The sequence below is a fragment of the Pezoporus occidentalis genome, unplaced genomic scaffold, assembly GCF_034315485.1.
Source record: "Pezoporus occidentalis ecotype Australia unplaced genomic scaffold, CSIRO_AGI_Poc_V1 ctg32, whole genome shotgun sequence".
Lineage (NCBI taxonomy): Eukaryota > Metazoa > Chordata > Aves > Psittaciformes > Psittacidae > Pezoporus > Pezoporus occidentalis.
The window spans coordinates 3,662,537-3,734,625 of record NW_026915158.1 but is presented as its reverse complement, the minus strand read 5'-3'; the positions used below and the strand labels follow the sequence as shown (position 1 = coordinate 3,734,625).

The following is a 72,089-nucleotide window of genomic DNA, read 5'->3' as shown; positions in this document are numbered from 1 at the left end:
TGTGTATGGATGACAATCCACACACTCACTGAGGGCATAGGCATACCTTTAAATCATGAACCTGGGGTGGCAGCACAGCTATCTAGGCATGACGGCACAGAATTCAAAGCTGGGTAGCACCCAAAGTATATACCACATTACTTGTTGCAATTGTCATTACAGCCAGCTCTAAGTTACCTTTTGCTCTGGCTCTGCAGTTATTGGTGCATAAGCCAAGTATGTAAAAGCTGATGCGTATCTTTCTCTAAGGGCTGTAGTCATCTCTCCGGACTGAAGTGCATCAGTACTGGCAGAGGTGGGTTTTTACACTATTGAGGCAAGATCCAAGCCGCGAACTCCTCAGACCTCAACAGAACTTGGGCATGAGTCAGAGATTTGTATCTGATCCTGTTTCAAGTAAACAGCCATCTCACCATTTCCTGCATCAAAAATACTCTTCCTGTGCCCACAGCTGACCACCTCAGCTCTACCACACTTTGGGTCTCAGACTAAGTAAAAAGACGAAAATACCTTTCTTGTCACTGACTTGGGAAATTACCATTTCTTCATTTTTCTGTGGTTGTTTGTACACCTGCACAGACGATCAAACACTTCAGCCATATTGAAAACACCAGAAGTTGAAACACATGTACTGTGGCAAAGCAGATGGGTACTGTTATTAACCAACTCTGGTGCCTGGAAGAAGCTAGTTAGCACCTCTCCTTATGAAAACAGAAATTAAAATGGTTTTCTTTTTATGGAGAGTCCAGATTTACACAGAATTAACTGAAAGACACTTAATAGAGCAAAAGCAGCAACCACTGGCATGAACAGCTGGATCCTATTCTCGATGAAAGTCCCAGCATCAAAAGTACCTATTTGTTTGCCAAGTCACTTTTGGACAGCTCAGGGGCAGATAAGGACTGGTTTACTTACAATGGGATTTCCTAATCACAGTTTCCTCCAGTTTCTGAAATTGGCAGTTTTCTTCTGCAGCTGACATACAGTATTGTTTGGTCACCTGTCCATGGTCACTACATCTTCATTGTGTAATTATTTGGGGGCATATCTTGCATATTGCACCTTAAGTTGCATATTGTACCTTAAATCACATATTGCACCTTAAATCATCATTTTTCTAACTTGTTTGCTGAACAGCTCTCCAGTAGGTGTCTGGGGGAGGTTTTAGAGCACTTTGAATTGCAGTAGTATACATAGGGTGTTATTAAGCACTATTCAAACATGGAGAAAAAAAAAAGTCACATCTCTTACATTTTACATGCAAGATGGTTAGAAAAGCACTGCATTGGAGACTAGACAATAGGAGAGGAAAGGAAAAGCCCAAAGGCTCATGATAGCTACTCAGCATCCTCACTCCTGAAGATCATCCATGCCACTGAATCTCCCTCTCGCTGGAATGTCTTGTCATGCTGTGGTTAGCATAGTGCCTAGAAAAGCTTCCAGTGGGACGTGAATAGAAATTTTTGACAAACAGAAACTCCTTTTATCTGCAGGTGTTCAAACGCTTGCAGCAACACAGTCACCTGAATTGCCTTCGCCAACACCTTGCCTGGCTCCAACCCCAATGGAGCTGTGGCCATAAACAGCAAAAACAACACTGTGTATTCCTCCAGCTTACAACCTCCACTCACAAATGCAGCACATGAGCAATCACTCTGTCTCCCCTTGACTGAATGGCACTTTGTGCTGATCACCTCATTGGAGGCAGTTGTGTTCAACTTCAGGTGGGTTTTGAAGAGATGGGGCTCAGCCATTCCTTTGCACTTTTCTCAAGCTAAACCAAACTTTGGAAATCCACTGGTGAGAGGTCCTGTGAGATGTTTCATACCTGAGCATTAAAAGTGTTGACCTATCTAGTTTTTGTAGTCACCTGCAGTTAAATGCAGGTGGCTGCCATCAAGATGAGTCATGACAATTTTGGTGTCAGCATGAACACTTGAGGTGGTGAGCACATACTTGCTTTATTAGGAAGCAAGAAACATCACTGGAAACAATAACATGCCTGTTAGTTGGCAATTGGCAAGTTAGAAAACTGCAGCAAAATACTTTCCTCTCTAATTCAAACTGACAGTTGTGTATTTTTTTCCTTCCATTGTCTTTTACTTCATCTGTCACACAGGTGGCGTGACAACTGTTTGAAGTAGCTGAATGGTGGGTTTATCGCATCTGACTGCTGACTCTTTAGTGAATATGGCTGGTGTGTAGTTTAAAACAGTAGACATAAGTTAATCCACCTAACTGCTCACCCCTAGGGATGAGTGTTGACAGTTTCCTCATATTTCATGAGAAAAAGGGGGGTCTCCTTGTAGCGGATGCTTGCCAATATACCCAAACACACGCCTACGTAGTTATCCTGCTTTAAGGAAGAGAGGGAGGAATGAAAAAAGCAAATGTATAGCAGGTTAAGGCTGAAGTATGAAGAGGGATCTAACATTTCACCTGACTGAAGACTTCCTGCTACCAAAGACTGTCCTAGCAGCAACTAATTTTCTGGAGCCCTGAGCCAAGAGCTCAAATTAGTTCAGTATGTCCTGCCGCAGACAGGTTTCCCAGGTGGTTCTAGCCCTAGATAGGTAGAAACAGGCCAGATTTTCAAAGGGCTTATCATGCTGCATATCAAAATCTTTGGATGAGCTTGGCCTCACTTAGTCTGAAATACTGTAGCACCCTTATGTGCAGGTAGGATTTCCTCATGTATAGCCATGACCAGGACAGAGCTTCCCAGAAGCTAATGCTGAAAGCAAATTAATAATTTAGGAATTTAAAACCATCTTCTTCCTCAGTGTGGGACAGGGGAAAGCTATTTGGTTTAATCTCTTTTCAAGTAATAAATATATATTGCACTTGCTCAAGTTTAGCTCATGGCAATAGTACTATACCAGATATTCTGCTTAGCTGTGCTCACACAGAGTTAAGGAAGTTGCAGAGTGTTTGCCAAAACATTATGGAAAATAGATACATCATGATAGAGTGAAATGTGCATGGATCAGCTAAGCTACTCTAGTGCACTCAGCTAGAAACTGGCAGATAGTTTAAGTTAGGAGTGCATTAGTAATATTATCAGAATTATCAGAATTATCAGCTTTGAATTAAGAAAGGGAAAAAATATCACACTGTTCTGACAGAAACAAGTAACATAGTGGGCTGTATATAAAAAGAAACGCTGCTCACAAGATACCCTTCATATCAGTAAACAAGCCACCATGGGAGTCTTGTGTTCAGGTCAGTCACTGCAAGAAGGTATCATTTAGAGAACAAAGATGAGTATCTAGAGGACATAACCTGAAATTATGGAAAGACTGAAGAAACTGGAAGAATTTAAGAAATAGATATGAGACAAAACTCAGTAATAGTCTTCAAGTGTGTAAAAGTTGTCCTGCAAAAAGAGGATAATCTCTTTCTCACACTTGTGTTTGATAACTTCTGAATTTTTTGGCTAAAATAATAGACGGAATGATTCAAATAATATCTAGGTGAATCTTTCTAACAGTACGAACCATAGAGCACCAATACAGACTGCTTGGCAAGGCCATGGTGCTACCATCAGTGTGGTTTAGGCAAACATCTGCCAGAATGAGACAGATACCACGGACCCACCCTGGGGTAGAAGGCTGGATCAGACAGCTTCTCAAGATCCCTTCCAGCTCTATGATCTCCTGGCATCCCAAATCAGGTAATGTATGCCCCCAGTATTACTCACCTAATTCAGCAAACCTGTGGGTTGGTGTATGCCAAGCCACTGCCCAAATACACTTCTGGAATGGCACTGCTGTAACCTCCTGCTTCTGCCTGTGCTGGTCAGCGAGCCGTCTGCTGGGGGTCTGTGAGTGTGAAGACAACTCAAATTCACACCCCAAAGTCTCCCTGTAGTACTGCAATATTGCATTTAGGAAAAATATATCCTCCAAAGGACACAGTCTGGGTGGACAGTGAGCACAGAACTGTTATATCCATGGTACACAGTGGAAACAGTCTTATTAGTATAGTGTAGATTTCAAAATGCTTGAAAGATAGGCATTGAACCTGTAAGACCTACCTTCTTTTAAGACAGAAACAAGATTCTGAATTGGTTAATTAAACAGTGATTAATAAAATTAGACCTCATTTATGAGATCTAAATGGATTGAGGTGTAAATTACATTGGATTGTTTATTGCTTGTCACTAGAAAGTAAGCATTTGGGGGAGGGGGTGGATGGGCTGGGCTGGAATAAAAATCTTTCCATCTCATGCTTGTATTCAGTAGCATTACTGTTTGCTCTGCTCACTGTTACTACTCCAGCTATTTATGGCTGACACTGAGAAGATAATTTAACAACACGGTATCTCAAGAACTAATTCCCTATTTTCCCTGTGTCTGCTTTTACACTTCAGGATGCTCATAAAAAACAGAAGTTCTTCAGTACAAATAAAGAGAATATGCCGCAGAGCATGATAGTGCTGTTATGAAAAAAAATCACTGAAGTATTAAAATGGACTTTTATACATGGTCTCATTTCTGGACAAGAAGCAGACAGCCAATATGAATGTTTACAGTTTACTCACAAACTCAGTAGGAAGTTCCTTGAGGTACTCCTGCAGAGAAGTGACTAACAGGCATAACAGGGCCTCCTGAGATAAAAAGAAACCAACCCAAACTTTCATATGCAAAACTAATCCAAAATAAACTGTTCTCTAAGGCTTATAAATATTTAACTTTTCCTCTTTAAAATAGTGCCTAGCCTTGGTGATGGCAGGGACCCGAGATTTCTTCCAGTCTTACATCTTACCTTTCTGATATTCTGTATTTCTCTTTCTTTCTTGGTTTTCTACACACAACATCAACCAAATGTAAGAGAAATAAAACATCCACAAGAAAGTGGTTAATGATCTCAGGACTTGCAACTTGATCAAAAGCATAAGGAAAATTACTCCCCAGCTAATTTAGATGCTAAAAATCTGTAAGTATTTGAATCCATACTCAAATGTTTGAATTACTCTGCTATTACTTGAGATTTCAGGGGACTGGTCTAGGTGAATTGGTGAGCTTGTTTAATACTGTGGTTGTTTCTATGAATGATAGTTCAAACAAACCACATAGAACCTACAAACAGATGAGATTTGCTCATCAGGAGCCCAAATGTATTTCTTCATATGACAATACATGCTATTTTTCAACAGTCAGTTCCATGAAAAGAAATACATTTTATGATCTATGAGACCAATAAAAACTAACTCAGCTTGAAAGATGAATTTCAGTTTTCAAATAATCCCAGTGAAATGAGTGTGAAAGACCTACAGATCAAGAATTATTCATAGAAATTATTCAGACAATAGTTTCAAATAACCAACAAATGTGAGAAAACTGCAAGCTATTAACACACAATTCACACTCCAGAAGAGAAGCAGTGTACAAAATAAATCATTCAAGACAGAGTTTTAGTGCTGTTTTTCTCCAAAGCATGTTTTACCAGCAGCACCTTTTCCACAGAGCAGGTCACTGATGTGATGGTTTTGGTAGCACAGTACAAACAGAGGACATTTCCTCATACTGGCCTGCAAACATGAGGCACCAAAATTCAGCACATAAGTTAAGGTGTGACTTTTCTTTGTAAACAACAGAGAGGGCAAGTGACACTGCTCCAGAGGACCATTCACATCTAGTTTGAGCTCATATTCTGTTTTGCCATCTGGAGGAGGCTACATGAGGAAACATGTGCCTAAGCTACTGATTTAGACACATTAAGGGCATAGAGTGAGATGTTGTGAATATTCATTAGTGTCATGCAGCAAACACTGAATAGCAACCATTGAGAGACAACTCCCATATCTCTTGTATACATGTGAGAGCAGTGAGAACCAGTATACAAGGACCAGCAACATGTCACCTTGCTTTCAGGCAAGCATTTTCAACGAAAGCCTCTTAGCCCTTCTCTGGAAAGTACCATTTTCCAGAGCCAGTGTTTGTGGAAAAGTACTGTCAAGGTTTAGCCAAGCAGCAGGGCACAGAGCTACACAAAAACAGCAGCAAAATCCTTCATCTACTCATTGGTAGTTGTTGGCAAAATTAATTTTTGCCTTTGACAGCTGATGGTCAATTAAAGATCAGGTTGTTCTTCACTCAAGAAAAGCTGTACTAGTGACAGCATCTTGGTCAAATTTCACAAAGCACTCCCTGCGGAATCACCTAAAGATGGTCTTTCTCACTTCATGCCTTAAAATGGCACTAGAAGTTGTTCTGATCTGCTAAATAAATCCCTGCATCCACACATTCACTGTTGAGCAGTAAGATACTTCCCCTTCTGTTTCAGTGTTAGGACAAATACAGCATGACAAGGCTCCAAGAACTCCAGCTCTCTTTCCTGCACAACCCAAGATGGTAGAAATCCCTTAAGGCTAGCTGGCTTCTTGTATTTATGTCTGCTAGCGAAGAAATCTCCAGGAACAGATTGCCGTTTCAGTGCTACCAAACTTTGATTCTGCACCTCAGCTTCAAACCTTAACTTTAAAACAGACCTTAAACCTGACATGGAAATTGATTCCAATTCCTCCTTCATGCGCAGGCTGGTTTTTATTTTCCCCAAACCAGTTTCCTCTTCTTTGCTAGTGGGATCTGCAAACACTTAAAGAGGCACCTAAAATTTGCTCACCAGGCTCAGCTTGGCTAGAAACAGATTAGGCATGAGGAAAAAAATCAACCCTTTATCTTCCAGGAATATTTTCTCCCTGAATCTGTCCAGGGAAAGTGGGACACCAGTGCTCACCCCTGTCACACGCAGATGGGATTATGGCATAGGAGACGTTCACGACATTCACAGTCTCCAGCAGAGAAACACTTTAAGGCATTTTAAGAAGCCCTGTGAGCACCAGCTGGAGTTTACAGCAGAGTCAGCTGTTCCAGTATGTGGGAAAGGGGATTGCAGATTAAAACAGACAGGACAGCTTAAGGGAGCATTTGGAGTGAGTTCCCAGTGTAGACACCCCTTCTTCACTGACAGCTGCACTTAGGGAAGGAGAGCAGAGCATGCAGTTGCTCCAAAGCCCAGGACGCACAAAAGGAAAGCAGAACAGTGTCTCAGAATTGCCAGCAAGTGCTGCTGCTGTCTTCAGACCCTCACCAGACCGTCATTAGGGAGAGCCACATGTGTGTGGCAGACATCACACCAAACACAGCTGTTGGCAGCTCCTTGCAAGTGGAAGGCCAGTGTTGCTCCTCCAGTGCTTAGCTGAGAAGGGATGAAAAAGGAGGAAATTCAATTTAAATGCCAAATACACACGCACACATCTTTCAGAGGCCAGGAATGGCAGAAGCTTACAAGAAGCCTCGTGTCTCCTTTCCCTCTGTTCCCTGGAGTAATATGCTGCTGCTGTGGGTTTATATGCTTCTTAAAGGCCAGAGGATGAACGCAGCTTGGAAACTATGCACAATTGCCCTTCATATATGTAGGAATGAACTCTTGCTGACACTGGTTTGTGCTCCCACACCTTGCTTTTGCACCAATATAGAGGCAAAGTCTGGGACTAAGAATGGTGGATTCCCAGAAAGATGGACAGCTGAGCTGGGGAGCACAAAAAAAGCTAAGCATAGGCTAAAGTTCCAGGCCCCAAAGGGCTTTTCCATCCATCATCTGCATCAGATCCTGGCTATAGTTCAGATTCAAACTCATATCCTGACCTCAGGGGGAGAGGTGAGCTCAGCCTGGACATGAGCGTGTTTGGCACAATCCTGCCCATCCTCCCAGTGCTTTCAGCAAAAAACATAGGCTACTTGGAGTGTCAACCACAAAGTAGATTTCCTTCTCAGCATGCCCTGGGCTGGCACTAGGATACTTTTCTGCACACTCTCAAGGGTTTAAAGAAAAACTCTGCTCATGGTCGAGCTCAGATGTGCAGATATACACAGCACATCTATCACCACATGGACATCCTTCACCTCTGAGAAATTCTGAAGGACCAGAGAAAGAAACTTGCCCCCTGTGCATCTTTTTACCTGGTGGGAACACCTCAGATCCACAGAGCCTTTTACTTACCTTCTCCCTGCTGCCGTTTTCTGTCACAGGAAAGCGGGACATAGCCCTGCTTTGTGAGAACTCATTTGCAAGTGCACAATGCCAAGATCAGCACTGTGCTCCTCTCACAGAGGCGGAGACTGTCATGTTTGCTGCAATGTATGAGACACAGCTTCCCACAGTTAAAACAATTTGGCAGAACTTGGTCTAGTAACACTGTCATCAACACAAAGAAATCTGTTTGATTTGATACCAAACTTTTCATCTACCATATTAACATCACTTTTATGCTCCTCTGTCTTATAATTTGGCACACCAGTAGCACTGAGAAGCCATGAAGTTCCTGTTGTGCTAGATGCTATGCAAACACATGGTAAATGTGCACTGCCTGCCTTCAGGCCTGAAGTCAGCATTAACTTCTCAGTACAAAATTCTTAACAAAATACTGCAGTGGGTTACTGCACAGTCCAAAACCACCCCAAAATCATGTAAGAAATTGCTATGTATCATCGTTCCCCATCTTTCCCGTAAAAACCCAGTGGTTATTTATGGGGAGGAAATCATATTTGGACATATTGCACAGCAACAGTGCTCAGTCTCCCTGCTCCAAAGGCAACCAGTGCTGGTGATGGTATTCTCTCCATCTCTGGGTGAGTTATTGCTCCATTACCAAGCTGAACTTGGAACTCCTCTCAGACTGCAGCAATAAGAAGACAGATAGGTCTTTATGAAATCTATACTATTAACACTATTTGTTTTGCCTTGAGTTGACAACTTTAGTAAATTGCTCATAATTGGCTATCAAGGAAAAAATACAGCTCTGTTCACTGTTATTATGGTATTGATTTTCAATAATTGCTTTTTGGGGGGTGGGGGGAGTGCATGAGTCGCTTTTGTGTTGTAAGAGAGCATAGAAAGAAACTGCCTGTGTGGGTCTGCTCTGCATCTGAAACTTCAGTGTGGCAAAATAACACATAAAATGTACACCAGAAGTAGATGAAACAAAGATTTTTTTTTCCTTTGACATTATATTTTAGCATTAAAAGAAAAGAATGGAATTAACCATGTAGCTAAACACGATGGTAGCCCTGTAGGATATTCGTGTTAGTCGAAGGATGAAATACATTAACATTAAAAAACTCCATAGGGTTATTTTAAATATTCATTAGGAAATTTACAAGCTTTGGTGTAACGGCTGAGGACTCCAGTGTTTTTATAATTGGAAGCCGAACCAGTGGAAACTTTCTCAGCCATGGGAAAACAATGTGGCCCAGTTTCTGTTCCTATGCTGGAGATTCTTGATTATGCTTTCTAAATATTAATCCCCTGAACACATCCACACACATACCTGATATTACAGTATTGTTATGTGGCATCATTCATTATCAGCTCTTCTGCTTGGTGTTCCTTTTTTTCCTCCATTTTTTTATATGCAATCATGCCCATGGCCCAAAATACAGCGCTCATTCTCCTCTTCTTGTTTCGGATGAAAAAGACAATGTTGCTGGAAAGAATGTAAAGAGTGTCTAGTGTATCTCAACAGGTAAATGATTCAGAAAATCTGCTGACAAGCCCTAGAACTTAACAGAAACCCAGGGAAGCTGTCAGCAATCTTATTTAGAGATGACTCACTCAAACTCCAATTAGCACAAGATTGCAAACTGATCCAGGAGAAGAAAGGGTATTCTTTTATTATCTTTTTTTATCTTGGTTTTTTTAATTTATGATTTTTTAGATATAAGCTAGCGAGAAAGTCAGCATTCTGTCATTTTTCTGGCCTCCCGTTTCCCTGGGCACAGGAGAACTGCATGAATTCTCACTTCCCCACTTTCTTGTTCCATAGATGTCAAACGATCACCATGAAAGACTGGGAAAGGAGAGTTCTGAAGATTTACCCCTCCCAGGAGATCTATGCCCAGATTTGCTATAAAACTCAGTGTAATCTTTGATCTTCCAGTGACTTGTACTCTTCTCTGTTACTTGAAACCCAGCATTATTATTAAGCTTAAGTAGATTTCTTTAAACTTCTAAAATATTTACTCTCCTGCCTCCCAATGGGATGTTAACAATAAAAAATAGCGAGGGCTTCTACATTTGTTTTTACTTTACATAAACGAATTAAGCAGTCTCTACTAGACTCGTTTAGACCCACAATAATGTAAACTGAAGCAACACAAAAGAGACCCCATATCCATGTTTGCAGAGTTGAAATCCTACAGTTTTTGAAGGGAGAAGTTTAGAGAAGGTGCCTAGCTCATCTTTACTCTTGACTGTAAGCAAACCTGGATAGGCCTCTCTGTTCATAAGGGAAACGTGTGACACTAACAGCTTGGTTGTTTGCTTTTGTATTTTTTTCAAGTGAGTTCAAAGGGACTCACTTGATTGTATCCCTTCCCCCTCCCCCACCCTTCATCTTTCATAACCATTGTTTAATGAATTTTTATTAGAAAAGTATGGCTGCACTTATGAAAAAAGAAAATCTGTCTTTGAAACCAGGAGGAGAGTGTGTTTTCCCTGGCATTAGCCTGTTAGTTTTTAATATCAGGTTTGCACTGGAGTTGACTCCTGGTGCATTTTGGAACCATAAGCCAACAAAGTGAAGCTAATGGGAAAGGAAATAATACAGGAGAAGAGAGCCCCTTTTGAAGTGTGGGCAGGAAATCTGCACAACTCCCTCTCCTCCTCCTCCTTCTCCCTCTTTCTTCCCCTTCCCCCCATGCCATACAGTGTCCCCCTCTCCTCATAAAGAGTGACTTTTGCTCATTTCTTTGTTTAGAGCATGGGATCAAGGGAAAACACCAGTTTAATTTCAGCTTCTCAATTAGCAATTCTGGGAAAACCATTCCCTTTTTAAAAAAAGACAAACAAATCAGTAAACATAAGGAATTAATAAACTGAGGATTCAACTCTGTAGTTTTGGACAAGGTAAAAGATGCTGCCTTCCACCAAGCTTTCCACTGCAATATGCCTCCCATAAAGCTTTTGAGAACCAGCAGCATGCACAGTACTTCTCAGTTCAGTGAAGATACTGGAGCATGTCATAGTATGTCTTAGAGACCTACTTGCACCCCATCGTGTCAAAATCATGTCTGTGATGAAAAGCACTGCCAGATTACAGTCATAGGTTTGCTCCCAGGTGTTTACTGTAGCTCATTCTCTGCTGGCACTCCTCATGAAGCTCAGTTTGAAGTCTGGAGTAATGCTGGTTGTCCCTTCTTTTCTCTTAGCTATAGCTTCAGTGTTCCCTGGAGAAACAAATGGTCAGTAGAAAGGCCTCTAATTGAGGATTTGGAGGTTTGCCTACTTTGCCTGCTCAGTTGCCTGATTTGTGACACTTGGGTAATCTATCTCATATTCTCAACTGTTCAATAGAAATTGGGCTTTAAAATACCTTTGTGATTTTGTTTGTAACACTGCATTAGAAAGCCATAATCACACTTTCCTATCATACAGTAGTAAGTAGGGGTAAAACATGGTAGAAAAATGCAGATACTGCAGCACTGGGAATTATCAAAGTATCAAGAGACTTTAAAAAGAGATGTAAAAGAAAGTGGAACAGATTGCATATTTAAAAAGTAGAATACAAGAATTACTGAATTTCTTGAGTCCAATATCCTTCAGCTCAAAGGTTATTACAGTGTAAAATGATATCACAAGAACCCGGAAATGGCTAAGAAGGGAACAGAAAATGCTAGAAATACAACATATGTCAATAATCAGAATTAATATTCTGCCACAGTGTTACAAAATAGCATACTAGAACCTGTTTTCATCATACTAGGACCTTTTTTCATGAATCAATAAATCATCAGTCCATCACCTTGTTCTAACACAAACCAGTATGTCTTTGAGAATATTATCTAGGACTGAGTCACTTGTAAGTTTTCTTGGATGTCACAGCAAAAGCATGGTTGAGACACCACACAGTCAGTTATTCCATTTGAGATGATTATATGCAGGAAATACACTATAAACACAATGTATTTGTGTGTCACAGTATGCTTGAAGCAACTCTCCTGCAATTCCCAGAGGTATCTGGACTTCTAGCTGTTATAAGCACAGAAGAAACTAATGTGATCAGAAAACAGAGGGTAACTTCATCCAAATTGTAAATGTCTTTCTCAAAACCAGTTCTTTCATAGCACTAACATTATGGACTTGTTTATTAAGCTAGGTAAATACCTTTCTTTCCAGGACGAGAGTGAGCATGAGGAGATAGATAACCCCCTGCTATTTCTTATTTGCTGGTTTAGCTCATGACAAGGGAAGGTCAATAGAACAGTGCATGGCAGACTTGCTGAAACATTCCTCTATCCCTTGTGAGAAGCTTGGCAAATTATTAATACCGTGATCTAGTTGTGCACTTCTCACCAATGACTGCACATGCCTACACTCTACAGCAATAACAGAAAAGTAAGTAACAGCCCATCCAGAAAGTGGGCTGGATATACAAAATGCCACACACTTCAACTTGCCATGTGCTTTTACAATCCTTCACAGAAAATGTTGGAGGCAGGTCTGTGTAGACACTGAGTGCTACCACAGGAGATGGAGACCTTTGGCAGGGAGGACGTTCAGTCCCAGGCACAGGAAGGGAGCTGTCCCTGCTTTTCTTGACCACATTTATGAAGGTAAGCTGTGCTTTCACACCTTCTGTAGGAGCTTGCGTGAATAGTGCAGTTATTGCTGGGTCCAAGGCTGCAACAGCATTATGTTCTTGTTAAGATTCATATCATAACCCTACAGAATATAAAGCCTGTCTGAATATGTTACGAAACATTAAAGACCATGTGCCACCATTCAAGGAAGCACAGGGGCTTGGTTCTGAAGGGCCTGCTAGGAAGGAAATGGGAATGTGTACCCATGAGGACAGAGGAACAGTGCTCAGTGGCAGGAGGCATTTACCCTCATGAAGGGTGTTGAGAGGACAATTGCACTCACTACATAGATATGGCTCTCACAGGCTCAGGGAAACAAGCTGGATCAGCTTTATTTCCTGGCCATGTCACAGCCTCCCTGTGTTACAGAGCAACCTGAATTTAGCTTATATGATTTTTCTCTGTTTACTTTCTCTTTAGTAGAAAGGAAGTAATAATTCTTCCACCTCCTGATGCACAGTCACTCATGATTCTGGGGCAGGTGGAGACCTGAAAGTTCCTCAGCTAATGCTCTTCAAGTGGTTGATGTAAAGTTAAATATAGGACCAAGATGGGGTCAACCTGCCTCAGAAGGCTGCTTCTCCACCTTTCAAAGAAGGCTGATGAAAGAAATGGATCAAGAAAATTATATCAAATCAGAGTGGGCCTGACAGTTACCTCAGTTGAAACAAGGCCAATCTCTCAGAATAACAGTCCAAAAAACAGTTTATTAAAAAGCAGTGAGATAAACCCCACTTGCAGGAGCAAGGGGAATTGTTCCACATTTTTGGCTCCAGGAGGCTGGAGGAACCCTCACCTGATGTCATTTTAAAGTGCTCTGCAAATATACTAAATAAGAAAGGGGTTTCTGCACAAAATGAAAACTTATACAATCCCTTAAAAAAGCCAAACCTTAAACATGTGAAAGTTTATGAAAAATTAGATGATGTGAAAAGCACTTTAAATCAAAGCAGCAGGTAAAGCTGGAAATAAAGTTATCTTCAGTTAAAATCTGTATGTACCATATTGACGGTAATGCTTCATTTCCTGTAGACTGTAAGTAAATCAAAGCCTACTTTGGGTTTCCATATCTATCTAAGATCTCTTCTCCAAGAATGTATTATTTTGGCATTTCCCACATTGGAATTACCTCTGGTCCAAATTTGGGTAATAGAGTATGATAACATATTAACAAGTAATAAGCATGAAATTTTTATCCATTTTAAAAAGTATTAGTGAGAAAGAAAACAAACACATAAAAAAGCCAGCATTTCAAAAGTAATCAGCAATAGAACAGAGAAAACAAAATACTTAGGTCACAAGAGAAGACTGAAAGGAAAGGAAAGTACAGCTAATTGGTGGCACTTTTGCAGAGAAAGAATGTAAGAAAAACTGCACACCTATACAGGAAAAGTAAAACAGATGTGTGAAGTGTCTGACTGAGCTATTGTTTTAATTTTGTAATCTAAAATAGCTGACTTGATTTCATTTTAACAAGGGATTAGTTTAGCAGGCAGTTTGGATTAGCAGCAACATATATAAATAAACATGCTACTCTTAAATACTTGGCTTACAAGATGCAAGACAACAAGAATCAGGAAAATGCTAGTCTTGAACAAACTATCTTGATTATAGAGCCAAAACACATGCCTGTTGCACAGAGATGCAGAATTAGCAAGAGCCCTCACACTGAATAATGTAATACAAGAAATATTTGTGATTATGATTTCACTGAGAAGCAACTCAAGCCCTGCTCTATGCCCTAATTGCAGAGGATTTAAAAGTATTTTACACCTATGCTATGTTAAGAAAAAGAAGGGTAAGTTCATACTCATTCATGTGAGAAGGGACTTGACACAAGTTAGAAATCATGGGTCTTGTATTTTGTAAAAAATAAGATGCATGTTGCTTTGGCCGTACAATGAAAAAAACCTCTGTCTAACTGAAGAAAGCTCTTTTCTAACACGCTTTTCACACAACAGCAGAGATCAGGGTCAACAGATCTGGTGGAGGTGTCTGGGCTGGTAACCAGAAAGAGGATGAGACTGGGAGAGAACCAGTCTTCCTCCCCTGTAGGCAGACAGTTCTCTTTCAGTAAGCAGTCTCAGAGCCTGCACTAACTTTTAAATCATAAACATTCACAGACATTTGGGGTTTTATATAGGATCTTGTATAGTCCCTTCCAGCACCGCCAAGCCAGATGTGATTCTAATGCCATGGTGTTTTCTGTAGCAGTTATTTTGCTACCATCTGTTAGAGGTCAATACTAATAAAAGTCCTATATTTTTTAGTCCCCTTGAGTCAATAAAGGTTTAAGCCTGCTACTGATTTCAGTGCACTTTGTCTTGTCATCAGGGTGAAGACCTGAGCTTGAATATACAGAATCACAGAGACCATTCACCTACAGGAGATGGGCAGGTTGCTCCCATGAGTAGCAACTACTTCAACTGTTACAGGATTGTTCAGTTCAGTCCTAAATTCCTGCATCTATAAGGATGACAACAGTCTTCCTTGGAAAAGAGTATAGCAAGGAGGAAAGGGACATGCTGTTCTCCACATACGTAATGAAGAGGCTGAACCCAGCAAGCTCTAATTACAGCCGTAGAAGTTTAAGCTAGATGTTGAAATCTGTTCTAATCCCAAAGATGCAGAAATGTTGTGAAGACTTCATAAGTGGAGGTCTGTAAAATGAGTTAGACATACATCTGTAGGCAATGGCTTAGGAAGGCAGAGCCTGGGCTATATCTGAGGTTCCTTTTGGTTTTCATGGAGTAACAGTCATCTAATCAAGTACTGACAAAGACATTGGCTACTCACCTTCAGCTGTATGTCAGGCAGAGCCTAATGTGCATTAAATCCAGAGTTTACAAGAGCTCCAGTTCAAACCGAGAATCCTTAGCAAGGAGTTACTTCTGTCTGGAAACATGGCTACAAAGGAGAATTTCTGAAAGAAGTATCTTGCAGGTGCAGGAAAGCAGACTACTGAAGAAGCCAGAGAATGACAGACGAGGGATGTGTATCTTCTAGTGAGATAACTTGCAGGTAAATATACAAGGTAGCAAAGAAGAAAACAAACATAATGATAAAACAGGAGCAACACTTTGGGTGTGCATCTCTGGTGAAGAAGATAAAAAACAGTGACACCAAAAAGACAGTAAAAAAACATAGAAAGACAGACTAGTGGTAGGTAGGAACATACAAAGGTCATTTTTGAAAAGTCAGCTGGGAGTAATGCCTCTGACACACTTTTTCATCTGCATCCATCACCAGTCATGAGAGCTGTGTCCTTCGCCAGCACAGAGCACTGGTGCATGGAGCCCCATAATATTCTCATGGGGCTGGTGCAGAGAGAATATAAAGCAGGGCAACAAGGTCTGGACTCAGAAGTTTGGAAGAAGAAGAAAGTTATCTCTACATCAGCCAAAACCAGAGCACCATCTCATTTTATGCTGAATAAAAGGCAGCATTTGAATCCTCTTGCCTCAAGGAGAACTGACTTAGTGGAGAGAACAAAGTACAGAGAAATGTGTTAAGAGCAGAGTTATTTCATGGCAAACATAAGCTCAGGCAATGGTTGAGCCTTCCAGATACTCACAGGAGGTTGAGATGTTAATTAATTTGGGAGCATCCTGCTCAGTACAGGAACTGATAAAAAAAGCAGCGCTCCGTAAGAGGATGGTGTATGTCCCAGAAGAGGGGAGACCAGCTGGTGCTGCACCGTATAGAAGACCCTCTCTCCTCTTTTGGGAATGAGAGTGCAGAAAGGTTCACCAGAGAAGCACCTGCTTCTGACAAGAGAGATCATTGTCCACACACCAGTTCAGCCTCCAAAGGAAAGAGCCTACAGAGTGATTACAAGGAAGAGCTGAAAGTGGATTGAGTTTTGAAGCCAGGATGCAGCCCATGGGAAGGACTTATGCTGGAGAAGTTCATGGATGATTGACTCTGTGGGAAGGACCCCATGTTGGAGCAGGGAGAGAGTCTTCCCCTGAGGAGGAAGGAGCAGCAGAGACAATGTGTGATGAACACACCACAACCCCCATTCCCTGTCCCTCTGTGTCTCTTACGGGGAGGGGAAGGGGGAGATGTTTTAAGATTTGGTTTTATTTCTCATTACACAACTCTGATTTGACTGGCAATAAATTAAATTAATTTCCCCAAGTCAGGTCTGGTTTGCCCATGATGATGGCTGCTGAGTGATCCCTTCCTGTCCTTATCTCAACCTACAAGTCTTTCATTATATTTTCTCTCCCTGTGCAACTGAGGAGGACAATGATAGAGTGACTTTGGTGGGCATCTGGTGGCCAGCCAGGGTCAGTCCACCACAGACAACCATATTTTGTTATTTGGATAAAATAACAGGAAGTTACTCTTTGTAGAATGAAATATCTATGAACCTAGGATAATAATGCAATGCAGAAAAATGTGGGCATGAGATGCTAATGAGACATGAGATGATACTGGAAACTGTTGAACTGCTAATGTATTAGTGGTCAATTACTAATGATTAACCACAGTCCTTAAACAGTCCCAGCCTTGGCAATTACATGACAAAGACCCTTCTTTCCTCAGAGCTATGATGGGGAGGTGCTGGTCAGGTCAACTGGCTCTCCTTGCAGCTACTTAGCTCTCCCTCCGCAATCACCACCAAAGTGAGAAAAACCCATCTGTGACATTGCATTCACTCAAACTCAGGTATCTCAACGGAATGCCTTGAGTCCATGTGGGTTGAAAGTGTCATAAGAACATTTTTTCAGAGCTCTCAGGTTACCCATTTGTCATGTGTAAGGCTATTCTTGGACAAAGACAGTGTTTTGGTCCCAGTGTTTTCCAAAATCACTGTTTCATTAGAAACATGGGGAAGAACATTAGTTCATGGAAGGTTGCGCTTTTGAATCTTTTTTTGCTGTAGTGACAAACCAGTTTTCACCCCCAAGAAGGGGGCAAGGTCTGCCTGTTTGTTAGAGCAAGGAGGAGCAGAAGACCTGCCTGTGTGGTTCTTTGAGATATGTAGTTTACCCAGCCCAAGAGGACAAAGGAGGAGCACACAGGCTGGAGAAGGTGAGGGATCAAAGTGAGAACCCGGCAAATGAACACTTTGGGAATCAAAACCTGAAGCAGATCCTGCGTGATTAAGACCTTTGCTTCCGTAAGAGGACTTTGTGAGCACATCCAGAACAAGCTTCATTCGAATCCTTGGTCCACCCCAAAATCTCACCAACTAGGCACTTATGCAAGCATGGCTGCCCTTCCACTCACATACCATGTGTGTTGGAAGGGCATCCTTCAGGGGATAGGAAGATAGGCCTTTTCACAGTCTGGGAACCTTCACAATCACATTCACATGTATTTCCCAGTGTGATAAGAGTGGTGCTGAGGGTATGGCCTGTGACTCATTCCTGACCTTTTTTTCTGTGGCACAGCCTTAAGTGGTGCAATGTAAAAGTGTCAAATAAAAGAACAGAGCAGGGAGTGAGGCAATATTTGCATGTTCTGCCTGTCCATCTCCAGCCTTGCCAGCACCTGCATAGCAGAGGAAAAGCAAGTTTTGACTACTCCAGTACATTTTGCCTGACTAAAGACTGAGAGATATGTCCTAACACTTAATTAAAATGCAATATCAATTTGATTTGAACCACCACGTTTGATACCAAACTCAGCAACTTTATGTTGTAAACTTGAGTGGAGATAAAAAATTAATGTGTTAAATAATTTAGGCATCAGAGTCTCATGACCATAATACAAACATATTGATGTTGGCAAGAAAACATTTATTATTAATTTTACATAAGAGTTACAAAGTTCCAGGTGCATTTCCTAATTCATGCCAAACTTCGTAGATGTTCATGGTAATTAGAATTTATTTATGTGCATCAATTTACATTTATGCTGAGAAAAACAATAATTATACAGAAGAAGGAGGATTTTTCTAAGTTTTATATATACATTTGACTTTAACACGCACTCCTGATAGAGTTTTCTGTGCTGCTGCAGTAAATGAGTAGGCGTTTGCAAGAATTTAAAAGGTATTAACTAACGATTTTTGGAATTGTCATAGCAATGCCCCAGATTTCCTATAAAATCCTGAATGGATACTGACTAAAATGTTATTTTCTTCTGTGTTTGTCTTTCTTACCTAGAATGATGACCCCCATCTGCAGAATATATATAAGTGTGTATAGATATATATACTTACTGTAAGTACTCATTCACGTGTGTGATGTAGATATACATACATTCAAGAGGTTATATATGCATGTAGGATGAACAGAAATGTGTCAAACATCAAATCTGCAAGAAAGAATTTGCATATTTTTGTTGCTATTAATAATCACTTGGCGAAGGGTTGTTCTTGCGGTTTCTTCACAGTACGCAACTTTGAGCTGACTCTCATTTTCTGAATACTGCATCTTTAAGTGAAGAAATCCTTTTGCCTACTCTCATTTAAATTCAAATACAGATATTACAGTAAGTCACTGTGTTTGCTCTCTTCATGACCTGGGCCCAAATTTCCAAACAAAGATTTTTGTGCCAAAATTTTAGACCCCTAAATTTGGAGAGAAAAACATCATCATTATATTTGTTTTTCCTATTCAGCATTTTCCTGTTCTGAAATAACAGCCATGGAGGCAGAACAGACTGGCCAGTGCTGAGCTCTAGCTCTGGCAGCTGCACAGCACTGAGCAAAAGGGCTCAGAGAAGAGAGTAAGGCAGTTCTTAGGTGGCATCAAGCTGCTGGGACTGGCTCCAGCAACAGGAGCAGGCTGAGACTGCAAGGAGCCACAGCTGGACCTCCTTGAGCTTGGGTACTGCCTGAATAGTGCTGCCTTGCCACCATCACTGAGGCTGCTGTAAACTCCAGTGGAAACCTCGGATGGAAGGGGTGGAAGAGAGAGAGGTTTAACTGGAGCTGATCTCCTCAGCCCTGACCACAGCACAGCTCAGACAGCCCAGGAGAGCCGTCTATCCATATAATGCAGCTTGCGTATAATAAAACATAACTCACACATTTTTAGATTATTAGCTGCAGTATTAAAACAGGCACCTTGCTAAGAAAATAAATACAAAAAAACATAACTAGAGAGAGGAGATGGCACAATCATAGATCAACTGAAAGCAAAATCAGAACTATTCCTTTTCTTCTTCTTTTTTTTTTAATTAATGTAATTAAAGACTTCCTCAGCATGGACACAAATGGAGTTTTTAATGTGAACTTAAAAAAAAAAAAAATGGAAAGATTTAATATACCTCCAAAAAAGAAAAAGAAAAAAAGTCAGTTAAAAGATTTCCTGGGAAAAAAAAAAAAAAGATCCACAAATGGCTGGTGAAACTCCATAAAGCAGCTGGAACTTGTTAATAGTCACACTCTCTTGTGACCTGAGATGTAGGAGCCTAACCATGATTTTTTTACAGATATCCTTTAAAACCAGTGCTGGCTGATATCAGGGTGGCCTGCTGGACAAAAACTTTCTGAAGACGCAGTGGCACCTCAAGGATATCTACTCTCCTGACATTTAGGCTTCAGGAAAAAAAACCCTTTTTCTTAAAGAGAAAAGAAAAAAAAGAAACACTTAATCAGTAGCAGCAACTCAGGATTAAAAACCAACAGCACTTTTTTCCCTCTGCTCTGCACATATGGTTCCTTTGAGAGACCAGAGTTAATGAATAATAATAGTAATTTCTTCCCTAGCCATTGCTAACTTTGATACCATGCGAAAAAGATTAAATGCAAGAGAGCAGTTTTCTGCAGAGACGTGCCCAACAAACCTTCTGGATCTAAACAGCCAGAATTTTGCTGGGAATTGATAAACAGTCTAAACACCTCTGTCTTAATCACAGCCCCGAGGCAGACCCCCAGCAGAAAATACACTCAGGGTTATGCTTCCAGGCACTGAAATCGAAATCTACATTCAGATTTTGGTCACATCTTACCAGGAAAAACTGAATGTTGCATTAAACCAAGGGTTCCTCTAAATGCTGTTAACACTCATAATTCAGAGCTGTGCAGAAATAGAGGCCATGCTTCCCTGCAGGATTTTGCCCCAGTGTGTGAAGGATGAAGACCTTATTGTTGACCATCCAGTGACCTGTGTAGTTTTCTTTTACAGCTCTCCACTTCCTTCCTTGCTCAGGAAGAATATAGCACGTTCCATTCCAAACAAGCTGACCAGCATGCGAGTGCAACATGAGCTGGCTTCAGACAGGGTCCTAGCATCTTTCTTGTCATAGCTTCACACAATTACCAGGACTTACTGTATGCGTTGGAAAACACCACCAGCCCCATGAAACCTCCTGGACTAAAGCACATCCGCCTTCGGGTGCAGGTAGGGTGGGTGCAAAACTGTTTGCAGTGGCCAGTACACCAGCCCCTATGGTGATGCCAGTGCAAGGCTTGCAGACACTGTTCCTAGGCTGGAGAATCTTTGTTGAGAAGCATCATAGGGTGGCCTTTGGCAAATTTTCACTAAAGCAAATTCAGGAGTGGGACCTCATTTTCAAAAAACCCCAAAACATATCAAAATTTGGGAGTGAAAAAAATTAAACATTTGCTGCCTGAGCCATTACCTACTTGCTGGAGGTAAGGTCAGATTCTCATCATCCACCTTCAATGTGCAGCAGGATCAACACACTGTGGCAGCCAGGACACTAGAATAACCAAGTCTTTTTGTCCCCTTAACTGTGGTAGGGAAAGCTGTTTTATTTCCCTGTGCTCCCTTATTAAAGAGATCTAGTAGGAGGGGTAGTCGCTTTAACCATTTCTCCTCCCACACTTTTTTCTGTCTTCCTCTGGATTTGTACAAGACCCAGTAAGTATTAGAGCCTAAGCACAGCTGTAATAATAGAGCCCTTGGGAAAGGTGGCACTTCCATGGCTGCAGGTGTTGAAATACTCACCCTGAGATCTCTGTCTCATTAGCTGTGCTCGCTAACCTCCTTATTTTTGGAAAGGTTATTACAACACTGTGCCTCTGTGAAAAAGTCAGGCTCTGATTTGGATGCAGATCAGCCTCCCAGAAGCACCACCACGCTTGGCATAGCCCAGCTGTCAGTCTTAGCAAAAAGGCCAAGAACTGGAAAGGGATGAAGACCGACTCTACTGGGTCCTGCAAAAGGTCATTCAAGGTCAAATCAGGGTTGTAATATGGGGAAGCTCACTCTGCTGGAGTTCATCCCATGCCCATTCTTCAAGGAAAACTACAGCCTTCTGGGCCATCACTTTCCTTCACAACCACTAAATTCAGACAAACATTTTTTAAAAAAACAATCTCAGAAAAAGTTATACTAACAAACTCTAAATAGGCAAAGGTGTTAAATTATGTGTGGCCTCATTCTTGTGCTCTCCTGACAAACAAAATGTGGCCAAACAAGAATTACAAGCTATGAAGCTGTTAAACTTTCCTTGGACTCTTTATTCCATATTCCTTATGAAGGAGCTGATAGACTGGATATGTCTGCACACTGTACGTTACAAGACATGAGGAAAAGGGAGAAGAGTGATTCTCTTCTCTCTACATTCACACACACACAAACATACGTGTACACACATTGCCATTGAAATGAATGCTCCCATTCATAGGAAACACAAGTTCTGCTGGTTTATTAGGCTTGGAACCAAGTCACACCGTCTCAACCTGCCAGAGTTAAGTTGTGCATACCAGAAAAATGTCTCACCTGCAGTACCTGTCAGCCTATTTCATATTAACGTAAGCCTTATGATTTCTACTCTCCATGAACCAAATCCTGAAGGCCTTTCACAGCCCTGAAAATGGGCAGGAGGAGATTTTCTGCCTCATATTGCAGTCACTAGAACTCACCACCTCCTTAGGAGGCAGGCAGTGTTTCCCGCAGGAATGACTGCTGGCGGGAGGAGGGACATTCCTTGAGGTTCCCCTTTCAGAGATTTCTCAGAATCCCTCTCTCTGGGTGGGTTGGCATCTCCTCTGCCAGCAGGAGCAAATGGCCTATCTCCCACAGGGTCTTTAGCCAATCAATCATAGGTGGAGGGCAAGTTGCCTCTTGGCTGCCTTCTGGCCCTCAGTAGCTCTTCCCTCTGTGGTCTTCAGTGCTACTCAGCAGCAGAGGTGCTGGGAATAATCCTCTGTCTGCATCCAGGTGTCTGTGCACTGCAACAAGAGCCTCACAGTGCCCTACCAAGCTGCTCAGCCTTTGAAGGCACAGCCCCAAGTACCGCACGTTCCATTCCAAGGCAGAATTTAACGACAGCTATAATTAAAACAGTTATTAATGCAAACACATGAAGTCACAATAATAACTAAACTGTCCAACAGTGTATGAGGTGGTGTCTTGCTTCCTCTGGAAGACCAGACGTGCTCCTGTCAGAAGACAGGACAGCTGCTTCTTGTGGCTAGTACATAACCTGGAGACCTATTGTCTAAACACTTTGGGTTTGTTTCCTGTCTCACACACTGATTTTCACCCATCTACTGAATAGAAGCTCACTGGGAATAGCACAGTAGGTTGATCCTGGCTGGACACCAGGTGCCCACCAAAGCTGCTCTATCACTGCCCTACGCAACTGCACAGGGGAGAGAAAATATAACAAAAGGCTCATGGGTTGAGATAAGGACAGGGAGAGATCACTCATCAGTCACTGCTGTGGGCAAAACAGACTTGGCTTGGGGAAATTATTTCAATTTATTACCAATGAAATCAGGGTAGAGTAATGAGAAATAAAACCAAATTTTAAAAACACTTTACCTCCACCCTTCCCTTCTTCCTGGTCTTAACCTTACTTACAAGTTCTCTCCCTCCTCCCCCTAAGAAACACATAGGGATGGGGAATGGTGGTTGCGGTCAATTCATCACACGTTGTCTCTGCTGCTCCTTCCCCCTCAGGGGAGTACTCATCCCATTCTCCCCCTGCTCCACCATGGGTCCCTTCCACGGGGTGCAGTCCCTCAGGAACAGACTGCTCCAGTGTGGGTCTCTTCTATGGGGTGCAGTTCCTCAGGAGCAGACTGCTCCAACATGGGTCCCTGCAGGGTCACAAGTCCTGCCAGGCAACCTGCTCCAGCATGGGCTCCTCTCTCCACAGGGCCACAGGTCCTGCCAGAAGCCTGCTCCAGTGTGGGCTTTCTATAGGGTCACAGTTTCCTATATCTCCCAACAAAATTATCTCAGAGGAGTCAGAATAATAGTAAGTACATAGTTCACAGAGTTCTGTTTTGAACTTTTTTTTCTCTAATCAATGTAAATAATCTATGTATGCTTTGCTCCAACCGTGGGGTTTTTTTTCTGTACCATCAATACAATACTTTCCTACACCTTGATCTTTATTTCTGGCATACACAGCAAAACTTAAGCGACTCTTCGACATTACTGTTCATTTAAGGTCAAAATAACTCTACCCTTTCCCTTAGAATTTATTTCCTCAAAGAACCCCTATCAACTTCCATGGCTACTTTTCACATACTTTTTAATAACAACTTAGGAGTCATGATTCTTGAAACAGGATTTCATGCACTAGTAGTACTTCCCTTTACACTGATAATAGTGATGAGAAATTTTCTGGGGTTTGCCACTATCATTTTAATCTTAATTACTTCGTGTAGACCCTTATCCTAAGTAGTCAATTTGAAACTCATGGTCCTTAGCTCACCTCAGAACACAAAGTATGTTTTTATTAGTGTAACATGCTAAAGCTGAACTTTGCCACCTCTGTCAAATGCTTTAAAGACTGTGTCTGCATCTCCAAATCTCTTCCAGGTTCAGATTCAATTTACAAATCCTCCATTTGTAGTTGAAAAAAAAGTAAGCTGTGAATCCTCTGGAGTGTTCACAAGGCCATTTTCAGTAACAGCAATAAGTGGTTTGCAGTCGATTTCAGCTAATAAAATAGTAATAGCTAAGGCCTCCCACAACTAAAACATGAAGTCTTTTATAACCAAGGCAAAGCCACCTTCTCTATCTGAGCTTATTAACTCTCATTTCCTGTTAGCATCTACTATGCATAAACCACTGGTCTATAAGCTGTGACCACTCTCCTGAAAGAAGATTGCACCAAAACCCTTCTTAGAAGCACCTTTGGACAATATAGTTTTGCACATACCATCCTCTCAAATTAATTCGTTTTACTTCTTAGACATTTTTATTAAGGTCAGTCAATGTCATTGTATAGGAGCATTCTCTGTTTATTTATTCAGGCAGCAGTATATGGTACGATTCTCCTAATGCAATCCATCATTCCAAGAAATCTACTATTTCTTTGTCAACTGCAGTGGTTTCACTGTTACCTATATGTCTTGTCAAATAAGCTTCTCTCTCAGGTGTGTTATTTATGTTACAGAAAATTTACATTTTGCTCGTGGCACACTAACCTGGCAGTTCTGATTGTGTTCCAGGGTGCTCAGAGATTCTAGACATTCTCTTCTGACATTTCAGTTTCTTTTACCATTTTCCCAGATTAAAATATCATCTATGGTGACCCAATTCCTTCTCTACTATCAAATTTTTTTTTTGTATTTCATGATGATACAAATAGAGTGCTGTGCACAACCTAAATGGAAGTCTGAAGAAACAGGCTTTACTCAGTAAAATATGGAAAGCACACAAAGCGTGCTGTGTTTTCCCAAAGACATTCCCCTGAACCCTGCTGATACATCTAGCATATAAAAATATCTTGTATTAAACAGCTTCCCTGAAAATTATCCCCCAACAACTACTGTGACTGGATTTTGTGATTTGGGTTTGTTTTTTTTTTATTTCTTTATCCAATTCTTCAGGTCTAAGCACTCAAAAAACATTCTGTCCCTCTTTTCTTCCCTAGAGATGGAAAAAGACTGTACCCACATGTTCTTCTCCTACACGTTTTATGATTATTGGGGTTATAAAATCACCCACCTCCTCTTTTAGCCTCTTCCATAAGAGGAATGGAATTTGAATAACAAGAGGGACTGCAAGGATGCTGACTTTCTCCACTAAAGTGTGTTCTGCTCAGAAACAACTTGTTCCTTAGCTGGTGTCCTCTAACGCTTCCTCAGGTATATTGTCCTCCTGTCCTCTCCCGTGAGCACATCATCCTGGTGAGAACAAAGGCTCAACATATTATTTATTCCATAATGGATGGTCTTCTCCATAAAGTTAATACAGACTGTATCTGTCTACTTTATTTACCCTTATGTTACCTTTAGTTGCTATTAGCTTACCCTGTAAGCCTCCCCTGACTCTCCATTATCTGCTTCTTGTCAGGAGGATAACATTATTTCAATCAACGCACCATCATGTGCGCCAATATCCAATTTAAAATGAATAAATGTCTTACTTGCTTTCAGGGTGATAGTCCATTCATCTTCTGATGAATTGCTCTTATGAAGAATCCCCCAGAGCAAATGGTGCTGTCATTGATCTCCTGTATGCTGCTTCTTACAAACTATTTCACAGTGATGTAATCTATTGCATACCTTTTTCCAGTTTATGGCTTGCGTTATTTTCCACACCATCTGCAGGTCCAGATGCTGCTCTTGTAGGACTCCAATTATAACTTCCTCAAGCATCTTTCTTTGTACTATTTTGGATTATCAGCTAAGTCCCCACTTTCTTTCTGGACTGAGAAACTGGTTATTTTAATAAACTCTAACTACTTTGTGAGGAGTAAATCCTTGATGTTCCAATTATTTGTTCCAGATCCCAGTCACAACCTCTTCTGTAAATAGGGTCTTGCTCCATATAAATTGCAAAGTTTTCTCTTCAGCCACAGAGACTTTGACTGTTATGGATTTCACCTTGTTAATATACTTCCCTTAAAAAAAAAAAAAAACTAAAAAAAAAAAAAAAAAATACCCTTCTATTTCATTATTTCAGAGCAAAATACTCCTGAACATTTTCACAGTTAATTTTGACTGCCTAAGTAACTGGAAACCAAAGAAACCTCTCAGGACTTCAGTACCACCTATTTGCAGACAGAGCTATTATTTTCTGTTTTCCCTTTTGAAAGCAGATAAAGAGTATGGGGTCATTCACATCTTCTACTGTTATCTTCCTCACATCCAGAGTTTTCCCTGCAGAGAAACTTTTCATTGCTTCATTCTTCCACTCGAGACAATTTCTTCCTTCTTTTTTATTCCTAGCATGATCGGTTACCTCCTCTTGTACACAAATTAGTTAATTTGTGTACAAGAAATTGACCTAGTATTTTGCCCATTTCCCATCACTGTGTATCTATGCCAGCTCTGCGGCCCTTAACCAGACCAATCGTCCAGGATCCTTAACCTGTAAGGGCTGCAGACCCAATCCCACACCCCGTGGCTTGCTAGCACAATGGTTCACAAGTGCCATGCTGATAAGGATGACACCTTGAAGGAGTTTTTAAAGCAATAGAGGTTGCTTTGCTGTCTGGAGGAATTATAGAGCCTGAAGCCATATTAACTGTTAAACAGATTTCTCTCTCAGATACTAAGGTTTCTCATGGTCACTGAATCTGTCTTCTGTCCAAAGCCCACAGAATAAATATCCTGAATGCAGAAGCACTCCTTGAAGGTCAGTTTTCCTACAGTGGAAGATACTTCTCTTGTTTCTAATCCCCAGAAGAACTAGGACTAGGGCAATTCCTCTCATCATTTCCTAGGTGTCTAAGCCACATAGCACAAGTTCAGTAAATCTAGCAGTTGTTGGAAGGACTGGACTTGTTAAACATGCAGGGCACAGATGGCCTGCACACATCCAGTAAATCTGTTGTTCTCAAGATGCACAGGTCTTAGCAGATCTGGTCCAAGATCAGTGGTACAGTAATAAATAAAAAAAGCAAAGAAACTCACACCTTCAGTATAAAAGAGAAGCAGGCAAATACCATAACAGATACATCAAGGTGGGAAATATTTTCCTCTGCTTGTCCTTAGCTACATCTTTATTATACCCTCCATGGAAATCCCAGGCTTGCTGCTTCTAAGACTCTCTCATCCATGCTCAGTATGACAGATCTCTGAATATGATGAGCAAGGCTTAAACTACACTCTAGGCCCAAGCACATTGTCAAATGTCTGAAAATCCATTATAAATAAAGGCAGTCTTTGAATTCCATGTGGTTAGAATTGCCAGAAGACAGAAGGGCATCATCTGGAAAACCTAACAAAACACAGCCTTAAGCAGAGCCAGAAGAAAGGGGGGGTGGGGGGATAAATAAAAAATTACTGAAAGTTACATCTGCTTTTTTTTTTTTATGCTGAAAGGCAGAGAATGTGTTGTTCACCTCAGTGATATGCCAGGTGATAATAAAAGATCTTCTATATGAACATCATGCATAGGCACATCTGAAAATTCATGAAAAACCTGAAGCTGCTGCAAGAGCTCACCCAGTGAGTAATGTTGCAAGCTGTTGTTTCTTTGTCTCCCGACCACATAAACAAAGTTGTTTCTGTAGATAAACATACATCATCAGGCCATGAGCTCCTGCCAGAAGGTAGGACATAATATCAGATTTTGTTAAGGCATTTAGCAAGCCAAAGCTGAATCTGAGGTTAGACCAGGATAGTAACACCTTTATGGAAAGACCCAATGAATTAATATCATCGTAATAATTCCTTCCAGGTTCTCAGAAAACCATGTTTTGGCTAAAATCCTTACAGTGCAGCAACAACATGCTATAGGACAGTGCAAAAATTTATAGAAAAGTTTTCATCTTCTATTTTCACAATTCATGGCTTTTAAAATAACTGCTACTACAGTTTTGGTCTCCCCACTGTGTAAATTCAGTGGGATTTACACATAAATTCTGGTCTATACTCTGTTTATGGAATATTCAAATCTTTCAGGGAAATAAACTATCCTCTGACATAGCCAAACTTTCCTTCTCCAAATTCCATGTTCTCATAATCTCTGCAGAGCAACAGATTCCAAGAGAAGTGCTGCTATTACAGACCCATGTGAGGCCAACCTTCACTCAGACTCAGGGCTCTGGAAGCACTTTTCTTAATCCAAAACAAGAAGCCAGATTAAATTTTTCCTCCCAACCCTGAGCAAATCCATCACTTTAAACCCTCACATCTTAAAAATATTAACGGATTTTTTCCCTTTTGATTTTGGCAAGATTCTCCTGAGTCAGTGAGAAAGCTTATTGTTTCAAGTTGGACCTGCGTAGGTCATTGTGTCCTTAACAAAACCAAGAGAGAGTGGTTTTACTGACATCATTCAAGGTACATAGTGGTTACAACAGCTGAAGATATAACTGTATATTTAGCACCATTTCAATCATAAAAACTTGCTCACAATCTTATTTCTTTTTTTAACTCGAAAAGTTTACTGGCTGCTCACACGTGCGCAATTGCAAAATGACTGAACAAATCTTCCAAATGTCAGTTTTCTTTTCAAAACATATTTGTCATGAAACTGAGATGACACACAATTTTTACTGCCAATGGACTATTTTAAAGAAAATGTGACTGAGTGAAAACAGGATTACTGCAGAGATTTTCTAATCTACTAGAAGCAGTTCAAATACAAGAATAATTTGTGTTCCTTTCTTGATTATTAGGAAAGCTTCCAAAGAGTTTGGAGCTAAACTCTAGAGACACCAAAAATTAAGTTTATAGTTTTCCAAAAATGAAGCTTATAGTTTTGTCAATTGCTTTGACTCTGAAAGTTTTCTCAGAGTTTGCCTTTAAAAGAATTTTTGAAAGACTAGACTTCGAACTACGTGGTATGGGAAGCCCTGTGAAAGGAAAGGGAGTCCTTAGATTACTACCATTCTTCTTACTAACTTTAGAGGAGAACGGAAGTTCAGCAATTTAGAAATAATGACACTGTTATCATTTAATCCTTCTGTTTCCATAATGCAATATCCTCAACAACATGATCTGGGGTCCATTCTTCTAAAAATACCTAAAAGTTACAAATTATTCCTGACTGTCAAAGTTGGTAATTGTAATATATAGAGAACACTGACTAGAGAAAAGTCCTGTGGTCAAACTCACATAGAGAGATAAGTACCTGCACAGCTCATTGAACAACCCTCCCTCAGATGAGCCTGAATTCCTGGGGCTGATTATGATCAATACCAAGTACTTTCCCTACCCTAGCTGGTGTTCTTAAAGAAAACTGGATACTGTGTCTGCCTATAGCTTTCACTCAAGAAAGTATTTAAAGAATTGAGGGTTCCTAAGAAATTTCTAATTAAATACACTAGATTAAGAGGTCTACAGCATTACCGCTTCATTTGGACACCCATCAACATTTTGTAATCCTAAACACATTACCTTGATCAGCAATGTGAAATGTGAATGAACTAGAGCATTGACAAGGTTGAGCACCAAGAGAGAGGGTAAAGCAGATAAAGAGAAGGGATGGTGAGAAAAAAAGCTTGCTGAAAAGAGATTTGAAAGAAGAAATAGAATTACACTTCCTAATGTTGACAAATAAGATAAATGAACATCAGCATTGAAAGTTTTATTATCTTTAAGGCTTGGAAAGAAGAATTTCTATCAGGAGGGAAAAGCTGTCCTGTTCTCAGATCAGGTTACCTTAAAATTCAAAATATACGACATAACAAGGAAAGATAATCAGCCTTCCAGTACTGAAACAATACCTGGAAAAAATAGTATTAGGTCTCTGTTCTGCTCTCAGTGTTGGGATTTTTTTTTCTGAACATCACAACAGACGTGTTAGCTCCAGGAAGAGAGTAGTAGTCTTAATGAGGCTAGGCCATAGACCATGCCATGTGCTGGAATGAGAGAGACATATGGCAGACCTGAGGACCACAGGTGGACTTTTGCCTCCATTGGCTAAATTGTCTCTCCTTGAGTCACATCACATTCATAACCCAGTTAGTAAAGAGTCAAAATCCAGCCCTAAAGCAGGATGCAAGGTAACAAGTTGTGTTAGTGAACATGTTGGTGTTCTGCAGCTGGCAATCTGACCTAGAAAAAGAGATTTCAGAAGCTCACAGTCTCCAATTCACAACTGCTGCAGAAAGTTCCAGCTAAGCCCCAGGTTTATGAAAGGGATACCCAGCTCACCAACCTTGCTAGACAATTCGTTCAACTTTGCTCCTTCCTTATTCATGGCAAGTGAACAGGGAATGGTCCTCAAGCAACAGGATTCTTATAAGCATTAGCCATTTTTCTGATCATTGTAGTCTACCCTCACTCACCTACTTTCCTGGACCCCTGCGAGGCATGTACGGTTTTCCTTGAGGCATATACAGGGTTTACCAGAGCCTTAGCAGCCCAACAATTCTGGGAAGCATCAGCCAATTACTCTCGTGTAGTAAAAAAGATTACCAAGAGGTGCCACCTCAAGTGCTCCTGTACAGTGGATTCCATTATGATGGAAGACAAGATGCAGCCTGAGGTCTCATCTGCCAGTAGAAGAAGATACTCGGCTCATCTGATCAGAAGAGAAAAGCAGTATTGGTTTATGACATATGGAAAAAACTAAAGGCAGGAAAAGTATGATTTAATGAAAAGTGATTTCATGAGTGCCCACTACAGATGCACTCAGCTGCATCACATAAATCGTAAGGAAAGGCTCTGGATTTTTGTGCTTTATTTTGTTTTAGGTTTTTTTCTCAGCCTGCTGGATCTATCAGTGCAGGTTTTTGCTGCCTCAGAGATTTACATTTATGCTTAATATGGGGGGGGTCTTTCTTATAGGAATTGAATTCCTATAAATGTATAAAATAACTTTTCTTTCTAGTACCAGTGTCCTCTTGTGTCTATCAGGAGTATGACAGATGCTTCATTGCTGGCCTTATCAGCTTCAGGAGGTGGAATTTTCACCTTCAGAGGGTTACATCTATTTCTGATTTAAGGCATCTCTGTTACAGAAAACAGTGCAGTCTGACATTTATGCCATTTTGAGGAACCAAATCATATTTCAGCTGCATATATGCTGATCTGTTGACCTTGAGGTATTATTTCCAAAAGTCACTGTTTTGTGTATGACCTTCAGACATATGCTTTTCACTGTAGGAGACTGATGTGAGGAGTATGACAATCAGCCATTGTTTTGTCAGTGTCCTACCATCACAGCTGTCCCCCTGTACAGCATGAGAGCATCATCAATCATACCCACAGTGGGCATACTGTAAGAGTTAGTCACAACCACTACCTCAGATAGTCACAGTTTTTGAAAACCCCACAAATTGCTTTACAGCTCATACATTTCCATATTGTCTGGCAGCATGCTTAGTGACCCAAAGAGATTAAGGATTTGATGTGGTCTCTCAGGATACTGTTTTATCTCTCTGTTGGTTTCCTCACATGTAAAATGTGTTGTATTTCCTACTGAAGGATATTGCTGTGATTAGTTTAAATGTTTGTGAAACATTTTGAAGTTGAAACGTTTGGAGTAGTAGTTTCTGACTCAAGCTTAAGCAGATGTGAGAGCATGGAGAAGTTATGTTGTAGCTCCAAGCAGCAACTAAGAATCACTACAGCAGGAAGGAGAGGCACAGACATACAGTGAGAAAACAGGTCCCTGAACATAGGTTCAAGTAACAGCTAGAAATATATTTTTATGACATTTGGAATCACTTTGGTGCATTGACTGCAAATATTCATGCTTTTTAAAAGAGACTTTTTCCAAAAGCATTTATTAATATAAACATCCAAATAAGAACAAATTATTATCAGTATTCACAAGATAAGCTATTTGTTTTACTTATTAAAGTATCTATGCTGTTGGAAAACATCAGATACAAAATAAGAAGGAATACCACTCAATTTGTTAGATTAATCTTATACTATATGTCGTAGTCAATGTGACCAAATTCCAGGAATTAGTCATGGCTCAGGAATTAGTGACTCTGGAGAGGAATTTTGTTCAAAATATAGATACCTAAACTTAGGTGTTAACAATGTAGATGCCTACAAAAGAATAAGGTGTCAGTCTACTCAATGGGAAGATCCATGGTTCAGTCAGCTGCCATTTCAGACACTCTAGTATACCCTTCAGGCTGCCAGTTTCCTTTCCAGAAGGCCCCTCATACATATTACATCAAAACAGCTGTCTTCACTTTGAGATCTCGGGCAACACAGAACATGTCCCCTTTGTAAATGAGTCAGTTCCTAAGCATCTGCTCTACACTCCACTGACTGAATTAACTAGACCTCCATCCCCTTTAGTAGGAGTTTTGGGCACTGAACTAGCTCTATCCCACTCCAAGCTGTATAACCAGTCCCTGGGGATGAAGTATGCTATTGTTTACATAAATCAGCATTCCCAAACTGTGGTCATTTGACCTTTGTTAAAAAACTAATGGAATATTCATACCATCACAGTTCTTGTGAGCTACAAGCCATCCCATTCACTTTAAAAGTTTTTTAATCAATTGCTCTGAAGAACCCTTTCGATGTCCTTAGAGGAACTGTGTGACATAGGGAAAGTGCAGGGGACACAGTAGGCACTGCTGGGAACTGCTCAACAGTGTCTTCCTCTAGAAGAAGCATAGACCTTATTTTTGGACTAAGAATTTGCTTGTTAGGTGGCTAATGCTACCTGAAATGCATTGTAGCTGAGATGAGCAGAACTTCACCACCAGCACAAATGGGAAAGGAAGGGTGAGACGAGAAGTGGTGAGGGAAATCAATGGGAATTACTAATGATTTCTATCCAAACTTGTGCTCAGCAGAGGTAAGTGGTCATACTATTTAGGACAGCAGGAAAATCTGGAGGAAAACAGGTGGAAAAAAAAGACCACAGAGGCTTGCTGTGCAAGAAGGAGATGAGGTGATGATTTTTTTCTCCTCAGATAACTTTTTCTAGATTTATGAACACCAAGAAGGAATAAGACAGTGAAGTACTATTCCAGCCTCAATGAAAGTATAATTCTTACATCAAGTGTAACCCACTCATTCCTCTAGGAAAAGGCCATATTTTGCAGCTGGGTCTCAGACAATGTCAAAGGATGTGAAAAATCACATGAAGCCAGACAGATTCTGACTGAGTACCTGCCTGAGAAAGCCCTAGAATGAGAGCTACTCAAGGAAGTGATATAGAATAAAAAGCATTTGTTAAATTTGCCTGAGATGTCATATTATGAATAATTACAATGTCCTGGGTTCAGCAGTAGCAGTCATTTTTCTCCTTCTTGGTAGCTGGTGCAGTGCTGTGTTTTGACTTTTGGCTCAGGAACAGAGCTGATAACAATGATATTTTGGTTTGGCCAAGGACTTTGTGAGCCTCATGCTCTGCCAGGGAGGAGGGGAAGCCGGGAGGAAGCAGAGACAGGACACCTGACCCAAACTGACCAAAGAGGTATTCCATACTACAGCACGTCATGCCCAGGATGCAACTGGGAGTTACCCGGAAGGGCTGGGAGTCTGCGGGGTTGGAGGAAGGATCGGTCACAGTTTGGTCAGGCTGGGGGGGGGAGCTATCAGTTGGCTGGTGATGAGGTGATGTATTCTCTTCCCTTGTTATTTCCTTTATCATTGTTATTATTGGTGGTAGCAGTAGTGATTTGTGTTATACCTTAGTTACTAAACTGTTCTTATCTCAATCCATGGGAGTTGCATTCTTTTTGATTCTCCTCTCCATCCCTCCAGGAGTAGGGGGAGGGAAAGAAGGGGGAGAGTGAGTGAACGAGTTACCTGACTGGGTTTAAAACACGACATACAATAACAAAGAAAGATCATCTTTTTGCTTCAATCTCATCTGCTTGGGGGAGGATTTGTTAGCTCAAACACTAGACCTAGGATAGGTCCCACGCTATCACACATTTTAGTAGGATGTTAGAAATCTCCAAGAGCAACAGCATTGCATGGGAGCTGCTGATAGCTCCTCAAATGCATAGATTATTCTATTTTTGATGATATGCATATGTCAATCTCAGAGCAAAATTGAGCCCTTAGGGCAAAATTCTCCTCTCAGATCCACACATCAATGGGAGTTTCCTTCATGCAGGAAGAACAGACTATTGGAGTTGAGAGCTGCTGTGTAGGTCAGGATGGAAAATTTTGTCTGTAGTGTTTATTTTTGAAATAGTAAATTTAAAATATAAATGCAATTTTCTGTCATAACAAAACATTTGAACAAAATCTAAATCTGCCCTACCAGCATCACAGACAGACATACCATGTTCACAAATATAAACAAATATTTAGCTCAGGGGTTTTGCAGTGAAAGAGGAGGCAAAATTATGTCTTCAGAAAAACAGAATATATTAAATTCTTCCTCTACAATGGTGAATCCCTTCAGATGAAAACACTGTTTATTATAGCAGACTCACTGGGGACAAGGTGCTTGAAGAATCAGTTTTGTGTAATCCTTCATGAGGTGAGAAATCACATTCCTAGTGCCTTCAGGCCTTTACAGACTGTCTGGGCACACATGTAAAGAAGAATATCCTCATTCCACCACACTCATCGTAAAGCATGTCCAGCATATAAAATGGAATTCCATTTTACAGAGAGGATGACAAACAGGAAGGATGATGAATCTAGAGAAGCCACTCAGGAGCTCTAGTACAACTTTCACAGACCTGCACAAGCCAATTTTGTACACAAATTTGAGGTTAAACCTAATAAAATGTACATGTACAAAGAAAGTAGCCAGTCAAGGATTTAGCTTTGGAATTGCTGCCAAAGTCTCTATTTGAGCCAGATCTGTGCTCACTTTACTTTTCTTTGCATGCTTCTTTAATGATAAAATTAACCCCTTCATGGTGAAATGGTACAGAACCTATACCTCCTTTTAATCTGCAGTTCTCCCTAATTGCTAATTTGAAAATTAGCAGTTACTGAAATAATGTTTTGTCGTGTTTTAAACCCAGTCAGGCAACTCGTTCACTCACTCCCCCCCTTCTTTCCCTCCCCATACTCCTGGAGGGACGGAGAGGAGAATCAAAAAGAATGCAACTCCCATGGGTTGAGATAAGAACAGTTTAGTAACTAAGGTATAACGCAAATCATTACTGCTACTACCAATAATAATAATGATAAAGGAAATAACAAGGGAAGAGAATACAACACCTCACCACCAGCCAACCGATAGCTCGCCACCCCAGCCCAACCAAACTCTGACCAATACTTCCTCCAACCCCGCAGTCTCCCAGCCCTTCCGGCTAACTCCCTGTTACATCCCAGGCGTGACGTGCTGTGGTATGGAATACCCTTTGGTCAGTTTGGGTCAGGTGTCCTGTCTCTGCTTCCTCCCGGCTTCCCCTCCTCCCTGGCAGAGCATGAGGCTCACAAAGTCCTTGGCCAAACCAAAATATCATTGTTATCAGCTCTGTTCCTGAGCCAAAAGTCAAAACACTGCACTGCACCAGCTACCAAGAAGGAGAAAAATGACTGCTACTTCTGAACCCAGGACATGTTTAAAAGAGTAAATTGATGTGTATATCCTATACTGATCCTCTGGATAGGTATGAATTTCACCTGAAAATTCCAGGCTGCTGATGTCAGGTTTTAATGCTGGTGGTCCGATTTAGCATTTTCTTTCTCTTTTGCTTCTGCTATTTAGCTTCTTTCAACATCTTCTTTCTCGAAAACTTCTGTAGTCATCAGTCATTATTGAGATCATTAGCACGCAGCCTGGGCTCTTTATAACTACTATAAGCAAAGACATAAAGTGCTTTCTCATGTTTCTTACTGCAGTTTCAGAAGCAGCTGATATTGCAAGAGGGTGAAGGGATTTACAGTTTCAGATAGATATGGTACAAGCAAAGCAGCAGCCAAGGACAATACCTAAGATTTTGGAAAGATGGCACTATTTTGAATTATTAACAAGAAACAATCTAAATTAGAAACTCCACTAATGTGCCTGTAGGAACCACATATCCCTAACACAAATGCTTATGAATTAGGTAAGCATTTAAGTACTAGTTAATAAATATTCAGCTATAAACCATTCTGCCTGTGGACATGTAGTTAGAGATATTTGTTATCCTGCTGGAGACACTATGAATATAAAATGGTAACAAGGACAGCTATAAAAAGTTTGAATCCTATTTCCACTTGAGAAACTTCAAACTTTGTTTTTGTTAGTGGCTCTCTAGGAAATATTTCTCAGGCAGCTTTTTAACTATAACCTGAGAAAAGTATTTAATTGCATGAAAAATCACTGTTGAGTATCAAAATTAACTTAATGCTCATTAGTTCGACTATGGCAGTATTTCTTAACTTGACTTGTAAAATTTGTGCAATTAATTATTGAAAAGCCATTATTGAAATAACTTATTTTCTAACATGGCTGCTTATGTGTCCAAAGATGAAATACAGCATGTATCTGTTGCCATAGCTACAGTTAGTTTCTGAGATAAACTTATTTATTCCTATGCTCACATGCAAAAGGCAAATGCCATCATTTCCAGTCATATGTATTATAGGTACAACAGTCCACTTAAATAACAATCTTATTAATGATAAAAACCTAACTTACCTCAAAACGCAGACATTTCAGTGACACAAGAGATGGTAGTTCGCAAAGTTTATAAACACAATATGGCATGTACATATACAATCTTTAAACAATTGACCTTTCTGGGACTCCTGTCAATGTATAAAACAAGAGGAGGAGGAGTTTCACTAACAAGATGTAGGGGACAAGGAAAGCTTCAAGTAAAAGGCAAGTTCCCCAAAGTGTGTTCGTTATACCTGTTAGGCTGTAGTCCTGTGATCTCTGGAGGCTTGAAAAAGAACCTTCCAGGGCTGGGTGGAATTTTATATTATGAACTGGGAAGTCTCTTTTAACCTTGTCCTCCTGCAGCACAGAGAGTTTGTGTCATTTTCAAATGTCTCAGATATGATTTCCAAAAGTAACATTCAGTTCAAGGAACTTAGGAGACTGTCCCTGTGGGTCAGCCTTGCCATACCCATGCTAAGGTTGTCTCATGCAACAGTCCTGAAGAAAACAGGCTGTTGCAAAGAAAACATACTTCCAGCAGTAAGGGGGAAACTAAATTTCCAGAGCTTGCTTCTCTGTCAACCACTACATGCTCAAAGCAGGTGGGTAACGGCCAAAATAAAATGACATCCAAGAAGAGAAGCCACAAATGCACATACAAGTGAGCAGAAAAAGCATCATACAAGTTTCATCCAAGTCCACTTCTGACTATGGTCAGGGAGAAAACAGAGGTATCAACAAATGCAACTCACACCAAAAACCAAAACACCAAATGCAACTCACACCAAAAAGAGGATGTAATCAGCAGTTATCTTGCACCTTCAACAGAATCACACTGAAGTATGCAAGCACTACTCAGCCTTCATGGTGTTGTAAAAAATGTGTGGATATTCTAAACATTTGCTTTCTTTTTTAAGAAGAACCTTTCCTCAAAGCATCAACCCAGAGCAAAAGCAGGCCATATCAATCCCCAAAAGCCTACGTATACAGATGTGACTCACAGCATACTTTAAGGGACAAACAACTGGAATTATCTTGGACCACTTCAGAAAGCAGATCATGAAGGAAATATTTTTACAACAGCCTCCACTGTACACTAGAAGGTTTTCAGAGTAATTGTTCTTTACTGACCAATAGAAACATCAAGAGAGATGTGGTTTTATGTAGATAAGTCTGGAGCCACTCAAGGCTTTCAATACTGAAACCAACTTGTTCATTATCACCAGAAAACAAACAAGCAGTCACTGTTAAGCACAGAATGATGGCTACCAGCAAGATACTCCAACTTCTGAGTCAAGGTAAGACATAGCTCTATTTGCAATACATTATGATATTCTACAATAGTTTACAGATCCTTGCTAGCATTGCTTTTCCTTCATGTAAGCATAAAGATCTAAGATCAAGAAGATATGACTTGCTAGGTCCTATAAACTTCACAGGTTACAATCCACATGACAGGCTGAGACTAGATTGGTTTGTGACCTAGCTCTGTTGTGGTGCATGATAACAGTACGGCTGTTACTCTTTCAAAATTCAGTGTTGGTCTATCAGTGAGGTACTTCTATTGTCATTTTTCAAAAATCTGTGAACACTTGTGAAATCTGGGTTTAGCCTATTAATAGAAAGACCACTACAGATTACAGTTACCAAGCAAGACTGGATGTGGAACAAGCATCCAGATAAAAAGAATAAAGGAACTCCAAGCAGCTAAGAAAGTGGATAAATTAAAGCAGTTGAAACAATCTGAGAGAAGCTATCACTCACCAAGGAAAGCTATGCCTTTCTGCAACAGCAAAAGTCATTTGGTCCAAGGTAAAGTGAATGAGGCTCAGAAAGAGACATTCACAGTCATAGCACTGAGAACCTGATTTTCTCAGTTCCCGAGACATATATGGTTTTGATAAAAGGCTAGAACTTGAATATTTAAGATAAAGGAGATAAGCGATTTGAACTCAGCAGCATCTTCTCACTTATTTTCTGCCTTTTTTTTTTTCCGTCAAAATTACTCCAAGCTTCACAGTATCATCTAGTGTATCATTTATTCAGGAAGAGTATTCATGGCAAAAAAATCTTTCTTCTGCTTCTCCATGAACAAAACACTGAACTTGAAGAAAAGGTATTAAACACCATTCAAGGCCTAGACATGCTTTATTTCCAAATGGAACATTTCCAAATGCTCCATATCCAATCCATTAGCAACAAGGATGAAGGGTTCCTAGAGCACAACATCCTGGTTCAAACCCTGGCTCCCATGACAACCCCAAGCGGGACTTTCCAAAGCCATGGGCACCTATTTATATTAGAAATTTATCTCTGCCTACCACTGGTCAGCAAAAGCTATGTGTCCCTGTAAGAGTGCAAGTCTCAAACACTAAAGAAAAAATACATGAGGCCCAGAAATAAAAGGCCCAGGAAATCAGACTCTGTCCTCATTCTACCACACTGAGAAGCAGTTCAGAATTTTATCAACACTACAGCTTTCCCTTTATAGCAAAGTTAGTAACTACAGGAGGAGCAGTAGCAATCTCTCTATATTAATAATGGCTGGCACCACCTGCAAAATTTTTGTCATGACCAATAGGCCTACAGCCCTGATACACAGAAAATTCCGTTCATCCGCAAGTATTCACATACATGTTCGTAGACGGCAAAAATTATATAAACTAAATTAAATTAGTCCTTGAAGAAAGACCTCATTCGTCATCCAGTGATAAAACTTTCATCTCACCCTTTAATGATAGGTTAGAGCTTGTGCATGTCCTAATGAAACTACTTCAGATGTGGCCAGCTTCTGCATCTTCCAGCTGTTTCCCTTGGTTTGAGCCAGCTTAGATTCTGCTTGCAGCCTTGAGCTTTCTACAGTCTGAACAGTTATATATCCAGCAACAGCAGCACCGGATCAAAAGTGATGATGGAGAACACAGTATATGGGGTGCAATAGGATACATCTGGATAGGATGAAAACAAAAGGGGACTGGGACTGTTTTTCCCAATTCAAAATATCATTTGGCCTAAGATGAAGGCACAGACTGTTGGCTGCAGTTAATACCTGCGAGCGTTCCTCTACTATTAAGACTCACACTGCACTGAAAGGTTATGTGAGCTGCAAGCCTACTTCTTACTGATCCCTAATAAGAAGAGCCCCCTAAACTCTTTTCCCTCAACCATCCCTAATATCAGAGGGCTTCAATGCCCATAAAATTGAGTTTTGTTGTTTGGTTGGGGTTTTTTTTACACAAGACCCCAGCTTTATTCAGTGCACAGTGTTCAGTAAATAAAGCAGCTGCTCAATATTTCACTTTATCCTCATGCTTTATTTACTGCACATCCTCTGAACATTGCATTGAATACAGAGTTACTTGTTGCCTCATGGGTTTTGTGCTGATGCATGCAAATCTAGTGTATCAGTGTGCTATAAAGATTAATGAATTTATGGTCATAGTCCCTCTGTGTACACACTAGGAGAGTGACATTCCTATGTACACATTAGGAGAGTGTCATTAAACCCATTTTATAGATTGAAGCAGAAAGACACAATGACCTGCTGAATGTAAGACTGTAAGTCAATGGCATATTGCATGAATCTACATCACTGTGTAATGTGATCTGCTTCCTCCAAGTCCCAAACCTACATAGCTTGTGTCAATTAAACTTGTGACAATCAACACTGAGCATTCTGTACATCAACTCCTGGTCTTCTGACTTTAATCCCCAGAAAACAGAAAGCACACAGTTGGTGATATCCTGGATATGTCTTACCTCCTTCAATGTATCATCTTGAAAGTCAGTAGCAGGCCACATTTGCTTCTCCTACATGATCATTTACTGTGCCAATGATGAAGCCATTTTTTCCCCTCATTGCCTACATACAGACACCTACCGGTATCTCATGCAGGTGAGGAATATTCTTAGAAAATGGCTTCATTCTCTTCACAGTCCAAATTTGCTCCTCGAGCATGGTTTACCTCATGCAGCAACTTAAACAGAGGTCCTGTGTTAAGAATGTAAGTGATAATGTCAGATGGAATCATATGAGATTGCTTCATTAAAAACCCTAAGGTTATGTATGTGGCAATTTAAATTCTGTCATTTTTTGAGGGATTTGTTTATTAGTGTTTAAATGTATATGTACATCTATATCGCTCTTCTAAAGAAGTCTTTTTGCAACCAGGAAGAGAGGAAAATTGGAAACTTCATGAAATCTAGGAACTTTGTGGTGCACAGCTGACATATTTAGGAAATATTCAAATGCTATTGCATTAAGTCCCACCTAGGGAAAACACTAAGATAATTCTTTTTCCCAGGAATCTGTAGAAAACCAATTTGTGCTTTAGTTGACTATAATATCAGAAAACACAGTAGGGAAACCAGTTAGAACAGAAATCATAGCAGAAATGTCATTTGCCTCCTATGCTATCAAAGTGTATTCAGCTACAGTCAACCCAATCCAAGAGGTCCATGTCTAGCACGTTCTGCAAAGTATACCTCCAGGACCAAGAGCTCTACCTTTTCAGCTACTCCATCTATTCAGGCAAAGGAAGTCAGGGAAACCCAGACTGTAAAGTTCTTTGTGAATCTACTAGTCACTGAGTCATTGTGTAAACAGAAATCTCCCCCCTCTGAAGAAAACAAAGTAACGGAACTGCTGTCATTTAGGCAGTGAAGGACACAAGAAGGAAGAACATGGAAGATACCTGCCATGGAATTGGACATGTCTGTCTACTGAGAAGGTGGCTACATTTGGGCTAGTCTGGTTCTAAGACAAACCTTAATATACTCACTAGAGATGTATCTGCTAAAAGTGTCTCCTTACTTCCACTGAAAAGTTGTGATGTAGACTTCTGATTGTAAACATCTGAAGATGAAACAGATGCCTGGTTTTCGTAACTCAGTCAGGCTGAGAGCAAGCCACCCAGCCACAGAGACCTGTCAGGTGCCAGGCACACACAAAAGTAGAACATGAGGTTCATGGAGAAATTTAATGTGTGGAACTAGGGGACCTGCAGCCCTCAGGCTTCAGTAGAGTTTGAGAAGTGGCCAAGGGTCCTGTGTTAAGGTTTTGGAAATAAGTGCTTAAATTCCTCTGAAGTCTAACTTTAGAGTGAGGCATTAAGACCCTTTTTTGGATACAGCTTTCTGACCCTGTAGTTTTATAGCCCCTTGGTAGCAATTATAAACCAGCAATTAAACGTAAGAGTAGGATCACTACCCTTAATCATATTGGTAATGAAGTCTGAGTATTTGATTTGAGGAAATGAAATGATATACAATTCCTTTTGTTCTGTTGTCCAATCTCTAGTCATTTGCATGCGGTCCTTGAACGCAAATCTGTCTTTCTGTGGTGGCTTCTGCAGGCTTGAGTATACAGATCTCTGTCCAACTTTAACTGAACTTTTGGATATGCAAGCAACATAGAACTGAACCACACATTACTGGTAAAATTTCCACAGTTCACAGGTATTCACACCTGTTTTGTTTCCTGTGTAGCACCTTATGATTTTCTTTTCACATGTTTGCAGCTCAAAAAATAGCAGTCTAAGAGAGAAGCTACTCAGGAAAGAAATAAAAAATTTACTGACAATTCATGAGGAAGGTATTATTGTGTTTATTCTTATCCAATTCAATTCAGATCCTACAGAGAGAACTAGAGACAGTTCTGCAGCCAAAAATGCTGATGGCAATAGGGTCAAAGTGTAATTTTGAAGGAATTAAAAATAAATTTTCAAGCAAAAAAGAATAAAAATATACCCAAAGACAAAAGAGAGTAAACCTCCCTCAGAGCTGTTAATGATTTCAAAAATCAAGAGAACAAGTAGCCATTGGAAAAACATGTTAATTAACAAAAATGAAGAGGGGAAAAAACCCTCTTCCAAACAACCAAATTGCCAAAAGAACTTATCTCTCTTTTCAACATCTGAACTGAATATGAATAGGCAAAAAATCAGTGTCAAAACATAATTATTTAAAGATTGCTATTAGATGGTCTTCTGGTGAAACTAAGCTTTCAGCACACACTTTATATTTTTTCTGATTGCTCTTACAGTACATGACACTGACAACCATTCATTGCCCACATATCTTTAAGAGACAGAAAGGAAGGATTAATTTTCTTATAATAGCCTGTCTCTTACATAGCTTATGACAGGAAAAACAGGATGTCAGTTTGTGGTGTTGGTTTAGAGAGAAACAGTAACCCTGATGTGGGAATATTCTACCAAATGCTTTCCAGTTATGTTCCAGGTCAGAGCTCCAATAGATGTATATACTTGCAGAAAATGCAAGGGCAGAAAAGCTACAAACAGGTTTTGAGTTCAGCTTAGACAGCTTAGACAGCCAACTGCAGACGAGAAAGAAAAAAAGACATGCTGGGAGGACTTGGGGTAAGAGCTGGGATATGGAACTACCCATTTTGTAATGCTAATGAAGTTTGAATGCTACATACATGTTGGACAAACTGGCTTTCAAACAAGACAAGCCTAACCTAACAGCTGTGATGAGTTCGGAAGTTTAGGACCTGCTGCACAGACTGTAAACTAGCAGAAAGACTTCCACCAGCCCAGTTTGCTTTGGTGCTATCGATGAAACAACACAGTGCACGGGAGCATGAGGACTCCCTGGGTATCCTTTTCAACATCAGAATGCTGGATTACAACTAGAAAGAATAAAACTATAGGAGACAATTACATCTAATGTACCAACAAACAGGGACGTTGGAAAATCTCCTTAATCACCTGGAAATAAAAGCCTGATCTAGTGCCTCTCCTATTGATTTGAACAGACAACAGATTGGGGCCATCAAGTACAATTCCTAGAATGGTCCGCTATGAGGACTCCTTTATTTCTCCTGACACGACAAAAAAATTATCAATCCTTTAAAAATATAACAGGATACCAAACAAACAATATATATATATATGTATACATATATATATATACTGATAGATAGGATGTAAAAGAAGCTATACCTTGTTTTGTAAAACTTACACAGAAACCAAAGACAGATCTGTAAGTGGCATGGCTTCAGAGTAAGATGTGCTGCATTCATTCCGTGCAAGGAGAAAGCATATAAGGTGCTTAAAAAAAGAAAAAGCATTAAATACAGAAGAAAAAGCTCTATTTTAACGGGGGGGGGGGGGAAATGACTTGTTATCAATAGTCCCTTTGGTAGTAGTTATTGGGGCTATCCTTTAACACATGATTACAAATATTTATAAGTTTATTCATATCTCACTTTTACAAGATGTAAATTCATATCATGTAATTCAACATAGTACACTCTGAAACTGGAACTCAGCATGTCTAGTGAATTCATGTAGGAGCATGCTGGCATAACTGAAACCTAAAGAAAAAAGTTATTTGCTTGTTTTTCTCTTCCACAATATCAAAGGGGTACAAACTTTTGAGCTGAGTTGATTTTGGAGTTTTTTTTTTTTCATTTTAGTAATCCCTGAAATGTCTGGAAATTCAGGTGTACATAACCAAAATAATGCAATGGTACTGCAAATCATACTGGCTGCTCATAGGTTTACAAAAGCAACAAGTTTTAAAAAAATAAAAATAAATGCAAAGCATTGTCAAATTTACACTCAACATAATTAAAATACACTTTTAGAAATTTTCAAACAAAAAAATAAATAAAACATCCACATACATTAATACAAAGAAACAGAGATATTTGCCTGTCTTTGATGTAATTAATACATACCATAAGCCTAGATTCATGAAAATGTTGCTTTTAAATAAATATCTTCAGCTTCAAAATCTGATATTTTCTACATTTAACTGATTTTAGTTAAATATCAAATTTCAACATAAGGTGTATGAACTGCATCAAGTTTCAACTATTTATCAGAAATCAAAAAGTTTCTAGGCTGATTTACTAAAATTAGGAACCAACTTTTAGCATCAAATCTGTCTAACAGACAAAAAAATTTGAGGGGTATCCGGTATCACATCCCCTTTTGAAGAATGCCTCAAACACCAAAGCCTATGGCCTTCCACCAACCTGACTAGAAAGGCCAACAAAAATAACCAGCATATTAGCCTCTGGGTTACATTGATGGGATCCATGTTGCACCTTTTCAAGATATGATTAAGAGATGCAGTTTCACAAAAAGCATGGGTCATAAAGCAGAAGGCTCTATTCTTAAGGAGAGGAGATCACACTCTGTAGCACACTGCATTTTGGGGTTGTTTTTTTTAATATACATTTTCAAGCAGTATCGGACCTTCTCTGGCCCTACCACATCTTACTGCAACCAGTAGACAATAGCAAGCTCTTGCCATATTAGCCACAGCTGTTTGGAAACTTGTTAGCCATGGGAATTCTGTCACATTGGGGAAAGAAAACAAAATAGTGGGGTCAGTAGGCTGCTTACAGATGAGGAGTGGGGCACTTTGACCATCCTTTCTAACCAGGAACACAAAAAATTTGCAACCATAGTGGTTGCATGCACTTTAGAGGGTTGTAGAGAATGAGCAACGACAAGGACACCAGTTGGATCACTAGATATTAGATATAAAACTAAACACATTTCTAAGACAGATGTGTAATCTTTTTCCTATACTTTGAAAATTTTCCTCAAAATGAAGAGGGGAAAAGCCTGCCACCTCCAAAGCAATAATGTCTTCAAAACCTAAAATTATCTGTTTAAAAAAAAAGAGAAACAATTTATTTTTGCCTAGCACATTAAAAAGAGCAGAAAACATGTGTGGGTTTTGTCAGCAAAAAAAGAAAAAAAAAATCATAATCTGGGTTTGCCTTAGGGATCTGATTTCCATAGGTCTATATGTCTATTGTCTTTGAGGCAACAATGCATCAATGGTATGTCAATTCAAGACCGTGTGTTATTCTTATTTTACAGGTAAACACATGACTAAAAGATATAGCAGATAGAGCATGCAAAGAATTGACATCAGCACATGTGGGCTGTGTGATAAATTTATAATAGAGGAAGTTGAAAACCAGGGTTTTCCAGCAATTTGTGCATGCTGTTGGGAACTCAGATTTTTGGTTCTAGTCTTAGCACTGCTGCAGCTCAGCCCCACTGCGCCACAAAGTAAATTCCCAGTGACACATGGGTCAGAGGACTGGGCAGTAACTTTGTGTTCTGTGGAAATAACTCACAGACACATTCTGCCACTCTGAAACACATTTAATGCTCCCTTTAAGACTTTTGCTGAAACCAGGTATGGAGCTTAAATTTATTGGAGCAGGGCCTCTCCTCCAATTTTGAAAGGTGTCTAGCACCGCAAGTTCATGTCAGATTATGATCTGGGGTATGCTACTACATTACAAAACCAAAAGTAATAATACTCAGTTTTGACAATGGGTCATAGAACCTGGCCCATAATTTATATGCCTTAGTTTCTACAAAAATGGGGATAATAATTCTTATCTACTTCATAATGGGTGAGGGTTAAATAATAAACATTTATAATACAGTGCTTTGCAAATAAACATTATATGCTAAGTATTATGCTATTAACCAAAATGCCACTACATCTATATGACCTTACTAAGCAAAAAAAAAAAATTCCAGTTCAATTTTTTTTCACGTTTCCAAGTCAATAAAAATGAGCCGTGGAATCAGCTTGCTATTTTGATACAAATGGATGAAGTACTTCAGCTTATTTGACAGTTCAAAAAAAATTAGAGACTATTTTTCCACTATAAAGGGGCCCATGTCATGCATAAAGCCTTTTTTTTATTTTTATGGACTTGTTTATAAACAGCATTATTCAATTGTCATTCATTCAAGTTATTTTTCAAATACCAAACCATACTTTTGAGGAAGATTCTTTAGCAATCCACATACACTAACTGAAGGCCTCCTCCAAGGGAATTTTTCCCAGTGGCCACTGCTCTGGTGATCTTGGAAATCTCACACTTCTCAAATGAAAGATGCATCAGGCTGTATGATGGTGTACAAAAAAAAAAAAAACAAAGAGTTTTGTCATGCCTGAGAATCTAACACAATTACAATACTTTTAAGATTTAATAAGTATCTTAGGACCTTGACTACCTTATCTTCAACCTCCAACTTCCTCAAGAAAAATAATGAAGTAAATGCAAACAAAACAAAACAAAAAAAAAAGACCACACATTAACAGAAATGCAGCAGATGCTTTGGTCCAGATTCTCAACTTGAATGGGTCCCTGGCGCTCCACACAGTGAATGGAGCCACAGGGACTTACACTTAGGGACACATACAGTTCGTGGTAGCCCAGGTAGGACTCCACGTTTCTTTCAAGAGATGTTAAGGATGACAAGGAGGCCACCTGAGTGCATCATCCAAAACAAGGCAAAACTTTTATACCACCACTGATGCAATTAGCCCATTGAGAAATAAGCAAAGCAGAACCAGTTTCAGCTACAACCCTTGCACAGTGCACTCTTTCCTTTCATGCTAAATGGAATGCAAGAGCATCATGAAGTGACTTGGTAGATTCACAGCAACACCCTGACCCTTTCCCCAGGCTGATCTATGGTCCTTCTCTCAAAATAGGCTAAACTGACAAACCTTGCCACCTTCTTCCCTTCTGCAGTAGAGGGCAAGATGGTCCTTGAGACATCCATTGAAAGCAATCAGAAGAAACTGTAAGAATTTTTCATTCTGAAAAGATGTATGTTACACTACCAGCCTTGTTTCATGTTAGCAGGGAACTGTGTTTAAGTTACCACTGGTTTTTGAATACAAGAAAGAAACTGTACGTAGCAAAATATCTGAGAGAAACCTACAAGCACTTTTGCTGTGTTGGTACCTAGTAAAACAGCAAAGGTGGAAAAGTTATTCCTTCCAATTTGAGGCAGATGCATACTGTACGTGCATCCTGTAACACAACTGTAAGATCGGTAGCACTTCACAGCCTCCCTTAGAAGACGTCTAAGAAAATTCAGATCCTAAACGCACAGCTCCAACAAGCTCATTCTGTGGAATTGTTTGAGGGTAAAAATCACTCCTTTGTGAAAGTCCAGCACAGGAGTGGGGAAAAAAAAAAAAATCACATAAGCCTCTCTTAAATTCTCAAAAGACGGTTTGAAAGGATAACAATTACATCAGAGGTACAGGTAACAAGCACTCTCCACTCAGGCAACAGTTTTATGCCTCCAGTCCTCAACAATGTGTATCGAATTCTCCTTTGATGGCTGTCAGTATCCAGTACAACAGGTTACTTGCTACAGCCTAAAGCATCTCTGTAGTAATGTTTATTATTTTTCAGATCCATATGTTACAAGTGCTGGAGCCACTCCAAATGTTTCTTATTTTAGCCAGAAATTCATACATCACCATGAATAATGTTTTACTTTCTAGGTAATATTTTGTCTCAATGAGAAATTGTTAATTGCCTGAGATCTTTGTCTGTATTCCTCAGCAATGAGTAATGCTACCTTAATGTTTTGGCCGTGCTTTTAAAAGGTACTGGGGTTTCACAGAGAGGTAGAAAAGGCAGGTAACATTTATCAGCTCTAGCAAATCCAAAATATAAATACTCCTCACATAATAAATAAAAGGGAAATGGCACAACTTTGACATTCCAGAAATTATGCTTGCTGGAAAATAATAAAACTTGAAGGAGAAATAACAAAAGAGGACAAGTGTCTAAAATTTTTCTACAGCATGGATTTTTGTCCTACAGTAATATTTGGATTTGATAAACATCAGCAAAAGCCAAAACTAGTAATGGATTGCTAAATGAGACATAAAAAGCAGGCTTAACAGCAGTATTATTGAGAGGATAACCTTCCATCAGCACAGGCCTTGGTAACAAAAGCAACAAGTAGCTATCCTTGTTAGATGTAGACAAGACCAATATTTGCACTTCCTTCTTCCCACCAAAAATTAAGACAGAAAACATATAATGAACTAATTTGAAGTGAATACCATGAAAAGTAAAACATGGGGAGCCAGTAAACCCAGACACTTTGGTAATGTAATTTAAAGGATTTCCCTACTCCCCATGCTTTCTGGATTTATGGTAGTTACTTTGCTTAAGCATTAGCTTAAGACTTGGGGTCTAAACCACAGGCAAAAATTAAAATGCCCAAATATTGAACTTGTCCACCTCTACAAAACACTTTTGCAGGTTGTTTCTTTAGTTTTGGTTTGGATTCTTTGACTTAAACTAATTGTGAAAGTGTCATACAGACTCTTCAGCTTACTTCCAAAAAATATGGCACATTTAACTCGACTAGAAATCATGGCATCTACCTCTTCCCATATGCGATACATGTAACTTTATCCATTCATAGAAGACTTGGGCCGTCGTTTTGGCAAGGAGCTGCAAAGCACCAGTCTGAGCATAAAGGACTTAATTCATGGTTCTTGCAGAATTGGTTTTTAACAGAATAAGTACGGCTATTTATTTTTTTTAATCTATAATATTTACAGTATTGCACTTTACTGCACTTAATTGCATTTCACTAAAATTAACGCTGCATCAGTATTATGCCTTAAAACCATATGTCCATCTTTGTTGTATAAGTCATTCTTTCTACGTCCTGTAAAAACAGAGAGATTTTGATTGAAAGATCCAGACATTTTGGAAAAGAAAAAAATGAAAATAACTTGACCTGTTTCTATGGCACAACGCAGCTCATCGAGTTCAGATGATTCTGGCAAAACAGGTGCATTTCTTATTGTTCCCATCTTTCAAGTGACCACTAATAATTAGCAAATTCTTTTCCTCCTTTCAAAGGACATGGCCATTTGAGACGCACATTTTTTTTGTTATTGCTGCTTTTCCTTTTTTTTTTTTTTAAAAGGAAAGAAAAGAAAAACGTAAAACCAAAAAAAAAAAACCTGCCTTGCCTCAGATCTGAAATTCCACATTTAAATTCAAACCAGTTCTGCTGCAGCAGCTCCTCAGTGATGGAAGAGATTCATGGCAGTGAAATAATACTGTTGGCAACAAAGAAATGTCATCTTTAATGGAGACCAGCCCCAAGGATTTATTATTTATTATTATTACTATTTGTTGGTTTGGGTTTTTTTTCTGTTGTTTAGCTTAGTTCTAATATATTTCTGATCTTCAAAACGTGTTTCGTTTGACACATGCACAAGGTAGTAGCAAAACTGACAGCAGCAGGTGACGTTTATGCTGGAGCGATCACTTTTGCCAGGGTCAAAAAGAATTCCAAAGTGTCCCCAGTGTTCACAGATTAACATAATTTAGAGATCGTTTTCTTTCCTTTTGGGGGGTTTGTGGTTTGTTTTTGCAGTATTTTTCCCTTTTGGGGTGATTTTTTAACTCTCTTTTCTCTCTCTTTTCTCTCCTCACACCTACTTTATCCTCGGCGGAGTCTCTGACTCGTGGGTGCGAGTCCCCAACCGCGCCGCCACACGCGCGCGCGCGCTGAGCGTCAACGGCCGCCGGGGCCTCCCTTCTTCGCCCGGTTCGCCCCGGGCCGACAAGTCCCCGTTGGGGCTGGGGAGCGGGAAGAGGGCGAGGAAAGCGGGGCAAGGGTGCGGGGGGAAAGGTGTGAGATGAGGGGTGGCTGCCGCCGGGCGCTCGCAGACCTTGGGAAAGGGGAAAGGAATAAAAACAAACAAAATAATAACAAGAAGGTGGCAGGGCAGCCCGGGGAGGAGGAAGAGGAGGATGAGCGGGGTCAGACCGGAGGTCCGTACGGGTCACACACACGCCCGCCCGCCCCGGGGTGAGGTGGGGATATGGTGTGGTATGGCGTAGGGGGGGTCTGGTGTGAAGCGTGTCAGAGCCCCAGGGCCTCGGCGTGCTTCCGGGCCTTCAGCCGCAGGTCAGCGATGCTGGAGTTCTTGCTGTTGCTCTTGGCGGCGGCGGCCACCACGGCAGCGGCGGAAGCGGACTCCGCCAGCGAGGCGATGGGCAGCCCGAACGGCGGCGGCGGGAACATCAGGTAGGGAGCGTGGGCCGCCAGATGCGGGTGCAGGTGCGGGTGCGCGTGGGCCACGCCCTCCAGCTGCAGCTGGGCCTGGACCTGCGTGGGGAGGGGGAGAGGAAGGGGGACGGGGAGTGGCGGCAGAGACACGGCGTCAACATCGGGCAGCACCGACACACACACGCCCTCCCCGGAGCCACCGGTCGGTGCAGACCCCCGCAAACCTCTGAACGCGGGGCGCGGAGACGCACCTAATCCTGCGTGCGTGTGCAAAGTAAAATAAACTTAACATATATATGTTAAATACGGCCCAACGCACTGGCGCCAACAAGTGCTAAATAACTAATGTTTTTATATATATATATTTATTTATATATATATATGCTAAATAGCCAACATATATAATACCTAATTTATATTTCTATAAAAGCGAAATAGCTAATATATATGTATATAAATATATATGTATATAAATATATTAATTATTTTTTTTCAGGGATGTTTGTTTATACCTTGCTAAAAACTCTTTGGCCACGGGTCCCCTGTACAGCGGGGTGGTGTTTGCTTTAGAGCTTGCTCGACCTACACGAAGACGTGGGGTTGACTGAGAGATTTCTGCTCCGGGCAGGTTCAGGAAGGAGTTGTAGGGGGAAGGGGGGGGGGGGATTTATTTATGTACTTAATTATTTTGGTCCAAATATGTCTTAAAAAAAAAATCAATACAATTAATCTGTCAGCTCCACGTGTCTTTGAAACCGAGAAGGTGGTGGAGGGTCCCTTTGGGCTGGGAAAATCGATTCCTCGATTAATTGACAAAAAAAAAAAAAAAAGAAGAAGAAGAAGAAGAGGGAGGGATACAAGCGATGGCTGGAAGCGGGACAGAATTTCACCCCCTCGTCCGGTTTTTCCCAGGCGGCCTCCCTCAGGGGGGCCCGGGCCCCGTAGCGGCGCCGCTGCCGTCGGGAGAGGCTTCGGCAGCCCGCAGGAGAAGGAGGGGGAGAGCGGCAACGCAAGGGTTTGCACGGTTTATTCTCTTCGCCCCTCGAGTGGGAGAATTTCCTCCCACACCCTGCTCTGGCGCCGAAGCCCACCCTGGACGGTTCAGGACCAGGCCAGTCCGTCCCCACGGGGTCCCCCGGTGCTCCCCTACCCCAGGAGGCCAGCTGGGCTCTGACACGAGGGCGGGAGGCCCCAAGGCTGAGTGCCAGCCCACGGCAGGCGGCAGCGGGAGAGGAGGGCTTAGCACCGGCGGCGCCTCCCAGGGCCGTGCCACCCCTCCCCCGCTCGTCCCGGTCGCCGGGCCCGAGGGACGCTGAGCTCCCGACAGGCGGGCGGGAGAGCGCTCCTTCACGAAGCTTTATAGCCCGAGTTTAATACGTGCCAACTTGTATATAAATGGCACTTGTAAACGTGTCCGGCTTCCTCCCGTGCAAAGGATAGAGGGTCGGAGCTTGCCGGGGGAAAGAAAATAAACCCGGAGCTCACTACCTGTTGGAAAGGCATCCTTAGGGCTCCCATATTCACGTAGGGGGCCACTCTGCAGGCGTCTAGATGGCTGGCGGTTCCCAAGATCACACCTGCGGAGAGAGACGGGGACGGATGAGTGGCGAAGCGCCCGCGGCTCCTTGGCCATCCCCTCCCTGCGGCCCGCTGCCCCGACCCACCTTTGTGCATCTGGTTTTCCTGCTTTCGACACTTTGCTCTCCTATTCTGGAACCAGACCTGTGAAAAGAAAACGCAAACAAAAACAAAACGACAGAAATATATGGACGCAGGCTAGGCAGCTGCTGAGAGAGGGCTCTCTCAGGGGGAGAGGAGGAGGCGGCGAGGGGCTCCCCACAACTTTGCTGAGGTCTCTCTTCGGAGCTCAGCCCAGAGGGATGTACCCATCTATGTGCTGCGGTGGGGCTGTCTTTTTTTTCGGGGGAGGGGGGAAGGGTCCTGTTCTCTATTGCGGTTTCTCAGCAGGAGCTGAACCTAGGAAGTGAAGATTGCCCTCACACCCGGGGCACAGGGAGCCGGTCGCTTCGCACCGAGACCTCTGTGCCCCCTTTTCCCTCCCGGGCGGCCAGTGGAAGTCCTTGTTTGTGCCACCCGCCCGGAGCGAGGGGGCTTCCCCACAAACACCCAAAATAATCCCACCCGCAGGCTGAGTGGGACCCTCGGTCCCTTTCCAGTGACACCTCGGACATCCCGGGTACAGACCGCCGGGGGCCAGGTCGAGCTCCGGGTCTGGTCCTAAGGGACCGGACCGTCTGCCCTCCCCCAAGCTGGACTTGGACATGAATGGTGAAGCTCTCCGAGAAGATGCTAGATACCGAATTTGAGCAGAAAGGTCTAAATCATTCCTCGCTTCCCAAACGTTAAAAGAAAGCAAACCCCTCTTCTGCAGCATCCTGTACAGACAAGAGCACCATCTTTGCAGGCTGGGAGTAAAGAAGCGCTTATTCGCGGGAACTGCCTGCAATCCAACAATCCTTATCCTGCCCCAGCTCCAGCCGTTCCTACTGCAACGAGCATAAAGCAGACCGCTGCGCCTCGGCTGCCTCTTTTCCAAGGGTATTCCAGACCCTTCTTACTCTTCCCCTTCCGACGTGCTCGGTTTCGCTGCTCTCCCCAAACGATTGTCAGAGGCACTGACCAAAATGTTTTTCGGGCCCTTATCCTTACACCAAAATCTACCGAATATGGACAAACATTGACTTTCACCGCTGATAAAATCTTGTAGCTGAGCAAACACCTACAACCTTTGATGTTGTTGCACTTGCCAAGAGCTCATACGGTTAATTAATACTAACTGCACTTCCTATATCAAATTTTCCCTTCAAGCTTTCTTCAGTTGCCTTAATGATGGTCATTTACAACGGAGTAATTAGTGCAAAGAAAGGCTTCCAAAGGCATTAATTACCTCGGGTACATCAGTGATTTTTTTAAGTAGGAATTGGCCTTCTCGGGTTTGGAGCACCATTTTGCTTGCCTGGGGTGGCTAGGGAAGAGAGCGAAGCCGACAGACCGACAAATAGACCAGTCCCGGTCCCGTTCCCTGCCGGCTTGCGGCCAGCGCATCACCGCTGTCGCCTCTCTGCCCTGAAACACCCAGCTCGGCACAGCCTATTTTTCCCTACGAGCAATATCCCAGTATTAACAACATAGAGCTCTTCTCCTTTTAACTGGGCCGTTAGGGATTTACATATATATATTTTAAAATATTGGCATGCAAAATATCATCTAGCTTCAGAGACAATAGTACTTTTTCTTTTTTTTTTTTTTTTTTTGATTGCAAAAGCTTGCAGGAAATCTCCTTGTGTGTTTTCCCCACGCCTTCCCCCCGCCAAAGTAGTGTAAATTGTCAGAAGGAATTTAAGCAGCCTTTAAACAACTTCTCTTGCAAATCAGAACATCTTTCAAATAGAAATTATATTTAAATCTGGGAAACGAAGTGCCCTTTCCCTTTAGCTATGAAAAAATAAGATTATGAGGAATAAAAGTGATGAATTAGCCACTGCGTTAAGCGATAATAAATCAGTCTTGGTGTGATTCACGATCAATTCCAATTAGTCATGAATATGCTAAGTAAAGCACAGTACACTGTTTTAGACAGTTATTTCTTCATTAAGGATCACTCAGTGATTTCTTTCACAGATGCTCTAATCTGATTTCCTTTTGATTTCCATTAGAGACAGTGAATAATGACATTTAATTTAGCCCTGCACCATAAACCCAAAGATATTTGTTGTAATTGAATTACTGCCTGCTCCTCACTATGGTCTCATAACTTTCAATTATAACCCTGACAGCTGGGTGATATGAGTTTCCAGTACAACACTAAAAATAAAAGGTTAATAAGGACTAGCTACCATAGGAGCTTCAATTTATTTACAGCAAATTTCCACACTAAATTGAAACTATATCCTTTAACAGCAAGGGACAAGCGGTTCAAATAGGAATTAGAGAACAATTCTGAAAGTATTAAAAAAAAACAACTTTCCCTTTTCCTCACTTCTTTTCTCTGCTTCCATGTATTGATGGGTATCAAACTCTCTGCTTATTTGCCAATTAATTATCCATTTTCCCTTTTCCCCTTTTTTCCCTTTTTTTTTTTTCTTGGTGTGCTGTTTTAAGATCTGCAAGCACTTGAAGCACCAATTTTCCTGTAACTATGAACATCCTGTTAAGGTGCTGCTCAGTAATAAAGTACTTGAAAGAAAGAGTGCAGAATTCAATTACAAGTAATTTATTTTTATAGAAACAGTACATCAAGGCCTTGGAAAGATATTACAGAGCCCAAGTAAGAAGATCTGGGAAGATGACATAAGAGTTGATGTCCCCTTCAGCAAAAGTTTAATCTTTTCATTAATTTATATGCTGTGGTTAGATCAATCTTCCAGGAGCAAGTAGGACCAGCAGCACACTGAACCCCTGCAATATCCCCCGCAAGCCACCCTTCCTAAGGCATGTGCTCGGCACCATCCCTAGCCCTGCTCACTTTATACTGAGAAAGGCAAGAACTGAAGGGAGAAAAGAGCCTTTAAAATAAAAATAAATAAACCAAAACAAGAAGGAAAACAACCTAGCTACTCTATTTATTTCAGGAAATGCCTCCAGGAGGCAGCTGTTTGAAGAGAGGTAGTGCTTCACTCCGGCAAGGGCTGCCGAGGAGCGAGCCCTGCCTGCCTACTCCTCCTGGGGGGGATCATGCTTGGGGGGGGGGGGGGGGGGGGGGGGGGAACAACACACAAGCCAGCCTCTCTCCCCACGGTAGCTCGGGGCTGGGTTTCTCCTCTCACTGTGCCCTGGCGATGAAGGTGAGCACGGAGACCTCCTCCACCTGTGCACACATACCCACACAAGCACATGCATAGATACTACACACCTGCATGTGCACCTCTATCTCGGGGGGTGTGAAGGCGGTTTGTTCAGTGGAAGGGTTGTCTTGGTGGCTTTTTCTTCTTGGAGTTTGGTTTGGTTTAGGGTCTGTTAGGCCAAACACAGGGTTATAACCCAAGGCGGGATTTCCTTCAGGTTTCTCCTGCTCTGGGCCTGCTCAGAGAGCCACAGGTTGATCTTATTAATTACATTTATATATTTTTTTAATATATATACATATATCTCTTTGGGAAGGCATTCCCTAGATGGCTTAAGGGAGGAAGGGACTGGTATTTTTCCCCTACATCAAACTAAAAATGTAATCTTAAAATAATCAATGTGGAGACACCCAAACAGACCCCATCTAATGGCCCCAGAACTGCAGCAACCCGGACCATTTTTTCAAGGTTTCCAAGGCTAATTGGTGTTTAGCTGTATCTGAAGCAGACAGGGAGGGCCGAGGGGAGACACCAGCAGATGGGGTGCCATGCATTCGTATGCCTGTGTGCGAATCAGAGCGGGCACCTTTCCCCCTGCTCTGGCTAATCCCGTCCTTCTGCACCCAAACAGTCTAGTCTTATTCACAGCGATTGTTTCCTGGGAGTTTGTTTTTTTTTTTTTCTTAACGGCCCCATGAAAGAAAGGGAAGAAAGTGAGGATTAAGGGGGAGTTAATGGCACGTTTGCAAGGCAAAGTATAATAATTGTAAAAAAATAGCTAGTTGCTCAGTTATTAGAGGCTTGTCAACGCTATCACCACCCCACCATCACCACCCCAAAATATATTAGAAAAAAAAAAAAAAGAAATTAAACCGCCTTCCTAGGAAACGGAAGGCACGGACAGATATTTCCAGAGCAGAATTACTCTTTGGCAGGACAGGTACGGCGGAGTTGCAAACAGCTTCCCCCATCACACGTGTCGTCTCTGCCTTCACCTCCCCGCTCTGGATGAAGCGGGGCACTGTGCTAGGATCCGCTGGCAGTTAGGAAGTGAGATGAGGACGGTTCCAGGAACAGAGCCTTTCTCTTACCTGAACCCTAGCTTCAGACAGTCCCAGCCTCTGGCTTAGTTCCTCCCTCATGAAGGCATCCGGATAGTGAGTCTCATCAAAAAGTCTTTCCAACTCATTCAGCTGCTCTAGTGTGAAATTGGTTCTGCTCCTCCTTTGTTTGAGCTTGGTCTGTCCATCTTCGTCTTCTGACTTTACATCTTCCCTCTTCTCTTTGCACTCGTAGATCCCTACCGGGAGGGGGAAGGAAAAAACGACACTGAGCTTCCCCTCTCACCTCTCCGAAGTTTCTCTCCACAGCACACGGGGGGCTGCTCCCTCCCCTCTCTCCTTCCCCAAACTCAACCCAACCTGCGGGAGCGGGACGGGGGATCCCCGGGCCTGGCTAAGCTCGGCAGGCCGGAGGGGAGAGCTGGGCCCGGGGGTACCGGGCGGGGCTGAGCCCCGCTGTCAGGTCCGCGAGGGGCAGGGGCACCTCGGCTGCCGGCCGAAGAGAGAGAGGAAGGGAGGAAAGGAAGGAGCAGCTCTGCCTTGCCTGGCTGATGTCCCATCAGCAAAACTATATATATCGATAAAATTAATTGTATTTTCCTTACAGGGCGAGGAGATAGCCGTGCCGCCGGCTGGCACGGGCAGCTCGGGGAAGCGGCTAGTAGGAAAACCTCCGGTTCCCTGGTACTTCCAGGCCGTGGGAAAAGAAGAGGGACAGGGGGTTCTCCGTCGCCGTTTTCTCTCAAAGTAATATAGAGAGGGTTATGCAAGAAGCTCCCCACCACTGTCATAGTGAAGGCACGGTGAAAATATTTGCCTCGTTAAAGAAACTTTCCATGGGCATGAGACAGAGACCGTCAGTCCTTCTCCCCCTTATCATTGCTTCTTCCCTCAAATACTTGCCGGCAGGTCGAAACCCACGGGGCTACGGGCCTGGATGGGCAGGCGGGGGAGAACCAGCTCAAGGACCACGGGTGACTCCCAGCCCCTCCAAAACAGCAGATTCCACTCCCCATCCCAGCTCTCATGGAGCCCAAGAAGGCTCGGAGAGAGCTCCTCCTGGGCAGAGGGAAGGAGGGCTGGGGAGGCAAGGGAGAAAAAGTTGCTTCTTTTTTTTTTTGTCTTGGAAGGGGATTTATTTTGCTTTGGCAAATTACCTTTCTTCCTTACTTCCCCCCACACGCACTCTTTGCCTCAATTCCAGGCGGCCTAATTCACCGGCCCTCTTTTAAATCCGGCTAACGAAAGAGGGTCGGTGCTGGAGCAAGCGGCACCTCTGGAGCTTGAACCGGTTCCTCGGGATCCCCTGCACATCCCGGGGAGCGCATCCAGCGCGGGCACCGGCGGAGTCCGGGGACCAGCCTGATCCGGCTGCCACCTTTGTCCTGCTTCACATTCTGGGCCGTGTGGGGCTGAGGGGAAGGGGGCGGAAGCCACATCTGCAGATAACTCCGAGTTAAATCCTTTTTCCGTCACCAAATACACGTGTTATATTTATGTATATATGTGTGTATACATACACACGACTGTGCGCATGCACATATATATTAACCTATGTACTTGGGGGCATCCCAAAACCCAAATGACTAACTGCAGATCGTAAGTTAATTGAACATAATAAAAACGTCCTGAACCGCATCAGTGCTTAAGTAAGGCGGGGACCCAAGCCGAAGAGCTCGTTTTCACTTCCCAAAAGAAAACTGTCCCTGGCCGTATAACCGTTCCTCCTGGGTGGATATCGGCTGCAGAAAACTTTGGTAAGGGTCTAGCCTCCAGAGCGGGGTGTTCGCCGCTTGGGTTTAACAGCGTTTTGTTCACATTTCTCTGGGAAGAGGAATCCCTATGAAAAGACGAGGGTGCTCTCACCCAGAAAATGCCTAGGGAAAACAAGGCGCGTTCAAAAGCTCTGTCTCCTTTCGGAGATCCGAGGCTACAGCATGTCCGCGATAGACATGAAATATTAACTAGCACATCGGTGTGACTGAAATCACACGCCGGAATCAGTTGGAATTAGACTGAAACCTGGCATGAATTTAAACTGTCACAAGCATCTCAGTTCCTTCCAACTCCTCCCTTCCATCCCCACCCCCAGCCCCTCTCCATAGATTAGATGAGCTAAATATACAACCAGAATTTCGATACACAGGGAAAAGGGAGAGTAGCAAAGATGGGTGGCTTTTCCTTCGTTGGCGTTATATTTTTTTAATATATTTTTATTTTCCTGCTTTTTTTTATTATTATTTTTTAAACCACCTCCTGTGCGAATGATGATTCCTCTAAACTGAACCCTCTCGTTTCGTAATCTCAACTAGAGAAGGAAAATCAGCCGCGCTGAGCGGTGCTGGTTTGCGCAGAAGTATGGATACCCGAATATGGGATTATGACCCGTCCTTCTGTTTGGGGAGGGTGGATGGAAGAGAGGAGGATATTAAATAAGCGTTTGGGCTGTAAATTAAATTGCCTTTCCCCCAATGTTATATTAAACAAGATCAAACAGTAGGAAACAGCTGAAAGACTGGTTGTTGTTCCCTAACCTATTAACCGGTTTTTATTACCCCGTGCTAGCCAGTAGCTCCCCAGGCAGGTCCGCCTGTCTAACTTGCCTAGAAACACTTTCTCAACTTTCTAATCCCCCCCGCCCTTTTTATTCTCTCCTTCCCCTGCGAGCCTATGCGGGATTTTTAGCTGGCTTGGTTTAAAAATTGTGGTTTTTTTTAATTTAATTTCTTTGCTCTAAAGGAAGGAATGGCATTTTAGCTCTAGGGACCCGGGCAGGCCGGAGAGATGCGGTGCTGCCCGGGCCCAGGTGAGAAGGGCAGGAGGGGACCGAGGGACCAGGCTACAGGGCCGGCCGATACCTCTCCCCGCGAGGATGTTCTGTCTCACCGGGCCTGGGCAGCTCCTTCCTCTGACTAGGACAAGCTGACCAGAACAAGACAAAATGTCCAGGGAGAGTCCTTTCCACATCCAGCTTTCTCCCAGAAGAAGCAGCAGCAGCATCCTGACGGCCCGGAAACAGGAAGAGCAGGTCTCTTATGGCATTAAAACTGCCCGGACAAGGTTTCTTCGTAAAAAAATACACAGGCAGACAAAAATGTCTGACGTCTTGCGCTGCCCCCTTCCCCGGGGCGAGCGAATGCCTAACGCACGGGATCGATTTCGGATGTGAACTGGGGCCGGCCCGAGGAGAAAGGGGGATGGGGAGAGGGGGGGAAAGGACAGAAGTTGCGAGTTATTTTTCACGGCTATGTTCGTGTTATGGTGCAGGCATCTGTGTTTCTTAGCCTATGTTCCCGCCGCTGCGGGAGGGAGGCGGCCAGAGGAGGGAGGCATGATGCGGGAGGCGAGCCCGCTCCCCCCGCAGGGACCGGGGCCGGGGCTGGTGTCGGCTCAGCGCTGCTGCGGAGAACCGGGGGCGGCCGAGGAGGGGGCCGGGGCTGCCGGTGAGGGTCGCGGGGCCGAGGGAACCCTGCCCCGCTCTTACCTTCCGCCGTCCTGCCTGTGCTGAACTCCTTCAGTTTGTCCTTGTCGCTCTCTACGTGGTCTTTGAAAAGATGCACCGGGCAATGGTTGCTGCTCTCGGTCATGTCCTGCAGGTTAGAGTCAGAGTTTCCAAGCTCCCTAGAGCGAGCCAACCCACTCTCCAAAACTTCCCTGTAAGTAATCGTCTCCTTCTTGTTGCTGCTGCCACTGCCGCTGCTGCTCTCTTTGCTTTTCTGGTCAAAAGATTTGGATACAAAAGCCGTAAGTTCTTCCATGGCTGCCCGGTGATCTTATCCACAGAGATCCACTTGTTTGCAGTCGGAGATGTGGCCGTCCTCCGCACGCTGTTTTTGCACGTAGAGGATGGGCTGTATAGGGTTAGATCACTCCTGCTGTTATTTATGCCTTTCAATTTGAGATCACACTATTTATACATGGCTACCTCAGCCCAGCCCCCAGCTCTCCCTGTCTCCAGCAATTACTGACTGCTCCATAGTTGCAGGCGGACTCCGAGCAGCTATCTCCCCCACCTCAGTCCAGCAATTGGCTTTCTTTTCATTTCATCACTCTTTGGCATCTTTGCACCTTGATTTAGGGAAGTAAAGAAGCAACGGCGAAAAAGAGGGGGAGAGAGAGAGAGGGGAGTGAGAGAGAGAGAGGAATAAAAGGGAGGGATGGGGGAAGAGGAAAACATGAAAATAGGTATCTGCATTCTGTAAGCGCGTTGCAGAAATGAAAGTCGAGGAAGACTTAATTGATTATAAGGACATCCTGTGCGTGGCAACACTGAGGGTAAAAACGGACCCACAGCTAATCACATAACTATGCTCCTGCAATTAAATGTATCGCTGTCAAGAGGAAAAGAAAATGAATGTACAATAAAGAAAAGGTAATGAATAAAAAGCCGGAGATGTGCATTTGTTGTAGTCATTGGGAATTCAACCCGGTTTGCTATTTGGCTAATTTCGCTTAATTCAATGATCAAAAAAATCGGCGAACCGAAAATGCTGTTTTAAAAGTGTTGCCTGTTGTGGCGGGTGGGGGTGCGTGGGAGTGGGGGAACATGTGCAGTTAAACAAGTTATGGGGTGTCTCGGAGCTCCGTGTCGGTGTGTTCGGAGGATTTGGAGGGGGTTGCTTGCCTGGGGTGGGGGAAGGGGGGATCCATGGCTAGGGGGGCTCTCTAGATACGCGTAAATGTTGTAGGTTCTGTTTTCTTGTTTAATGTTATTATGTGGTCTGAAGGTACTGCTGGGGAAAATTAAAACCTAAACCGTTTCTTTGGCGGTAGAACTGTCCTGCCGCGTGCAGCAGAGGGATGACTTGTTAACACGAGAGTTTGTGCGCGACAAATAGAGCATTAAATCCACCTTTTTCTTTTTTTTTTCTTTTTTCTTTTTTTTTTTCTTCTTTTCCCTCTCCTCCCTAGCAAAACTTATTCTGCCGGGTTTAGGATAGGAATGGCAATAATTTCCTCACCTTGTTCTTGGTACGCTGCTGTTATTTTTGTTGTGCTCTAGTAATAATTATTAATCCCGTGAGCTGGAATAGCTGCCTGAAATTCAGCCCCGGATAACATCGGCGGCATTTCCAGTGACACCGCGAGCCACCTCATCCTCCCGCAGAACCGACTTCCCACCTATTTAGTTATTTCTGCGTCCTCTCATCGAGCTTTAACGAGGAGGGTTATTTGGTATTTGGTGGAATTTTGTCTTCTGGTTGTTTGGCTTTTTGCGTCCTTCCCGTTCCCTCTCCCACCTCGAGCTGGGGATAACCAGAGCCCATCAACATCACGCCACCCTCTGCTCTGAGTCGCAACCTCGTCGGAGCAAGGGGCCATTGTTTCTGTTCCGGGGGAGTGTGGGACTGCTCCGAAAATTAGCAGAACATTAAAACACTAAAAATACGTTTAATTAATCCAAAGGTGCCCGCAGCACCCGTGTTAACACCTCCACAGGAGGAAGGGCGGTGGTGGTGGTGGTGTGTGTGTGTAAATAATAATAGGGGAAGCAATTAATAAAGGGCTTAAAAAAAGGGGGGGGGGGGAATCAATCTTCCCCTGTGCAAATTTAAAATGATTATCTAGGGGACAAGGATTGATCATTTGATCTCGGCACTGCTGATATCTCTGACATTTATTATATTGTTGTGTCTCGGTGTCATCCTTCCTCCAGAGTTCATTTAACAAATGAGGGAGCCGAGGACGCCTTACAACTTAACAAACAGGTCTTGTCATCGCAAACGCCAATCAAATCCCAGGCTCTAATGTATATCACACGGCACCACATAAATAATAAAGGCAAACGATAGACGCGGTAGTAACGTATGGCTGAGGGAGGATCCCGCCGCGACACGCTGCTTGTGCCTCTCTCATGCAGCCCCCGCGTGTAAAGGGCTCGCGTGGATTGTCGCACACGCTGGTGGCGAAGGGTTCACGGGCACACGCAGGCACAGGGACACGGAGAGGCTCCGGGGAGCTGAGCAGTCGCCAACGGGGAAACTTTCGCCAGCCCTCGGCACCGCCGTCTGCCCCCCACCCCCGTCCTACCTCCCTAAGCAAACACGGGTGGATAGACATTTCCTAGCTCTGCTTCCCTCTCCCTCCCGCAGTCCCGCGGTGGCAGGGTGCTCTTCAGCACGGTGAATTGACACCCCCTCCTCCGGACACCCGACTTCTCTCCCCCTCGCCCCCAGCGCGCTCCCATCTCCGCGGCTCCCCCTGCGACTGCAGCACACGTGTGTGGGGGTCCGCCCTTCTTCCGGAGACCCCCGGGCCCCTTCTGCTCCCCAACACAGGGGCAAATCCAGCCCCCCTAAAACAGAGAGGGAAAAGCCCCGTTGCCCTCATCCCTCCCCATCTCTCTCCGCTTCCCGGCAGCTAGGAAGCGCTCGATGGAAAAGCCGGTCCCCCGTTCCCCCCTTGCTCCCTCAGCCCGCGGGGCGCAGCTCGGGCTGGGGCAGCCACCGGGCGCGCAAATAGCGCGGCAACCCGTGGTCCACTGCCACTCCTCGCCCCTGACGGCAGCGGGGAGGCCGCCGGGGGGGAGCCCGGCAGACGAGGGGAACTTGCCGAAAGCGAAAAGCGAAACAAAGCACCGGAAAGGGAAAAGGGGGAGAGAGGGAGGAAAGAGGGAAATAATGATAAAATTAAAAAAAAAAAAAAAAAAGGAGAAAAAAAAAAGCAGCAGCAGGTCATAGTCGCAACCTTCCCCGGGATCCGGCCGCCTCCCCACGACGCTGACCCCCGCGGGGACTGACGGCGGAAGGCGCGGACAGCCCCTCGGGCGCGCACGGTCTCACTGCGCGATCCGTGCAGCTTTGCGAGGGATGAGGAGCCCGGCCTGTCCCGGCGGGGCGGCGGGGAGTGGGTCTGGCCCCCAGTGCTGTCCACGGCCTTGCTGGCACCTAGGGCACGAGGTGCGGGTGTAGGCTAAAGTGGGGGGCACTTATGACCTCTCTGCAAACTTTGGCTGCGAGTTCAGAGGGGAATTAGGCTTATTGCTGCTCCTGATAACGGGCTGGGGAGGAGGGACGGATGGAGGGAGGGAAGGAGGCAGGGAGGGAGAGAGGGAGGGAGGGAAGGAGCTGCCGTCCAAACCCCATTCCCTTGCAGGCACGGAGCTCCTGGGACCTTGTCGCAAAACTGAGAAGTCACCAGCGCCTCTCAGAGCTGCCTTAGGATCAGTTTCTCACCCCGGGTACCCCCCGGCTTCAGCTCGGCACCCTGGGTACCCCTTTGCGGCAGCATAAGCCACCTCGCTCTCCTTGCTCCCCAACTCCCCCCAGTCCCTCCTAGGACTGTCCACCAGCTGCTTGTTGAGGGCTCCCCTGGCAGAGTAGCCTGCGGGGCACCTGCGGGACATCAGGACCCCAAATCTTTCTCTCCCTCCCTCCTTTCCCACCGCCCCTGGGCACCTGACCGGAGTCCTCCGCCTTGCTGGGCCTCCTAACTTGACAAATAGGGGTCCTGCTCATTCCACTCCCCTCTCTTTCCCTTATCCTCACTTGCCCCACCGCAAAGCAGAGCCCGCCCCGGGCCGCCTCCTTCCCGGCTGCCTCGGGCATCGGTGTCCGGCCCCGGGTACTGCCCACCCGGTGGGACAGGAATGCGAGGGGACCTTTAGGAGCCGGGAATCTAGCTCTGGCAGGGAAAAGCCCCCTACCCGGTGTCGCAGAAGAGGGCTTATTTAAAGCGGTACCGACACACGTGTTAGTTTTTACTCCTTTTTCAAAGGAACCTCTTGACCACCGTGGTTTTTCTCCGAGTTAGAGGAGAGGGATGATTATGAATGAGTTTGAGAGTCTCATTAGCTTTAAGCATTTCCAAGGAGAAGTATTGGATTTCATATTTATAAGAGGAATTTACATTTGTATATTTGCTCATGGTGTGACGTAGGGCGAGACCTATTTCCCTTCTCGCTTCCCCCCCGGATTCAGCTTATTTTGGTCGAAAAGGGGCAAATAAACAAACAGGAAAAATCACGGATTTAAACCACGCTTTAATAAGCGCTGACCAGAAGAACTAGAGTTTGTTGAGTAGATAACTGAGTCCCCTCTCCCCGTTTCCCTCCCTTCCTCCCTCCCTCCTTCTCTCTCGTGATTAATTCAGAGACTGTAATCATGGACATTGTACATCAAACCTTCCTGCTCACGCTACAGACTCCTGCAGATTTTTATTGGTTTACATGAAAGCGGGTAAACATATTTCAGAGGGTGCTCTTTCAATCTGGCTCCATTTCCACAGCATATAATTCCAAGAACAATTTGTTTTAATAATAAGAATGGATGCAGTGTTAATGGTTTTCAATTTGTGTTTTAAAAAAAAAAAAAAAAAGGAAAACAAACCCTAACATTAAATATTTATAAACATCGATCGAGGGGTTCAGGATTTTACAGACATCTTAACACATTTCATAGATGGGATTTTTTTCTTTTTTTAATTTAGAAACATGCGTCGCATTCTCTTTTATGCTGTTTATTGATTTAAGTAACATCCGTGTCTCAAGTGAGAGACTAATAGATTTTCATTAAAATAGGCTCTCTTAATCCTGATTGTGAATGGATACGATTGATCCATCTAGCACACTGCACATCTATAATATTAATAAAGGACATTATCATGGCAGGACTTGCTTTTCCGTCATCAGGGCACTTTTGCACCCCTCCCTCCCAGCCCCCCCCCCCCCCCCCCCCGCAACCTTAAAGATTTATTTGGGAGCCGTAAAACGGCCCACAGGAGGGAAACGCTTTGGGAAGAATACATTTTCATATTAGATTTTTATTTTTGGTCTCTTCAGTGGAAATACTTATTTAAAAAAAGAAAATCTACAAGCCGCTGTGGCGACATATGGTGAAAATTACAACGGTTTCGCCGCAAATCTGATCTTAAAACATTTATGTTGAGCTTTATTTTTAGAAAAACATTTTTTAAAGGGGAGGAAAACAATCTTGTCTGAAAAGTTAAAAGAAGAACATTCGAAAGACTCGAGTTTAAACCAACAACATCCTCCTTCCCAGGCTGGGGCTGCTGGGCGAGCATCGTACCTGCTGAGTAGGTTCCGAAGCTGCCGGGACAGGAGCCGCGGCAGTAATTAATGGAGTGTGACAGAAATGCTAAGGGCTTAATTGTCTTTATTCCGACTTGTAGCAACGCAACCGAAGGGATCCATTAATTCAGTACAAAACCACACAAACGTACTCCTCTCCGCTTCACGGAAGCACATGCAAACACACTCATGCTCATCGTTTCTTCTCTATCACAATTATCATTATTTTTCTTTTAAAAGCTGCATCTTTCCAGCTCCATGAATTACTCATCTGTTCGTTACAGGCAGCCCAGACGCGTTCAAATCCTCACTCACCTACTTTTACTTCTGGAAAATTAAACATTCACGGGGTGAATCGCAATAAGCAATCGCCTGTGTGTGTAATTAATTACCATGTACTGGGCGAGCACAACGGGCCAGTAGTCCCCTTCATTTCAGTCGCCCTCTCTAGCTCGAGCAGGACTGGGAGAGTCTATCCGAAAAAACGAGGAGAAAAAAGGGGGAAAAGAAAAAGTTTCGAGCTGTAAAGTTTATACTGCTTTTCGCAACACAAAATACACACAGAGAGAATTGTTTGCCTCCTCCAGTAATCTGCGAGGGACGCTGCGATTTTAAACTCTGTAATAATGATTAATAAGTCAAAAGGGCATATTTTTCTTTTATGGTATGCAGCGCTCAAGGGAATATTCCGTGTATGTCTTTAAAATGAAGTAGGAATATTTACACACATGCACAGAGTTAGCAACAGCACCAAAGAAAGAAAAAAACCAACAACCCACGAATATTTCAGTGAACTATTACATTTTTTCAATTATTTCCCAATGAGTATTTCAATGAACTGTTACATTTTCCCAATTCACAGGGAAGATTTATGGGATTATTAAGATTTCTAGTGGAAATATTATACAGTGGAAGTTTATCGTCTCTCAGGGATTGTACACCATTTGATATCAATTTCCAGATGTTATGATCTTTTTTCAGAAAATAATTGAGTATATTAACTTCTTTCCTACAGAAGACTATTTGGGGGTTATTTATTTATTATGTTAAGGGCACAACTTTGTCATGTGTCCCCCGTTTTCCTTTAGCAGAATGAAATTGTTGAAACATTTGAGTAAACTTAAATCAGATAATAGTTCAATACTCAAGGGAAGGGATAATTCATTTGCCAGTTGATTACCGGCAGAAGCCCGCCTATTTACCTGTATTTTAAATAGGAACAAGGGACAGCCGGAGAACAGCCTCCCTCCCTTTTAGCTGCCCGCAGCCGTGGGCGAGGGGGTCAGTGGCTCTCGAGGGGTACCGGAGCCCCCCTACAGTGTGCCGGGAGGAGCTGATGGGTGCCGAGGGTCCCCGCTGAGCCGGGGGCTCCGCCGCGACTGCACAGTTAAAACAAGCTGAAAACGACACGCGTGTTTTTAGAGGGTCTTTTCGAGGTGGTGCTCTCCTCGTCCGGCTCAGTCCCCCCAGACCCCGCACACTCCTTGGACACTCGCACACAGGCGGATCCGTGAACACCGGCGTGAGTGCACAGACTCACCGACGCAGGCACTCACATACACAGTAGCCCTGTGATCCCCCCAGTAGCCGATCTGGCTGGGATCAGCAGCGGGATGCACCTCCAAACTCTTCCTCACTGTACGCCCCATCCTTCCCAGGGCTCCGCAGGCCCCACTGCCTCCATGCCGGACAGGGCGGGATACCCCATCCCCGCGGCTGCACCGGCTCCCGGCCTGCCGGGCAGCGGTTATGTTAATGTCCCCAGTCCCCACTAGTGCAGGCTGTGGGTGAAGTGAGATGAGCCGACCGGTCCCTTCTGCTTAACTTTGCCCTGACGCCCTGGAGGACGAATAGGTGGGTGCCGCAGCTGCGGCTCCCTCGGGGAAAAGTCTGTCCCCCGCGACTCCCCACAGCCGTGGCCTTCGACAGGCAAAGCCCCCACTGCTCCCTCCCAGCGGCCATCGTAAGGGATGGGCTCGGCTGGAGCTAGATTTCACCCCAAAAATGGATTAAGTGCTGCGGCAGGCTTCAGCGCCCCTGCACGGCGAGCTGCGGACCGAGGGGCTAACATTTCACAGGTTACCTGGCCTCGGGTTTATCGGGGTAGTTAAAAGGGAAGAAAGAGGTGGGGGAGAAGGGTAGAGAAAGAAAATCAACTTTAAGAGACCCTGGGTTTCAATAACAGCCTTTGATATTTTGACAGTAAAATGGAAAACACTTAACAGGAGTCAAGTTTTGATGTCTGAGGCTGGCAGCGTCCCCTAAAATTATATTGTCTTGCCTGCTGCTTCAAATTGGACCCAGGACCTTATAACGTTTCTCCAGGTCTTTATCTGCAGCCTTTCTGATTGCAAAACCATAATTGTATCGTTTTACACCAGCCAACTAAGCAAGTGCCAGTGGAATAAAATCCACAAAGTGCACACACATACCAGCTCTCCGGCTAAAGCAGTCTGTTCTTTGCAAGTTGTAAAGGCCTGCAAATTAAATACCAATTACTGGAAGCAATAAAATGTTTTTTATTGCACGAGATCTACTTAAACCAGAAAAGAATAGTCGTTTTATTTTCGGGAGGGGAAGGTGGGGGTTCAGCTCGAGAAGACATATATTGGCAGAGAAAGATTATATACAGCCGCTGGACAGGGCCACAATGGAGACATTCTACAGCCAGCAGCAGGCAGGGCTTCCCCCCGAGTTCTGCAGAGGGGGGTTATGCAGAGGTGCTTATGATAGGGATTATTGTAGGTGAGACTTGGGGAGGTGGGAAGCCCGGGAACAGTAGCTCTAGGTGGAAGCAAATGAGTGGTGTGACCAAGTTACATGACAGCAGCCTGAGGTGGCTTGAAGCCCCCTGCCAAATGAGGCTCTAAGGGGCAAGAATAACATGAGGGAAAGAGGGGGTCTGCAAGGTAGTACAAGAAGCACCTTGCCCTCTCCTCCTTCCCCTGCCCTCTCTTCCTTCCCCTCTTTGGAGAAAAAGGGGTTACTGTTTTTCTACCCTGTGAGCATCTGCCTGAAAAGGCTCCTAATTCCCTTCTATATTCCATGGCGCCCTTGGCAGGGTAGCTTCCGGGAGGCAGCATGGGGGGGGGGGGTGCCACCAGCAGGCACCGCTGGAGCACCAGCCCTACAGCAAGGCTGCTGTCCCCCCATAATCATTACCAGCTTCCTACAGAGCGAAACTACATCAGCAAACTCACTGGTGGGGGGATGCTCACCCACATGAGACACCCTCAGCTTTGCCTGAGCTCCACTGCCCTTCATTGCAACACAGCCCTGTGACTAGCACAGAAAAAGAAGAGCGGAAGTAGCCAGAAAGCCATGCTCTGCCAGAGGAAAACCAGTGGGATAAGTGATACTACAGACTTCATTTCATTCAGCCCTTGAATAGGGCATCAAAACCTCTCCCAGATACATGCATCCCACTCCTAATTTCCCTGGTGTTTCATTACTCCCGGAACATCCCGTCCTTGTGGTTTTCCCTTACATTGTGCCTGTGCTTCACCCTTGGCTTCACTTTAACACTGAAAACTGCCTGTGGATAGGACAGGACACAGCCCTGGGGAGCACCTACCACACACAGTGGAGGGTCACGACACTTATGCTGATGGGGGCTTGCATTGTGCCTCTGTAAATAGGGTTTGAAAGAGCAGGGTTTATTTTTTCTAATAACATAGACAGTTTGAGGATTGCAAGCTTGTTTCTTAACATGACCCCATTCTAAGTGAACTAAATTCTTTGACTCACCAGAGCATATTATACAGAGCCAGGCTGAGGCAACAAAGAGATCTTCCAAGCTAATTACCCGCAAGCGCACAGGCTTTCTGTAGATGAATTGGATTTAGAAATGCTTGAAGACTAGACTTGACTAGACTTAGAAACACAGGGAAAGCTGAAACTCTGCCATGTGTTTTACTGCTGTTTCAAGGGTTCCCTGCGCTTGCCATGTGAAATCTCTGACTTTTGAAACAACCGATTTAAACCACTCTGCTGCTGCTTGTGCTGAGAGGAAAGCAGTGGGCTCGGGGCTGCATGTTGCACACAGCCCTTGCCAGGCTTAGGTGAGCCATCACCCCCAAAGCCTATGTGATGCAGAAGGACCTGGTATGGTGCTGGCATCCAAGGAACCCTCAGAAGCGACAGTCCTCGGACATCTGTGAAGTCACAGGGCCAACCTCCCAGCCCCAGTGAGAGGGTGATGCTGGTGGGGCTGCTGGCACCAGGAGCAGCCAAGTGGAATATTTTACTTCCTCTCCCCCAGCTGGAGTGGCTCTGGGGCTTATTTTCCCATCTGATAATATTCTTTTTTCTCAGTTGTACTTTCTCCCCACCTCTGTGAGGGCAAGAAGTTCCCTGCCAGTGATTTGCCCAGCATTTGCCTGCGAGGGCTCAGCTGCTCAGCAGTAAAGGTGCTACCGTCATAAATAGTTGGGTCTCCTGATATCAGCCCCAAGGAAATTGAGGCACAGCGCTGACATCTGCAGCTCCCTCTGCTGCACTGGGTCTTCATTTAATGCTGAGTGAGGAAAAGCTGTGGGAAAGAAAAGGTTTAATGACATAGTAATGTTGCTCCTTTTGGGGCAGGGGGCAGGAGTCGCTGTCAGAATGAAGACTGTTTATTCATTTATTTTTCCTTAAAGAGGGGAATTCTGTCCTTGATGTTGCCAGATAAGCAGGGCCTTGGTTGCTGCGCACCCAAATCACACCATGAGCTCCCGTTTAACCCCCTCGCTGCATGTCCATGAGCGCAAACATTCACCCAGTGATGAAGCTGTGGAGGTTTCTGGTTTTGCTTAAAAATTGGCCACCTGCAGCCTCCCCTTAGTTCCTCTGTGTATGCATGAGCAGCTGTGGAGAGCTGCAAGGCTAGCCAACAGACCTTGTAGCTCCCACAGATGTCAATTAGTTTCTCTCGGGCTTCCTTTGGATACACTGGGGTCTTGAGACCTCCATGTGCTGACTTATTTGCAAAGCATGAGTTATTCACTAACTCCGTGTTATTAATTAGAAGATTATCAGCTCTCCGTGGTTCGCCTGCCTGCTGCAGGGAGGTTCCAACTAAACCCTCATATGGACCGTGCTGGCGCACTGTGTCAATTGATTGCTATGGTGGAACACTCCTGCTTTCCGCATTAAAGAGGAACTGGAGGGATTTGAAAGACTTTGGGGATCCTGAGTGCCTTTCCAGCCTTGGGTAACCCAGAAAGCAGCCTGTGCAGCTGCACTGCTGTGGGTTGGTGGGGGCTGGCCAGCCAGTCATGGAGGCAAGCCCAGGGATAGGGGCCAGGGGTCTAGGGAAAACATGCAAAGAACCTGTGTTGGGCTGTGAGGGGGGCAAAAACCCTGCATAAACCCATCTGGCAACTAGAAAAAGACAAGGAGCTGGGTGCTAAAAGTGCAAGGAGGGAGGGAACAGTTAAGTACATCGCCTCAAGACACCACAGCTTTTTAAACTAGTTAAATTGACTGTGCTCCTCTGGGAATCTGTTTTAGAGGAGGCAAAATTGAATGCATCTTTAATTTGCCTAATTCTCTTCATCCTATATATTTTTGGATCCTCCCTGCACTAATGAATCCTTGCTGCGTTCACAGGGAGTGAAACTTGTTAGTATTATCAGAGGTCACTGTGGCCTTTCTCCGAGCCATCACTGTCCTTCCCATGACTCGATCAAACATTCGGGAGGGTCATGCCAGGGAAGGAGAAGGGTCAGCTCAAACCCCCCTGAAGTTTAACTGCTTGCGTTTTAAAGAAGGCACACTTTGATCTAAGGTGTGGCATCAAACGCAATATATAGTTTTATATATATAAGCTTTTGTACAGAGAAAAGGGAAGCAGAGGTCAGCTCTGAAGTAACATGAAAGTCTTGATGCAGGAAAAAAAACACCACCAGTGAAAGAGAGAAGAGTGTGGGTACAAAAGAGGGTTTGGTGATGATGCTGCTGAAGGCCTCAAATATCTGGGGTTTATGATCTGTGGCTTAGCCAGGGATTTCCCATGTGCTGTTGAGTGAGTCACTTTTTAATCTTTCTCTGCCTCAGTTTTCCACCTGCAAGATAGGAATTAAACAGAATACTTTGTCTTCTCTTCACTTGTTAGCCTTATCTATGCAGCTTATAAGGTTTAGGGCATTGCCTCTACCTTTGTTGTGTCTACTGCTCGGTGGTTTCTTGTTCCTTGGGATCTGTAAGCATTTTCCGTAGCACAGATAATACATTTCAAAGGTTCTCTCATTTTTGTGGGATTTTTTTCTTTTCTTCTCTTTTATTTCTTTTTTTTTTTTTTTTGCTTTGGGCCATATAGCTCATCACATCTTGTTCTCATGAGCCAAATGCTCATGAAATATCTTCACAACATCTCTGTGGGGTCTCTGCCCCTTACTGAACAAAATCTTCCGAGATTACAAGGAAGTAATA

The 72,089-nt window shown here is 43.1% G+C and overlaps 1 protein-coding gene and 1 long non-coding RNA gene across 3 annotated transcripts; both read right to left on the bottom strand.

Annotated features, from left to right (window-relative positions):
- Positions 1 to 30,536: 30,536 nt before the first annotated feature.
- Positions 30,537 to 46,825, bottom strand: LOC134168678 (uncharacterized). Its single transcript, XR_009966629.1, has 3 exons — positions 46,738 to 46,825; positions 40,800 to 40,910; positions 30,537 to 30,958 (listed from the first exon to the last, which is right to left on the bottom strand). It is a non-coding gene; the product is annotated as an uncharacterized LOC134168678 (long non-coding RNA).
- A 3,633-nt stretch (positions 46,826 to 50,458) lies between these two features.
- SHOX (SHOX homeobox) lies at positions 50,459 to 60,698 on the bottom strand. Of its 2 annotated transcripts, XM_062628655.1 has the most exons (5): positions 60,132 to 60,689; positions 56,678 to 56,886; positions 52,446 to 52,503; positions 52,270 to 52,358; positions 50,459 to 50,880 (listed from the first exon to the last, which is right to left on the bottom strand). In XM_062628655.1, exons 1-5 carry the CDS (start codon positions 60,403 to 60,405, stop codon positions 50,635 to 50,637), a joined length of 876 nt encoding a protein of 291 aa, XP_062484639.1. In that variant the 5' UTR covers positions 60,406 to 60,689; the 3' UTR covers positions 50,459 to 50,634. The 2 variants fall into 2 exon arrangements, with proteins under 2 accessions (XP_062484639.1, XP_062484638.1); XM_062628654.1 differs by having other exon boundaries at positions 52,270 to 52,503; positions 60,132 to 60,698.
- Positions 60,699 to 72,089: the final 11,391 nt, after the last annotated feature.

Bases quoted from the DNA above. Each gene is read 5' to 3' on its own strand.
- SHOX (XM_062628654.1), bottom strand. From the start codon at position 60,405: ATGGAAGAACTTACGGCTTTTGTATCCAAATCTTTTGACCAGAAAAGC. The intron at 56,887-60,131 runs GTAAGAGCGGGG...CCCTCCCGGTAG, and splicing joins CACAGGCAGGACGGCGGAAG to GGATCTACGAGTGCAAAGAG. The intron at 50,881-52,269 runs GTAGTGAGCTCC...CTCCCCACGCAG, and splicing joins TAAGGATGCCTTTCCAACAG to GTCCAGGCCCAGCTGCAGCT.